Genomic DNA, 72,089 nt, shown 5'->3' with positions numbered 1-72,089 from the left:
CTCAGAAACTGTGTTCCTCGATCACTCACTCCGCAGGCCTAAGAAGCTGCAACTAAAAGCAGGTTTTCCCCTCTTCCCTCCGTGCCGTCCAGTTTACCATCACTGGAGTAGGCAGAACGGGACGCTCCAGAGCTTAACTACCCGGATATGCGTGACCACGCCTACCCACTGCGCCTGCGCGAGGAAACAGCTCAGGCGAGCGCCGAAAGGACAGGCCAAACCCCGCCCCGTGGGGCGGGACCTAGAGGTTCATAGCGCGTGCGCAAAGGGCCGGACGGCATGCTGCGTCGTTACTTTTGAAACGAGTGGCGGGGAAGTGCCGTGCACGTCTTTGCTGTCGCTGTCTGCCGGTGGAAGCGCGCTCCTTCGTCTGTAGGCCTGGCAATGGCGCTGCAGCTCTCCCGGGAGCAAGGCATCACTCTGCGCGGGAGCGCCGAAATCGTGGCTGAGTTCTTCTGTAAGTCTTCCTCGCGCAGGCCGGAGGGCGGGAGAGCTGAGGCCAGGCCGCCCGGTAGGCCTGCGGCTTGGCCGCGGAGGCGGAGTAAGCGCGGGGCCTGGGGTGCGGAGAGGCTCTGAATTCAAGCCCTTTCTGCCCCAGCCTCCTGCTCGGCTGGAGAATCTAGGAAGAGGCGGATGCAGGCGCCGCTTCCGGACGCGTTGCTAATGGAGCTGGAGGCCTAGGTGCTGTTGAGCTGAGGCCTGTCTCGCGTCGGAGCCCCATCACCTGCCGAATCGTTTTAAACTGCAGATCATACCCACTTCCCCACCTGTCCCCTCCACTCCACCCATTCTTCAGCGGCTTAAGACACAATACGACCGGGGTGGGGACCATGTATGTTTTTAAGAACTCCTTCAGGGTTTGATTCTGGTGTTTGGGTGATGGACTAGACATTAGGAAGCTCGCTGTTCTGGACCACTTGTACCTTCAAAGAGAGTCTGGCAGGATTTGTGAGGAGAAAAGGAGGAAAAAGTGAAGGTTGCCTGGAGCATTGGACCAGTTATCAGTTGCTAACTCAGAGGCAAAAGCCCATCTTGACATCCTCTAACCCGAATTTGGACTTGTATTAGAGTGAGCTGAAATTTGACAGTAGTAGATGAATACAGTTTGGCGTTTTTCTTTTATTGCCACATAAATGCAGGTATCGCGTTCTTTTACTTAGAAGCAAGATTTTAAGGATTTTTAATGCCACTTTTTACCTACTCTTTGAGCAACACACCCACAAATATGTGTTTAGATATTTACGGTTTTATACCCTTAAGGAAACCCTAGCCACAGCTAAATGTTTTATTTTCCAGAGTTACAAAGTGATAATAACTTTTCTTTAACATTCCTTCTGTCTTCAGCATTTGGTATCAACAGCATTTTATATCAGCGCGGCATCTATCCATCTGAAACCTTTACTAGAGTGCAGAAATATGGACTCACCTTGCTTGTAACAACTGATCCTGAGCTCATAAAATACCTAAATAACGTGGTGGAACAACTAAAAGGTATTTAACTGTTGGAAACAATTTTGAGTTTTGCAGGCCTTCTAGGACCCTTCCTTCCAGGCATCTTTTTGGTTGTTTTTCAGCTCTGTACATAGAAGTGTCAAACACTTCTCAAATATAGTGACTCTCAATTGGAAGAAAGCAAATATTATATAAATTGAAAGAAATTCCACTTTTCCCCTACAACATTTTGAGTGGGTTGAATGTTTTGATGTTAGGAATCTGATACAGCTTCACAAAACAATCTCCATCAACTCCCTTAGAAATGATTTTTGTAGTTCATGTGGCCGGATGGAACAAATTAGAATTTTATGTACTTATGATGGTGTTCATTATCTGAGAAAAATTCACTATATATTTTTAACATGATCTGTTTTCTGTAGCTGCCTAGAGTTTAAAGCCATTGTTATTTTAAAGTAAAATTGGATCCAACTTGGGAACTAAATTTTAAAAAGTACAACTACTAAAGAATAGAGCATCCAGAAGTTTCCTTTTTTTTTTTTTTTTTTTTTTAATCCTGGGAGGCCTGGGTGTCTCAGTTGGTTGAGCATCTGCCTTGGGCTCAGTTCATAATCTCAGGATTCCTGAGTTTGAGCCCTGCATTAGGCTTTCTGCTGTCTGCACAGAACCCACCACAGATCCTCTAACTCTTGTGTCTCTCTCTCTCAAAAATAAATAAACAGACAAAAAAAAAAATCCTGCCTGTAAGTCAGTAAGCCTTTTACACCTGAACAGTCATTGTTTTTCCTTAGCTCAAGAAGTTCCTGTATTGGATCACAATATTTATTCTCCATCTGTTCCTTTTTTTTTTTTTTTTTTTTTTTAAATTTTTTTTTTTTTCTTTTTGTTTTTTTTTTTTTTTTTTTTTTTTTTTTTAAAATATTTCTCCCTACAGCTCCCTATCCTTTTGCTCTTCCAAAAAAACTCTAGTCATCTATTTTTTTCTTTTTAATTCATGAGCCATATATATNCTTTTACACCTGAACAGTCATTGTTTTTCCTTAGCTCAAGAAGTTCCTGTATTGGATCACAATATTTATTCTCCATTTTTTTTTTTTTTTTTTTTTTTTTTTTTTTAAATTATGTTATTCTCCATTTAGGATTCTCATTTCTAATTTTTCTGCGTTGTAAAATATTTCTCCCTACAGCTCCCTATCCTTTTGCTCTTCCAAAAAAACTCTAGTCATCTATTTTTTTCTTTTTAATTCATGAGCCATATATATATTTTTAATTAGCTTTCTTTTTAAAATTGCATTAATTGTGGGGAGCCTGGGTGGCTCAGTCGGTTAAGTGTCTGACTTCTGCTCAGGTCATGATCTCATGGCTTGTGAGTTTGAGCCCCTTTTCTTTTATTTTCATTGGTTTTGTCAGTCTTCAGTTTTAAAAGAAAAAATAATTCCAACCACCAAATCCTTAAGTTAATCTTTGTGTAGTTGACTCACAAATGTACATCTAGCCCAACTTTCCTAACTCTGTGCTCACATATTAAATGGGTCCCTTGATATCTTCATGTGACTATCCCAGTGATATTTCAAACTCAGCATATGAAAAACTAAAGGGGCTCTTGGCTGGCTCAGTCAGTGGAGCGTGGGACACTTGATCTTGGGGTTATCTCAGTGAATGGATCGAAAATCCAACTAGTGATATAAACTAGAAACTTAGGAGCTATCCCTGAGTCTTTCCTCAAGTATTCCAGTAAATCTTAACACTTTTAATTCCTTACTCTCAAGTATTCCGGTAAATCTTAACAATTTTAACGATGAAATCTCTTGAATCTATCTACTAATCCATCTCTACCAGTTTATTCTTCTATAAGCCTTCATTACTTCTTACTTGAATTACTCATTAATTAGTGTCCTTAGATCCCCTTTTACCTCCAGTCTACTTTCCACCTCATAGCCAGAAGGATAGTTTTGAAATACAAATTTAATTACATCACACCTTGCTTCCGACACTGTAATGACTTCCCTCATTCTTGAGGTATAGCTGCTTTAATTTGGCCCACGTGGCCTTGAATGGTTTGACCCCTATGTGTATTGTGCCAGACTTGCCTTCATCATTCTCCCTTTCTTAACTGCAATTGTATTGGCTTCTTTTCAGTCCTCTAGTCAGGTGCTTTTCCCTTTTTAGTATTTAAGACCTATACCCTTTTCTGTATCCTTTTGCATATTTAATTGTATTTATTTTAGAACTAAACTCAAGTGAGAACTCCCTGAATGAATCAAAATTTCCTGTATCATCCACTCACTGCATCAAATGCCACACCTTCATAGCATTCATCACAATTATAATCTTACATTTATTGATGTAATGATTAGATTCATCCCCATCTCTTACATTTTACCTTGTATTAAGATGGAAGTACTGCATACTCACTACTCTGTTCTCAGCACTCAGTACTGTATCTGGTACAAATATGGAGAATTCAAAAACAGGAGCTAGGATATTGTGGGGCAAGTTTCTTGTACAGGTTGGAGGAATTCCAAAATACCAGTGGTAGGAATTTGCAGATGATAGGAAGTGAGACCTGAGAAGAGAATTGCTTTGTAATGCAGTGGACCAAAAACATACCTTGTTATGTATTCCAGATTGGTTATACAAGTGTTCAGTTCAGAAACTGGTGGTAGTCATCTCAAATATTGAGAGTGGCGAGGTCCTTGAAAGGTGGCAGTTTGATATTGAGTGTGACAAGACTGCAAAAGATGACAGGTAAGTGTGAATTAAATTACTTCCACTTTTATATATTTTTTGCAAAACTTGTTTTCCTTTCTAAAGGAGTTCTTATTATATTGAACTAGTTTCATAGAAGGTAATTTGTTTCTAAGTATGCTTGATTTGATCTTTAATCCCTTGTGGAAAAGAATAGTGCTCATAAACTGCTCACAAAAAAATTGTGCATATCATGGACTTGAACAGATAGTGTACTTTTAACATAATTGCCTTTAGTCTAAATCCATGCATTCCAAACTTTAGTGTTTATGGTGCAGGATGTGAAGCTACATCTGATATACCAGGTAGTCCATTTAATGAATTGTTTAAAGGTACTTTTAAAAGCAGGAAGTATTATCCTAGAGTTTTCTCCCAGCTTAAGATGCAACTCTACTGGGGCGCCTGAGTGACTCAGTCAGTTAAGCGTCTGACTCTTGACTTCAGCTCAGGGCATTATCTCATGGGTTGTGAGATTGAGTCCCACAACCGGTTCTTTGGTGACCGTGTGGAGCCTGCTTGCAATTCTCTCTTTCCCACTCTCTCTGCCCCTGCCCCGCTCACGTGCTCTCTCAAAATAAATAAATAAACAGTAAAAAAAATAAAAGATGCAGCTCTACTATATTTCATTTAATGCCACAAACTTCTTATGACAATTCATAAACTGAAGTTTCCAGATACCCTGAATGGGAAATACCCATCATTATATGCTAATTTCTAGCATTATCTTAATCATGTTTACCTATAAACTGAGAACTGTTTTTCATAATGAAATATAGATCGCTTCTGAAACTTTGGTCTATTTTAGGAAAGTTTTAACTTATACAAATAATTTGATACACAATTTAACATCTTTTTTGAAGCAATAGAGAATTAGACATTTAGGCAATACTAAAAGTACCAAAATAATTATACTGATTAAATATTTTAGGTACTACTTGTTATCTTTATTTTAGGAGGTACTGAAGTTTTCCTAACGAATCACTTGACAAGTTTTCTAATTATCTGTTACTGAATGACCGGATACTAAGATCAGCCATAGATATGATTAGAAGGATAAATAGAGATAATACTGTGCCTACTAGGTTAGAGATTCTAAGTACAGGTCTTTATGTACATATATTTAAACACTAAAAACAAAAACTCCTTTTAAATGCATTACTTATTTGATCTTGGGAATGTTTAATCAGGTAAATAATCTTACCAATGTTTTAGATAACTTGTTAAACCTTAAATTAATTGATTTGGTTTCTTTGATAGTGCACCCAGAGAAAAGTCTCAGAAAGCTATCCAAGATGAAATCCGTTCAGTGATCAGACAGATCACAGCTACAGTGACATTTCTGCCACTGTTGGAAGTTTCTTGTAAGTTTTATACAAACTTCACATCCTTTTATTAAATTTTTTCTTAATTATCAGTGTCACATAATACAAATGAAAAAAATGTTATAAAGCAAAAGCAATATTATATGCATTTTATTTAGAAGTGCTGAAAAGGAAAGGAATGAAAGTAGTCTATAGTACTCAGTCTAAAATATTTTGATGTAATTTAATTATTTTTATATTCACATTTCTATGTATGTAATTAAGACTTTTAGCTATAAAGGTGTCTTTTTTTTTTTCTTACTTAGTTACTCCTTTGTTCATCAGATAGATCCTGCTATCTGCCAGACACTGTTCTGGGCTCTGGGAAACAGCAGTCACAAAACCAAGATGTTCTGTTTTCTATGGCGTACCTTCATACTACCTCGTGATTAATTCTATATGCAAATATTTTTAATGGTGTTCTCTTTAGAGAAAAAAAAAACTCAATTTTTTTCATAAGAAAAGTAAAAGGAGTACAGTATTTTTGTGCTAAAGTTTCCATTAAGGAAAAGCAATTAGCTAACCATTAACTGATTAGAGATGGCTAAACTAGCTTTTCGGACACTATAAGTGGTCCAACTGTGAGAGGGACAGGGATTGTAGTTTTACTTTTGAAAGAATAATGATTCTTTAATGATCTTGTCCCCAATTTAGGTTCATTTGATCTACTGATTTACACAGACAAAGATTTGGTCGTACCCGAAAAATGGGAAGAGTCGGGACCACAGTTCATTACCAATTCTGAGGAAGTCCGTCTTCGTTCATTTACTACTACGATCCACAAAGTAAATAGCACAGTGGCCTACAAAATTCCTGTCAATGACTGAGGATGAGATAACGACTATGATGTACTTGTCATTCTCAGATGTGGTTTTCCTGGAACCCAGTGAACTATAGTTGATACATTTTGTTTCATTGGTTAATTTTTAGATGGGGAAAACTTAACATACTTCTATTGAACTGTGCATAATTGTTTCATTTTTTGGTGCCTGTATGACTTTATACATGGTTGACTTGCATTATTGCACACTATTCAAAAGGAAACTAGCAGATACATCAGCATCGTTATGTCAGTTCCTTCGACGGTGGTAACCGTAGATGGCAGACTTGTTATACAGCTAAATGCCTTCTTAAATCAGACCTTTGTTGGTCAAGTACCTTGACTCAGAATATAGGTCGGAAGATGTTTAAATATAAAATACAGCAAAAGAAGTCTGAATATTCTAAGTCTTTGTTTAGATCCTGAAGTTATCTAGTGAGAATCCATAAGTAATGAAGTATCACTCCTATTAGATCCTTTTGCCATTTATTTCATTTGTATAGTATCTATATTGAAAACATTTCCAATTATTTGATTTTAATTTATATAATCTGAGCCTACAAATGTATGAATATTTCTACTTTAAATTCCTATGATACAGAACTCTTAAATTTTTTTTTTATGTTTTATAAAATCAAGCTTTAAATGATGATGAAATAAAGTTAAATGTGTATGTTTTAAATCTGTGTTAAAATGTTTTTATTTTTATGATGGTGTGATGTTAACATAGGTACATAATAGGATGGATTCAGTACAGCAGATTATTTCTTGTGTCTCCCAGGTTGTCAGGCCTAAGGATACAAAATTGATTAAGCCTGGAGGTACTTTCAATTTAATGGACAAGCTTTGATTATACCCCTTTAATCTTATAACAGTAGACTTAAAATAATCATCATTCTTTGTGTAAAACAGTACATTTCATTTGGAATTAATTTATTTTAGCATATGTTGGATTAGAGAACTTTTCTATACCCTTAGCATTATTGCCAGCCTTGTTTTCCTCATTTTTCCAAGGTCTGTTTAAGGCAAACTTTAAAAAGTCTTTTCTAATCTCTTCTACATCTTATCTCATTTTATAATAATTGATTAAGTGTTTAGTCTAACTCTATACATATTAACTTTCACTATTAAGTAAATACACATAGCCTGTATCCATTCATTCAAAAATTATGGTGAGGACCTATTAATGTGCCAAGTAGCCAGGATGAATGAAACAAAATCCTGGACACCCGTGTTCTTAACAGCATTATTCACACTAACCAAGAAGCAGAAGCAACCCAAATGTCCATCAGATGAATGGATAAACCAAATGTGATGTTATATATACAATGAAATAAAATTCAGCTTTAAAAAGGAAGGAGGGGTCCCTGGGTGAGCCTGATGGGCCTGGCCTGGCCTCTGATTCAGTTTTGCTTACCATAAGCAGAGGAATAAAAAAACAACATGCTCCACTGAGCCTATCAGGGCCTGAAATAGAGCCCCAGAAGGGACTGAACCACACATGGTCTTCAGGATCCTCCTTCCAGTGTCCCCCGTCGGACAGGGAAATCAAGCCTCCATGATTTTTACAATAGAGGAATAACAATCTCAGGTATTAGTTGACTTTTGCTCCTTAGCAAACAACCATAGAATAATGATAAGCATTTTTTCCACTGTGACTGTGGTCATCTGAGGTGCTTGTCTTAGCCTCATGCAAATCGGCAGGTCACATGTCTCATTCTACTAGTGAAGGAGCAGTGGCTAGCAGGGATTCTTCAAGGTTAGCTTCAGAACTTCCACACTGACATTTTTTCCCACATTCCAATGATGCAGGCAAGTCTTTTGGCTAAGCCCAACTTCAATAGGGCAGGGAACTCTACTCCCAAGGAGTTGAGAAGGGTGTGTGAAAACCTGATGAAAGTGATATCATTATACAGCAAAGATCAGAATAGATATAATAATCCTACATTGTAACTCCCATTTTCCACCAGGTGTCACTAATGCTGCAATATTCAAATTAAGGTGAATTTCTTTTGACTAGAATATTCAGCTTTTCTTAGGAAATTAACATTGGGATTTCTGGCTACAAAAATATAAAGACATCAGAGGAAGAAAGCACAGCATCTGTTATTTGCTAGGCACTTTACATGAATTCTTCATTTTCATGCTTTAGTGCACAAGTAGAATTGCGGGTTCAACAGGCAAGCAAACTGCCACTATATTTTTAAAAGTTTAGATGGTCTTTTGTGTCCATGACCAAGGAGGCTCAGGTGACTCAGCAAGCACAGCACATTAAAAGGAGTTCCTTCACCCTTTTCCCAATGGCTCTTATCTTTTATTTATTTATTTTTTAAGTTTATTTTTGAGAGCACGACTGACAGAGGAGCAGAGAGAAATGAGACAGAGAGAGGAGACAGAATCCTAAGCAGGGTCCATGTTGTCAGCGCAGAGAATGATAGGGGGCTTGAGCCTATGAACTGAGGTCATGGACCTGAGCTGAAGTCAAGGATCCCTATGACGTTTAACCACCTGAGCCACCGAGGTGCCTCAGCTCTCAACCTTTTACATCCTTTTAGCCATTCAGTGTCCAGAACAAATTGGTTTTCATTTACAAAACGCCATGTCTCATTGGGTATGTTTGTATTTATGCTTTCCTCAGAAGACTGACCAATGAATGGTAGGAACCAAGAGATGGAGTACTTAGTCCTCTAACTTATCTACCTTGTCCAAAGAATAAATGAAGTGTGAATTTGCGAGCAGTTGTGAAACAGTTTTCCAACCAAGCAAAAGAATTATTAGGTGACCTCAGTTGCTTTTTAGGCAATTAATTTGGCTAAAGTTGTAAATAATAATTTCTTACTTTTTTGTTAAATATATGAAATTGTAAGTTATTTTGTCCAATGTAACTGTGATAAAAATTTGTGTTGGCATAACTGGAATAGAAAGCGACTAAAGTTCAAACTTTATTAGTTATACGTTCTAAGAACAGATCTTTAAATATCTTTCCATTCTTCATGAATATGGCTTTTAAAGCTAGCAGTATTAACTGATGCTTATTAAAAAAAAATCTAGTTGCGAAAGCTACTTAATCTTCATTAGAGTTGACAATCCTGTTCCAATCTGGCAAAAACATTGTAGCCTTAGCAACAAAACTATTAGAAAAGGCCTAGAGAGGAAAATGTCAGGAGTTGACCCTCTGATTACACAACTCAGTTTATGTTACCATTTCACCTATTTTTGCTCTTACCATTTGATCTATTTTTATACTAGAGAAACATAATATAATTTCATTTGTTTGTATAAAGTCCATTTTCATCTGCGTTTATCTACACCACTTTGCTATGCAAGCTTGTTTGCACAAAGGAACTTATATCAGATCAAAATCTTTATTCTTTTGGCATTTTATCTGTGCTAAAAAAGGCCTCGGAATATAAGCACGACCACTCGTGCTCTACTTCCATGCAAGGGAAAGATCTCAAACCCTTTAAAAACTATCTAGATATGGACATACCCAGTGGATACCTAGGTATGGATAGGAATTTCTTTATGGATGGCTGTCTCACTGACCAAGTCTAGGAGTTAGTGGTTTTAAAGATCGAGTCTGTGATGTCCAAAATATTTAATGTCAAAAATACAGTTCTTAGATCACTCTGTACTTAATCATAAATTCTTATTTTTAAGCTTATTTATTTATTTTGAGAGAGACAGAGACAGCATGAGTCAGGGAGGCACAGAGAGAAAGGGAGAAAGAGAGAAAGAGAGAATCCCAAGCAGGCTCCATGCTGCCAGCACAGAGCCCAACGTAGGGGTCAAATCCACGAAGCCATGAGATCATGACCTAAGCCAAAATCAAGAGTCAGATGCTTAACCAACTGAGCCCCCAGGTGCCCCATGTGTAGTTAATCGTAATGGGTAATACAACTGCAAAAACGGGGTCATAGCTTCCAGGCCTGGGAAAGGAAATTTGTGGGTAACGATCATCTACCGAGTGCCAAGCACTGATTAGGTGAGTTCTACCTGTTCAACCTGGTTCCTTCTAAGTGAATGGAGGTTGGGGGTTGGTGGAGATGTGGGATACTTAGGCCACAGCCTATGATCTTAGAAACTAGTGATGGGGCATGGGGAGAGTGAGAAGGCAAGGAAAATGATGAAGGCTGAGTCCACAAATGAGGAGACCTCTGGGAATAAGGATCAGTCCTCGATACCTTAGTTCAGGGCCATGAAGGGACAGGGTGGAGAGAGAAGAAGCACTGGATTCAAAATGCAAGTTTTATAACTCTGCTGATGCCCACTGAGTCTCAGAGGATAATCACTGAGGAAACACTGCCCAGGGAGAAAGAATCCTTCATAGAGTTTCTTTAGCTCAATATGTGGGCAAAGCATCAAATTAGTACATTACATGCATTATCTTAATCCCACAACAACGCTAGGAGGGTTATTGTTCCCATTTTACACATGTAAAAACTGAGATTGAGGAAGGCTAGGTAACTTGGCCCAACTACAAATATCCATAATCTATCCCCAGGTCCAACTCCAAAGCCAATATTCTTTCTTGTATCTCACTGGTTCTCAGAAACTAGGGAACAAGGGGAGTGCCCCTGCTCCAGTGTGCACAGACTCAGCTGAAAAGACTGAGAATACTGAAAAGACTGAAAAGACTAGAATACTACCTGACACTACTCCCACATTGGGGAACTTCCAGTCACAGTATTTGAGTATCAAGTTGCATTAACTTTTTAAAAAACACTTTTTTCATAATAAGAGCTCATTCTGTTTATAAACACAAAGTTTGCTGTATGATAGCAGCATTCATTTTCTTCCATCAACATTTTCTTCTCTCTTTCAACTTGTGTTTGTAACTAAATGCTGCTTTGGAATTTTAAATGCTGTTTTGGAATTTGGGCTTCTACTTTATGGGTTATAGCCAATTTGAGAAATAGAAAGAGGAAATGCAGTTGAGATGTATGTTGTCATCCAATTTATGGGGCTCCCTAGTAAAGGTTAGAATGAGGCTGACTGAGAGTAGAAATAGGGTTTGCTACTACACCTCCATAAATGAGCCTTGGAATGGCCAGACAGCTGCAGTCTTCCTCACTCCAGCCAACTCCAACATGGTAGTAAGAAGCCCCATGTGCTGAATGCCAAGGACAGAATGAGAAAACACTTTACTTATGCTTCTATAAGTCTTAGATCTTTTCTATGTTGCTTAGGATGGTGTGAGAGAGAAAGTAGAGAAAGGGGCCCAAAATATTCCTCCAACACCACCTTTGTCATCGAGATTGGAATAGAAACCTGAAGAGTGGAGTAACGTGCATCCTTTCCAATGTTTATCAGCTTCTTAAACTTGTGCTCCATCGGCATCATGTGAACCTCTTTAGGTAGCATGCTCACAGGCATTTTTTTTTAATTTGAGTAAGTATGTATGTATTTTAATCTGGATTCAGAAAAATAGAGAACACTTTTTTAAATATTTTTTTAAATTTTATTTATTTCTAGGAGAGAGAGAGAGAGAGAGAGAGACAGCGTGAGCGGGGGACGGTCAGAGAGAGAGGGAAACACAGACTCTGAAACAGGCTCCAGGCTCTGAGCTGGCAGTCAGCACAGAGCCCCACGCGGGGCTCGAACCCACGAACCGCGAGATCATGACCTGAGCGAAAGTCTGATGCTTAACTGACTAAGCCACCCAGGCACCCCTAGAGAACACTTTTTAACACATTATCATGAGCAAAGGATTGTAAAGTCCACCGAGAATATTTAAAGAAAAACATGGCAGAATCTGTATGGATGACATGCAAATGTAGAAAAATCATGAAGGCAGCACACACACGATGGAAGGTTGGGAAAGGATGTCAGAACCCATGTACTTTAGTATCAGAAGTGAGCCAGGGCAGCTGTGCCTCTCAGCAGAGCAGTGCATGCTCACAGTGCTGCTGTGCTCACTCAGCTCTGCTGCTTCCTACAGTCCTTCTGGAACTGCTGAAGGGCGTTTTGCTTTTTGCTCACAAAAGACTCTCAACCCACGAGTCAGATAGAATTCCGTGCAGCACCCTAAGCTGAAAGTTCACGTTCTATCCTATTTCTTATCAGTAATATGTCCAGACATGTTGTCCAAAATAGTTCACCAGACTTTATGAAATGAACACAAAGACCGTATCAACATGAAGATGTCCCAAATTTGAACAATATGAAACTCTTATTATTCAAATTCCCCCCTAAAAACGCATCCCCTTGTAAACACAAACCCATAGAAATTAAAGTCCAAAGGCCTTCATTCTCAATTTTATACAACTGACTCAGTCTCCACCAAAGGGTTTTGTTCAGAGCCTGGGCTCCTAGAGCTGCAGCTGTGTCCTGGGATTTCACAGAACTGGGGATAGTTTCTTCAGCCTCTTCAAAGTTAGCTCTAGTCTCCAAGGGATCAGTGGTCACAAAAGAAACTGCATCTCCACTACAGAAGTGATCACAAGCAAAATTATGGCCCCCAAAGTAAGTGAATATGTAATGTCATTTGCCACTGCTGTTATTAGCCAAAGAGCATGGCGGATAACTTAGGGGTACCTATGCTGGAGACAGCGAGGACTTGAGAACTCCTGGGATTCAGGCCCATGGCAAGCCAGCCAGCTGCACCAGTTCACAGCAGCGAATCTGTATTCATGGAGCAGAAGGTACCCATCAACAACCGCACTTCCACATGTTTAATATGTGTGTGTTTATTCTTTATTGTTGTTACTGTTTTGGTGATGTTTGTGGGGATCTTCCATATTAATTGCCCACTTTATCTCAGAAAGCGATTTTGAGACACTATTGCCTTCTTAGAAAACTTAGATATTCTGATTTATTCATTTCCTTATGTGTCCTGTCTCATGCTTTTGGTACTTCTGTGCATGATTGTGGCCATTCTAGAGAAAACCTCTAATTCCAAATTCCTCCAAGTGTGTCCTCTCCAGAACAGTGGAGTGAAGGACAGTCTCCCCCATAAAAGCATGAGGAATGGGATAATGAACATCACCCTACTCCCGCAGCATTATGTTTCACTTAATAATATACAGCAATTTATTCTGATAATAGTAATTACCATCACCCTTCCATAGACTTTTCATTCCTACCTAGGCAGGTTGAGTAGGACCCAACTAGGCACTAGTTGATCAGAATAAAAATTCTAAGAAAAAAAAAATACCATGATCACAGTAAGAGCCAATGAGTCAGGATTACTTTTTGTCAAGAAGTACGAGGAGGATAACAAAGTTTAACAAAACTTTAAGGAGATTCTAGATATCACAGATTAAGGTAGTCAAAAGTTAGTATTTCAAAGAGTTGGGCCATTGAAAAGATTGAACACAAGCACAAACAAACAAAAATATTCCAGAAAACTTAGATTTCAGGGCAGAAACTTTTCTGCTCTCTTTAACTCCTTCCTGTCTCAGGGGGACCCGACCATTGGTTTGAGGAGAGACACTGCAGCTGTGAAGGAAACGATGCCAAGAGTTGCAGCTGCAGAAAGTTGTTATGGTTGTTTTCTTCTAACATCCACAGTGTAAAATTAATGCATATGCAAATTTTAAAAAATCAAGCAATAGAGAGTGGTATCAAATGAGAAGTAACTTTTCACCTGAACTCGTTCCTCCACTCTCCATTTCCAGCCCTCCATTTTTAAATATTTTTTGTTCAGCTGGTGGTTATCACCATTCCTCTGAAACATATGTTGATACTTTCATTTCTTGTTTATCAACTTTAGATAGTATCTGCTGGAAGATGAGAAACTTATTTCTTTCCTCCATCCACTTCTAAGTTTTTCCAGTTATATTGTTTTCGTTTTCCTGGTGATTATGTATAATCTTTTTTTTTTAAACAGCTTTATGTTTTTTAATTTTTTATTTATTTCTGAGAGAGAGAGACAGAATGAGCAGAGGAAGTTCAGAGAGAGAGGGAGACACAGAATCTGAAACAGTCTCCAGACTCTGAATTGGCAGTCAGCACAGAGCCCGACACGGGGTTGGAACCCACAAACTGTGAGATCATGACCTGAGCCGAAGTCAGACACTTAACCGACTGAGCCACCCAGATGCCCCGGTTATGTATGATCTTAAAGAGTATGCTTCAACTTTATATTTTATTTCATCAATTTTAGGCAGTATATCTTTATTTTTTTTGCTATATAAAAAGAAAAATCTGTGATGTTATCTTTCACGTCTCTCTGCTGCCTTAATAGTCAGACTTCCATTTTACAATATTATCAATGCTAATATTAGCCAGATTCTCTTGTATCCTTGTCTTCCAAGTTTTGTTTATATGTTGATTCTACAAATTAAAATAGCATTTGCATTATTCCAATTATTAAATTACTTCTTACTGAAGAACTTATTGAGAGAGAAAGGGTAATCTTATGTTATTAAGACTGAAAGATGAATATTCCAAGTGTCAATGTCAAATGGATTCCTTAAACTCAATCTTCAAGACTTTCTATTAAATTTAATTTGGTCAATGATACCTTTAGTTTCCAAGAACTCTTTCTCTCTTTGTTCTTATTTCATAGCCACCAATTCTTTGGCTTCTTGACTCTGAAGACATGTGTGTGTGTGTGTGTGTGTGTGTGTGTGTGTGTGTGTGTGTTTTGGTATCAATTTTTTTTTTTTCTGTTGTCTTACCTGTTTTCTTCAGGAGCTGTTAAATCTGTTCCACTTGGACCTTCTCATTTTTGTTGTTGGTTTAATCTAAATTTTATAGGATTTCCCCCCATATATTTGAATAATAAATAACGTTGGTCGATATTAGTAGCATGATTTTCCACTGTGGTATTTGACTTTTTTCTTGAATGAAATGATGAATGATGGGGTCTGTGTACATATAAGCTAGTAGTAGTACTATTTTAGGGTACATTTAGATATTTTCTTTATCATGTATCTTTCTAATTTTGCTTTTTAAAATATCATATCTTTTTTACTAAGTGTTTTGGTGCACCCTCAAATTTTGCGTGCCTGTTTTCACTCACTTTAGTGTCCAGGGGCCTGAACAGTTACATGTAATTTCCAGGTATAGTCAGTAGAGGGCAGCAAAGGGTAGTGGAGTAAGCACTCCCTGACAAGGTCTGGGCATCCCTCTTTCCCTTTCTTTATAGAGGTAAAAAATCAATTAGTGGTAGTAGAAAGTCCAAAGTGCCAGAGTCAAGAGAGATATTACTGACCCAGGATGGGGATCAAGCTGAGGAGGCACTGGAAAGATTTAGCCACAATTCACAGCTTCGGTATCTATCATAGAGATTAGAACCACTAGACATCTGGAGGGGAACCGTTAGAGCACTTTCACAGTCCTAACTCCTACTTCCCAGCCTATCTAAAGCCTAAAGTCTTGCTACTTAAAGTAACAGGAATGTCCTATCCACCTTGAAACTGATGCACACTTCCTGTCTGAGAGTTAACACGTGCTACCAGCAGTGATTAAGAATTCCACACCAGCCATTTCAGGGAGGAGAGATTGAATAGGTTATGGGGACCATAAACATGCAAACATAGACAGTTGATGAAAACACTCACATATGTGTCAATTAACCATTTTGAGAGCCAACCTACATCAGATGTGGCTTAAAATATATTTTCTTTCCTCCTCCAGAAGGGAAACATTGTTTAGGCATGGAAAAATGATATGACTTTGAAATTAGACAAACTTGACTCTATGAACTATTAGGTATGTGATTCTCAGTTACTGAACTTTATTGATCTTCAGTTTCTCTATCTATAAAATGGAAATAATGATTCTTATCTCATAAATCTGCTGCAAGAAAATGAGATATGTCCATAAACTGCCTGGCAAAGAACTTGGCAATCTGTAGTTATTCAATCGATATTACTACCTGTTCTCTCTCCTGGGCTTTCGTAATGGCAGAATACATGTGTGAGCTAGAGGGAATAATGCTCAGTGAAATAAGTCAGAGAAAGACAAATACCATATGATTTCACTTATACATGGAATTTAAGGAACAGAACAAATGAATAAAGGAAAAAAAGAGACAAACCAAAAACAGACTCTTAACTATAGAAAACAAACTGATGGTTACCAGATGGGTAGGGGAATGGGTGAAACAGGTGAGGGGAATTAAGGGTATACTTCTCATGATAAGCACTGAGTAACATATAGAATTGTTGAAGTGCTATATTGTACAACTCAAACTAATATAATCCTGTGTATTAATTTTACTAGAACTCAAATAAAAATAAAATAAAAACTTAAAAGAAAGAAAGTGAATTAAGAAAATAGTCCTGTATTTTCAAAGTGCTTAAAAATGTTATTCTTGACATAGGATCACCTTATACTATGTTTTCTAGTTGATATTTAAGACGAAGAGTTCAGTGTTCAATGAAATAAATGAAAACAGACCCTGCCACTCTTATTCTGTTTAGAGCTCACTCATCAAATTAAAATAAATAACAATGGCATTTTGGAAGGAATTAAGCTTTAGCTATTCCATGTGCAGGTAACTATTACGTGACTAAGGAAAACTCCCTTGATCTTTCTCAGAAAAACTTTTCTCTCCTTTGCACCACTACAAGGGGTAGATGGTATCAGAACACTACATCTGTCTCAGTTAATCCCTAAAAATCAGTCACTCACAATCCTGGTTCCATAAAAGATTCACTCAAAAAAAAAAGTTTTTAAAAATACAGGCTTCCCAGATCTAATGAATCAGAACTTCTGGGAGAGGAGTGCCTGAAAAGCTCCCCCAGGAGAGTCTGATGCATATCACAACTGATAAGCATGGACTAGATTCTAGAAGGAGAGTAGTTTTCCTGGTCTTTAAATTTCTAAAATCTCTGAAGGGAAGAAGCGGGGAATAGGATATAATCTGGGAGTTGGGAAAGGTGCAGAGATAAGTCTGCCTTCATTTCGTACCTTAAATAGATTTTGACAGATGCTTGATGAAAGGCCAGAAAGTGTTGCCCAATAAGCTCCATGGGTCTAAATACAGTCAAACAGGTCCCAGCTAGCACTTGTCGCTGTGAAAGTGATGAGAAGTCTGGATGCCACTATCTACTTGCCACTTCTGTGCTAGTTTGGTTTTAAGATAAGAGACCTTACCAAAGTCTGCAAGGACCTGTGCTCTGGCCTCTAGCTAGCTCTGCAGGCATACTGCACTCTCCTGTACCTTCTGCCTGTGCCTCCAATCTAGCAAACTCTTCCATGTCTCTGACATTTGCATGCTGTCCCTTCCGCTGAAAAATGAACCTTCCCTCGCCAACCATTTCTCTTCTCTCCTCTTCCCTCCCCTCATCCTTCTCCTTTCCTGTCCTCTCACTAAATAATTCCAAATTGTTCTTTAAAGCTCAATTCCAAAGAGCGCTCGCTTGCCCTCTCCACAATTGAAATCAGGTGTGTTGGTTCCCTCTTTTAATTTCTCATTTCACTCTTTTTCTCTGCAGTACTTTCCAGAGTCTGGTGTTACATAGTTATTGTTGGGACTCTTTGTTTAATTTTTGCTCTCCTCTCCCCTCATTTAAATCCAGATTTTGTGAGGGGCGCCTGGGTGGCTCAGTCGGTTGAGCATCCAACTTCGGCTCAGGTCATGATCTCACGGTTTGTGGGTTTGAGCCCCTGTGTCAGGCTCTGTGCTGACAGCTAGCTCAGAGCCTGGAGCCTGCTCCAGATTCTGTGTCTCCCTCTCTCTCTGACCCTCCCCTCCTGCTCTCTCTCTCGCTCTCTCTCTCTCTCCCTCTCTCTCTCTCAGAAATAAATAAAAAAACATTAAAATTTTTTTTAAAAAACCCAGGTTTTGTGAGCGTTGGGCCTGGGTCCCTGTTGCCCAGACCTATCAAGTGCCTTTCTCCTAGTACAGGTCCAAACACTATCTGTTGAATGAATGAAGTAAGTGAGAGACAGACTATTTTAGGTCACGCTGTTCCCCTCTCCATCAGTGCCAGGAAACTTTCATTCGCTCATTCAATAGAATTTTTGCATTCCACTAATGCACCAAAGCTCGTGAGAGGTAAATGATAAATTAGATATAGACTTTACCTTGAGGTCCATAGAGTCTAGAGGGGAATAAAAGACATGTATTCAGATACCTGTTACAAGAGCCTGTAAGAGGAACCATAAACTTTGTCAGTAGGATCAAATTCCAGTCTTCCACAGTTGTCAAAGGAAAGTGACTGTCCCTATGAGAAGAGATTAGGGGAGAGGGGAGCTCACAGGAAGCTGCGTGACTTCCTAAGTCAGCTGGATTTGAATCCCTCAGGTTACATCATGGCTGCCTGGCTTCAAAGTTATCTAACCTGTCTGTGCAGCTGCCCACCTCATCTGTAAAGTGGTCAGTTTTCTAGTGCAAAGGGAACATCATCTTTCCATAAAATGTCTTCGACAGAGTTTTGTAGGTTCTATGGCACTCAAGAGGTCCAGATGGCAAATACACACATGAAAAGATGTTTAGCATCATTGGCCATTAAGAAAATGCAAATTAAATCCACCATGAGATATCACTATGCAGTTATCAGAAGAGCTAAAATTAAAAAAAAAAAAAAAAAAGACAGCACCAAGTGCAAGTGTGAATGTGGCAAAACTGAATTGCTCATATAGTACTGGCGAGAATGTCAAATGGTACAGCCATTCTGGAAAACAGTTTGACAGTTTCTTAAAAAACAGCACATAACATGTATCATACAACCTGGCAGTTGCACTTAGGCATTTAGCCTAGAGAAGTGAAGACTTACACTGACACAAAGACCTGTGCACAAATGTGTATAGCAGCTGTATTAGTGATAGCCAAAGCCTGGAGACAATCCAGAACTCTTTTACCAGTTGGCTAAGCAAACAGTGATATATCCATATCGTGGCATACTACTCAGAGACACAAAGAAATGAACTATACCTCCAGCCATCTGGATGAATCTCTAATTATGTTGAATGGAAGGAAGCAAATCCAAAAATGTTACATACTGTATGATCCCATTTTTATTACATTCTTGAACTGGCACAATTATAGAAATGGAGAACGGATTTGTGATTGCCAGGGATGAAAGAGGTGGTGGGCATGGGAGGAAGTCTCTGGCTGTAAAAAAGTGATATGAAAGACCCTTGTGGTAATGGAAGTGTTTTGTATCTTTATTGTATCATTGTTAATATCCTAGTTATGATACTGTACTATAGTTTAGAAAGATAGTACCCTTAGGGGAAAATGAGTAAAAACCTGATGTAATCTCTCTGTATTATTTCTTACAGCTGCATATGAATCCACAGTTATCTCAAAATAAAAAGATTAACTTTAAAACATCAAAAGATGAAGGCCAAATCAGGGAAACAAGTATGTCAGTTTGGCAGCCATCACCTAAGCTTTAGAACCGTGACATCATAGAGGCAGTGATCTTTAACTGGTGTGGAATCCTCAGGCTTCAAAAACTGTTGCCAAGCGCTGTAGACTCACTCCATTTTCAGTGCCAAGATTTGAAGAAAAAAGGATGTTCACGTCAATCAGAAAGCATATTGAACTTTTAGGTGATCATTCAAGTCTTCACCTTATAAGGTAGTCTTTTAATATACTATTTTTGATCATCAAAACAGACTGATAGTAAGTGGAAGTGTTCTCTTTTGTTTCTTCTAACACATATGGACTAATTCGTAATGTCAGCACCAGTTTCATGAAAAGCTACTCATGTTCCTAAGATTCAGTGTTGCTGAGAGGGGAGGGGGCTTTACATTCTGGGGGAAGGCACTTTCTTGGCCCCGTGAGAGAGAATTTTCTGGTTTATGAAATAATCTATACTATTTATGAAAGAATTTTTGCATTCCGTGCAATTTTGCTGTTGTACCTATGATTACCAGAAAGTCCTGTCAGAGTCATATCTCAGCCAAGTAATAGTTATACTCTTATGTTTATAAACTTTTTGATGTTCTCATTAGTTTTGCTGATATTTCAGAATTTTCCTCAAGTTTGAATATTGATTCAGATAAGACTGGGGTCGGTTTTCCAGGATCTTTAATTATCTACATTTTTATGTTAACATGAAGCCAAGCTGTCCTTAATTATTTACAAATATCATGTAATTTTTATTAGGCCACAAACTGCATTGTTTGTTGGTGGTGGTCCACCTTCTTATAATACGCTCTACCTTTGGCCTCCTCTCGGTTCTCCCCTTCCAAAGAACAGCTCGTGATTAGCTTTGCTGCTTTCTCCTCCTCACCTCTAAAAGTTGACATGCCCAAGGGCTTTGTCCTTGAAACTGTCTCCATTTGTATCAATTCCCCAAGTGATCTTTTCTCTGTCAATAGCCTTCTGTAACTTGGTGAGTTCTGAGTTTGAGCTCTGGAGTCTTGCTTTGGAGGTTGAGACTAATTTTTAGTGCTATGTGAACCCTGACGGTTAGCATAAAACTACATTGTATATTTGACTGAGTAACTAGCTGCACCATGGTGTTTGATGTGCTTGCTGGCAAAGGTCTTCTGCTGAGATGGATGCCCACAATGAAAACTCTACATCAGCTGAGGGTGCCACCTGTACCCTACTTCTCCATGGCCCTGTTGAACTCAAGCAAGGTTGGAAGAGGCAGAAACGGCACCTCTTCTTGTTCAGCGATTTGTTGCTGATGTCAAATACCAAGTATGTATACTCTGCTACACACCTTCTTGATTATCATACAGCTACATTTAGGTTAGCCCTTCCTGTATGAAAACATTGTTTTTTTTTTCTTTTGTTTTGCAAGTGCTTTGATCCTTCCTTCATTCAATTATGGAAGTCTTGTATTGTACCATGCCCCTGCAGAGAATACAATTGAGAACGTGACAGGTGGTGTCTCTCTTACCTGGTGTCTCTCTTACCTGGGATCTATAGACAAAGGCTATAAAAGGGACAAAAAATATAAAAGACAAAAAATAAAAGGGAAAATTTATAGATTGTGATTAGTGCTTCTGGTAGAAGGGTGCCATGTGGCAAAGATGGGAAGGTATTAGAGAGGGTTGTCTAGGAGGATCGCTCTGAGATGGCAGTGTTTAAACTAGATTTGGTGAGAAGCAGCCACATTCCTAGACAAGATGGCTGAACCTTCTAGGCTGAGGGACTGGCAAGCCTAAGTTGGTGCCACCTGGCCCCTTCAAGGAAGGAGCACAGGGAAGGCTGGTTTGACTGGAGCCTAAAGTATGGATCATGAGATCAGATGTGATACTATATTCAGGTGTCCAGTCACACAGAATCTACACAGACCATGAAAATGGGTAGAAATATTATCCCAAAGGATTTTTCTTTTAATGTTTCTATTTTTAAGATAGAGAGAGTACATGTGTGTGTGTGTGTGTGTGTGTGTGTGTGTGTGTGTGTGTGTGAAAAAGAGAGAGAGGGGGGGAGAGAGAGAGAGGGAAAGAGAGAGGGAGCAGGATAGGTGCAGAGAGAGAGAAGGGAACACAGGATCCTAGGCAGGCTCTGTGCTGGCAGCAGAGAGCCCAATGCAGGGCTCAAAGTCATGAAGTGCAAGATCATGACCTGAGCTGAAGTCTGACACTTAACTGACTGAGCCACCCAGGAGCCCTGAAAATATTTTTTTAAATTTAAGGTTGAAAATAACTTTTAGGGGCACCTGGATGGCTCAGTTGACTAAGCGGCCAACTTCAGCTCGGGTCATGACCTCATAGTTTGTGGGTTGGAGCCCTGTGTTGGGCTTAGTGCTGATAGCTCAGAGCCTGGGGCCTGCTTCGGATTCTGTGCCTCCCTCTCTCTCTGACCCTCCCCCACTCATGCTCTGTGTCTCTCTCTCTCAAAAATAAATAAACATTAAAAACATTTTTTTATTTTTTGTTTTTGGTTTGTCTCTTGTAGGAAAAAAACTGTATAACTATTTTTATCGGGGGTGCCTCGGTAGCTTAGTTGATTAAGCATCCAATTCCTGATTTCAGCTCAGGTCATGATCTCACAGTTGTGAGATCAAGCCCTAGCCAAGCTCTGTGGTGGGCATGGAACCTGCTTAAGATTCTCTCTCTCCCTCTCCTCCTGCCCCACCTGTATTTGTGCACACTCTTTCTCTCCCTCTCTATCAAAAAAAAAAAAAAATCATGTATTGTGTATCTTTGTTCAGGCCTCAAATACTTTTTTAAGTAAGCAAAACATAAATGAATAATTAACTGTAATAATAATCATAAAATTATATATAATAATAAGTAACAAATCTAGCAATAATAAATGAATTGATGGTTTTCTTTACATGCTTTAAAATATATAGTCTTTCCTTAATACTCAACATGCAGAAAAATGGCTGGGGGAAGTGTTTTGAGTGTCTTCCTAGGCCAGACTTTGCTCAACACACACTTTGTAAACACCCATCTAACCGTCTCCTGTGCTGTGTGCAGAGGGTAATGGAGATGACTGGAGACAGGCTTTGCCCTGGAGCAATGAGCCCGGGTATCTCACCAGCCTAGATGCTCCCATAACATATATGAAACAAACTAACAGATGTCTTGTTTGAATATCTTTCTTTCTAGTTATAAAAAAAACTTTAAGATAAAGAATAAAATACCACTGAGCACCTTGTGGACTGCCAACTGTATGGACAAAGTAGAAGATGCCAGCATTGGTGCTGAGAGGTCCTTCATCTTGGGCTGGCCCACAGTGAACTTTGTGGCCACCTTCAGGTAAGACCTACAACTTGGTCTTGTATTTACAGAGGTTAGAAAGGAAAACATTTAACCTGATTGTATGTCAAGCCAGTGACTCACTTTTAACCTCCATTGATGACACTTGTTTGCCTTGTGCTTTCTCCAGAAAGGTTTTTATGTGCAAATGTAAGGAATAGGATAATAAAGAGTGGGAACCACTGGACTAATTTCCTTTGGATTTGGTCAGTGGTTTTTCAGGTGGGCTCTAGGAGCCACTTGAGGAGTTGGGTGTTCTGGGTATGTGGAGGAGAATCAAGAGAGTGTGGTTCTGGGGCCCCTCTCTGATATCCTGCTCCCCAATTCCCAGGGAGCTATCTGTGTTTGTAAATCACAGGAATATTTCTCTTGAGCAAGTACTATTAAATAGTCCAATTAAATTTGAAAAATTGCTTTTATATTCCCAAGTCAATTCCTTTAAGTAAGATGTAATTACTACAAATAAATCAATTATGTCTTTGAACACGAGGTTGCCTGAATTGCTGTGCAGATTATCTTAGTTGGTGTCTGTAGAGACTTTGAGTCCATGGAATAGAGCTGAGTTGTGCAAGACACATTTTTAGGCCCACATCAGGATGGGGAATTTGGCCCTCTACCCTGAACATCCTGAGAGACACTCCTGGGTTTACAGGAGTCATGCAACACATGCATCTGTTGTTTGAAACAACCACACCCCAAGTCTCTCATTCTTGCTTTATACAAGGAGTGTTCATCACATGAACACATCACCCTTCTTTCTTCTCTTCACCCCACTTCACCAAAATCTCTCACATCATCATAAAGATGAAACAATGAAAATATTTACACATTGTTAATTTATTAAATAATAAACAGCTGCAATGTAGCTGTTGACATAATGAAAAATTTTTCAAAGCTTATTGGAAAGAAATATGGATTTATATCATCTCTGCATGCCTTTTTTCCACAACATATTTCCATAAAGATTATCACTTCCTATTGCTTAGTGTCCTCTCCATGTTGCAAATGGAAGGAAATAGCTTCAATTGGGAATATAGAAAGTCTTTGATAACGGAGTTTCTAAGAAACTTTTTTTTCCTAATGAGAGAGGAAATGTGGAGCCAGATTGCACAAGTTATGTTAGTTAAAAAGCTGTATGAATATATAAGGCATTTGTAACAATGTCTGGTACCTAGTGCTTTTGCTATTTGTTATTATTACTGTTCTGCAGATTGGCATAAGTATTTAGAACCTATGTCCATGCAGGTTGGGATGCTAAAAGGGCATTCCAAGTTTCTGATGAAACAGGTCTTGAAATGGTGATGGAGGGGGCGGGGAACAGTGTTGGTAGGAATATAAAATGTGGCAGCCACTGTGGACAGTTAGATGGTTCCTCAATAAGTTAAACAGAATTATCATATGACCCAGCAATGCCACTTCCAGATATATACCCAAGTGAAATGAAAAACATGCGTCTGTACAAAAATTGATACACAAACATTCATAGCAGCATTGTCAATAATAAGCAAAACATAAGGAGGGAGGAAAACAACCCAAGTGTTTATCAACAAATAAACAAAATGTGGTATAAGAGCTGGGGACAGTGGGAAATGGAGAGTGACTATTTAATGCACACAGGGTTTGCTTTTGGGTGATTAAAATGTTCCAGAACTAGGTAGTTATGATGGTTGCACAGTAGTGCAAATGTACTAAAACTCACTAATGTTCAATGTTATGGTGTAACTTATTACAATAAAATGCTAGTAAGTGATAAGTCCATGAATGAATGTGCCTTAAAATATTTGCATTTTTCACTACAAAATCCTATGGAAACTTTAGCACAGAAAATACCTTTAGTAATTTAGCAGTAGATGGATTGATTTTGCTCAGAGGATTATAGTAAAGAAGAATAAGTTTTCTAGGAACTCATTTAACATATTACGGTCTCCTAGATGTATGAAGAAATAAAATTCTTCATTTTATTGTAATGATTGTAAAAATTCTTCATTTTTTCGTAAAAAACATTACGAATGTTTTTTCCTAAAGAAAGATATTCATATTTCTGGGCCAAAATAGTTCCATCCAAATGCCAAATTTCTTAAGTACAATTTAATTTGAATGATAATGTTTCTTTATATTTGAATAGCAGGAACACTCTGAGGTAAAATTATCACTGGTTATCACTCGCATCTTCTTTTCCAGTTCTGGAAACTGAAACTCAGAGTGGTTAAGCAACGTGCCCATGATCACATAGCTTGCATCACATAGTTACAATTAAGCGTTTAGATTAGAAACCAACTTTTCTTCCACTTTAGGATCTATTTCCCATTACTGTACTACCGCTCATAAAAGAGCAGGGTCCATCAAAAGCTCAAATTGTGAGGAGAATACAACTTACACACATAACCACATCAGTAACAACTGGCTGCTGATATTTTTGTCTGAATGGAGATCTTAATAGAATTATTACATGTAGTTTGTAGCATTAGTATAAGTATTTCATGTAGTTTGATTTTCCTTCCATTTTTTAAATTGCAGTTCTTCAGAACTAAAGGAAAAATGGCACTCTTTCCTTCAAAGGTATTTTGTCAGTATACATATTTTAAATCTTTAACCCACAAAAAAAAGAATGCAAATTTCTTCAAAGCTATGCCCTCAAACTATTCTCCTTCTCCTTAGTAGAAATCGTTAGACTATCCTCAAATAATTTCTTATTTAGATTTACCCTGGCTGTTACTGAAGATACTGTGCTCTCATATATCTGCATATTTTTCGTATTTTTGATGAAGTTCTGGTTATCACTCTCATCTTCCCTTCTTTCCAATCTAATGATTGGCTCTAACATTATTCCCAAAACATTTATTTCCTTAAATGCAGATTACTCTATTCAGTAATTAGCAACTGCTAATTCCTACCCTGGAACCCAGGATGGTGCTGGGCCCTCCAGTCGAGGTAGGAAGTCTTTGATGACTAAATCTACTGCTCAGATCTCACACGATGAGAGCAAACTGTTGTTTTCTGAGTCATGTCTCATTTTCTTGAAATATTTTTGCAGGTTTTTTTCCAGCCCATAATTTTATTTGGATTTTTATTTACATGCTTTTTAAAAAATGTTTACTTATTTTGAGAGAGAGACAGACAGACAGACAGAGTGAGCAGGAAGGGGCAAAGAGGGAAGGAGAGAGAGAATCCCAAGCAGACTCCATGCTGTCAGTACAGAGCCCAATGCAGGGCTCGATCTCACGGCACATGATCTCATGACCTGAGCCAAAACCAAGAGTCAGATACTTAACCAACTGAGCCACCCAGGTGCCCCTGTTTGCTTTTAAAAATGACAAAGTATGTTGAAAATGTTAGCAACATAGATTAATTTGAATGTAAGCTAATAGGTAAATCATCCTACTCTATTTTGTGTTATTATTGAATTTGATTAGGTACATCAATCTAGCCAAAGAGAAGGATCAGCCAAAAAGCATCCCCCTCAAAATCTTCACTGAAGACATCAAGAACTGTGCCGGTGTAAGTGCTTTTAAGACCAACAATTAAATTCCAAGTTCCTGATTTAGACAGAATGAAAAAGATGGAGAGGGGAGTGGAGATAGAGAGGGAGGGAGGGAGAAAGAAATGAGGAGGTAGAAAGGAGAAAAGAGAGGAGGAGAGAGAGTATTTAAAGAAGTATCATGTGGGAAAATGTACTTCCCTGTCTACATGTATGTCTTTGTATACATAAAAAGTGAATCTTAGGTAATATGAAGCAAGAGGAAGCCATGCTACCTACAGTGTTGAAGCAGGGAAAAAGTATTGCATTTTAAATGTCCGTAATATTTCTCTAAGTCCTTCTAATAGCAATTACAGTGGCTTGTAATAAAGTGATTTTCACACGCAGTTATATCCTACTAGAATTAAAACATTTTTTTTCCAAAGGTCACTACTTATGTATGAAATGATTTGGGTGGTTTCCACAGTTCTTTTTCCCCCTATGATGTTTTATTTGGTATAATTATAAGCTTACAGAAAAGTTGCAAAAATAAAAGTAGTACAAAAAACATCCCATGTACTCTTTCCCTAGATTCACCTATCAGTAACACTTTACTCCATGTGCTTTATCGTTTGTTTTCCTTCTCTGTGTCTATTATGTGTGGGTATATACTGATTTTTGAGGGTCATAGATAAACCATGGCCCTTTATCCTTAAACCTAAGTATTTCCTAAGAGTAAGGGTATTCTATTACCACCATGCAGTTATCACCTTTAGTAAATTTAACATTAGTATAACACTTTAGTAGGCCATTCGTGTTCCCATTTTGTCAATTGACCTCAATAACATCTCCTTTCTAGTACAGGATCCACTCAAGGGTCAGGTATTACATTTAGTTGATACATCAAATGCAGAGGAGTTTTGAAGGGCCTTTTGTTCCAAGGAATATCAGGATTGATTGACTTTTAAGAGATCAACATATTTCTACCCCACTTTCTTTATGCTATTGGGGGAAAAAATCAAACCAATTGCCCCAGTTATTTGTATAACGTTTGATTTCTGAAATTGTAGTGCAGTAGCCAAGACATTTACAATGATATTTTGGGTATTTTTAAATGACTTTTTTTTTTTTCTGTACTACTTCACAGTAGCTCTAAATCACACAAAACAGTATTTGAAGGTGGAAAAAGACTTAGTTGAAGAACAGTTACTTCCTGGCCAAAGGAAAAGCCGTGCAAATATTGTGATCTGTTTCCAAGCACCAGATAGATGCACTGCATGAAGGAGATAAGAGCAGAGAGTTCTCCAAAGCAGAGCACACTCTCATCTCCGCTTGCGTGGATTTCAACTATGCCAGTGGGTTACACTCACAATGTTTCATGGAGAGTTACTTTGAAATTTTTAAAAATCAACTTTCCTTACGTATAATTTACACAAAAGAATGTTTTTAATTCACTCCTAAGATCCAAGTTTCCCCCTACCACAGTTTCATTTTATCCTAGAGAAATGATCCTTGGCATTTCTTGTTGTACAAATCTGGTGTAGGCAGATTTTCTTCTTTTATCTAAAAATGGCTTTATTTCACCTTCACTCTTGAAAGATATTTTTGTGGATACAGAATTTTGTTTGCAAATTTTTTCCTTTTGGCCCTTTCAAGGCGTTGCACTGTTTTTTTGTTTTTGTTTTTTTTTGTCTCGGTACTTTCTGATAAGTAGTCTGTAGTCATTCAACACCAATCATCTGAAGGTGATTTGTCAATTTCTGTAGCTGCTTTGAAGATTTCCTCTTTATTTTTGGTTTTTCACAGTGGAGCTATGATGTATAAAAGCATGGTTTTCTTTGAATCTGTCCTATTTGGCATATTCTAATCTTCTTGAATTTATAAACTTGTCTTTCATCAAATTTGGGGACTTTTAATCATTATTACCTCAAACGTTTTCTTCCCCATATTCTTTCTTCTCTCCTGAAATTTCAATTATATGTGTATTAGACCCTTTCATACTGTTCACTGGTTCCTCAGACTCTGTTAATTTTTTTCAATCTTTTTTACCCTTTTCTTCCTCAAACTGGATAATTTCTATTATCTTCCAAAATCACTGACTTCCATTTGTCATCCCCATTATACAACGTAGTCTAGCCGGTAAAATGTTTTAAAGATATTTCTCAGATAAAAAAAATTCTATTTTTCAATATATTTAATTTCTATGCTAAGATGCCTCCCTTTTGTTTATTGTGAACATAAGTATCTCATTCTCATTTGTATCATTGAGAAGTATTATAATTGCTGTTTTTGCCTAACAATCTGAATATCTAGATCATCTCAGCGTTGGCTTTAGCTCTTGAGAATTGATCACACTTTCCTGGTTCTTCATATGAGATGAGAAAGCAACATTTCCTTTTCTTTTAAATTATTTCAAAAATTAGTTTATTTCTTAAAAGCTTAACTGTTTACAAAGAGCTCTATCTACTGAAATTTGTCTGTTTTGAAGAACATACTACATGCAGGAAAATTACACCTTGGAATTACTGTTTTGAACAGAATATGTTCCTTATGCCATGAAAACCATTACCTTGCAGACCAAATAAATTAAGGACTGATATTAGCATTTCAAAAGAGATCTTTTTTTATATTAAAAAAGATTTCATGGGAGAGTTTTTAAGTTGTATTGAAAGGTTTTCAGATATCTTAAAAAATAGCAGAACCATTACTTCTAATTAAATACCAAGCTAAGACACACTGTTTGAATCTTCCTAGATAATTTAGGATAGGAATCCCCTTACATCCCTGAGTTTGGGTGCTCTGAGCTCTGCTGCTGGGTTCAGAACACTTTTTTATACTCCTTAAAGCTACAAGTAGTTTGAAATCAATGAATGCTTTTGTTTATAAAAGTCTGATTATCAACTTTCATAGCCATCTGATGATGAAATAATTGCATTCAATTCATAAGAAGAAAAATACAATGAAAGGACAAGTAATGAAATATGAAAAAGTTTCTTTTAGCTTTGTTCTGAATATTTTTAAAGGCTATGAGTGTCCACTGTGCTGTTTGTCTTATTTAAGCACTCTTTATCAAAGGACATAGGCCTCCTTGTCTAATAATATTATATATTATCTGATTGGTTACGTATTGTCTTTTTTTAAAATGTCTTTTGGAATTCAGATAGTTTTATAGATTACATCTCAGAATCCTGCTAATCCCTTTCAGGCAATTTTCTGTAAAATGTTCTAGTTTTGTGTAGCAGTTTCTCAATGGAAGGTATGGTAGAGAGCTATTTTAAGCTACTCACTGGCAGAGTTGGGAATCAATGTAAATTTCTAAAATTTTCAATCTCATTTCCTAGACTCCTTGGTTTTATTTGTCTCAACAGATTTCAACAATGAAAATCTTAGTAACTATGATGCCTGACACAAAGAAAGTACTAACTAAATAGTAATTTTTTAAATGCCTTTTATAGCCAGTTCCTACTCTGATTTTACAGAAACTGAGTATGTAACTGCAAAGAAATAAAGCCATACTATAATAACACAACTCAGGAAGATAGAAAAGCATCCAGCTCCTTTTTTTAAACTATCCCTCTGTTCCATTTTGGAAATAGCTTTATGGAGCTGAGGATCGGCCCACATATCTTCTTGGACTTCTCAATCTTTTTTTTTTTTTATTCCTTAAGCTGCTATATTTTGTGTGTCACAAATCTTATAAGAGAAATATATGTTTTACTTAAATGTTTCCTACTAGTTTCATGTTATAGAAAGAAACAAAAACATAATTAAGAGTTATGCTTTACATGTGCTTTATTTTGTCATTAACTGAAAACAAGCTTTGCCTTTAGAATGTGGATAATAATTTGGCAATAATTAGTCACCTGATTTCAAGTCTTTAAACTTATGGCAATTTTTCTTATTTATTTTTTGTAGTCTGTGACTGTAACAGTGACAAATTCAGACACAGCGAATGACATTATCAACACGTCACTACCAATGCTAGGAATAACTGTAAGTTGCCTGCAAACTATTTTCAGCTAAAAACCAACTTTGACCTTTGAGATTCGTGTGTGTGTGTGTGTGTGTGTCTGTGTGTGTGTGGTGCACCTCCCATTATAAGACACCTGATTATCAAATATCATAGCCATATTCTGCACCCCCCCCAATTTAGAAATTGAAGGCAATGAAGCTATACATGGGTGCTCATCTGTATTCCCATTTAAAATTTTGTGCAAATTCAAAATCATAACAAAAAATTGGGCTGTAATTTTAGAGTGCTAATAACATGTGGTTCACTGTATATATTTTATACATAGTGTAATATTTCTAAGTTTCTAAATATTTCCTTCTCTAGTGGACTCTTCTTTCTGTGTCATCTTTCCTGATTCCTCCCCTCCCTATTTACCCTGGTCGTCACCCAAGGACTCAACCTCAGTTTAATGAATCTTAAATTACATGTTTTATTGTAAATTTTGACATAAACACAACATGGCTAGAAGCTACATCCCTTGATACAGGTCCTGAGGATGAGACCGCTAACACCCCTTCTGAACTGGTAAAAAGAAGAAGACAAGTTCTGACTGAGGCCATGGATCTGGGGGCATCTGTGTACAGATCACTTTCATCCTGTTTTGGTTTTAGCTCCTTTGTGTTTTGATAGGGCTGGTATGAGTTGCTGAAATTAGTTTTTTTAATTAAAGAAATAAGTATATATATTTAAAATTTTTTAATGTTTATTGGAGAGAGAGAGAGAGAGAGAAAGAGAGAGAGAGAGAGAGAAAGAGAGAGAGAGAGAGAGAACATGAGCAAGGGGGGGGCAGAGAGAGAGAGGGGGACACAGAATCCGAAGCCGGCTCCAGGCTCCAAGCTGTCAGCACAGAGCCTGATGCTGGGCTCGAACTCATCAACCACGAGATCATGACCTGAGTCGAACTCAGATGCTTAACTGACTGAGCCACCCAGGTGCCCCAGAAATGGATATATTTGAAGAGATGTTTTGTAAGGGAAAAGAGAGAGAGGGTGACAGTAAGATGAACAGAACTGAGGGAGCACTTACAAAGCACAGCTTCTTATATAAAATCCTCTGTAAATGTGGAAATGTCTCACTACTGTGACATGACATAATTACAATATTTGTATTTAAATTCTATCTGACCCAATGGTATAATAAAGACCCTTAAAAATTCAGGGCAACCAGAATTTGGCATAAGAACTCAATGATTTCTGTAAAAACAAAATTTAATAGTACATTTGAAATAAAATTGAATTGGTATGTACTGAGTAAAGCACATCTCTGCATTGATTTCTAACAATGTGTAGAAATTGTATATTGTATATCATACACATCTCTGTATGATATATATACCCTGCATAAGAATTAAATCTTGGAAAGAGAGTGAGTGGTTTTAGAGATGAACTTGGGGAGACTGATTAATGATATTGTTCATTTTATTTCATTTTTATGATTTTCCTTTGCTTAAAGTGACCAATCTCACTAGGCAAGAATTTCTATTTTAATGAAGAACTGGGGTTGTCTTATGTATATATCCGTTTTAAGGAATTCCAACATACTGTTTCCAAACCCTACCTGAAAGAAAAAGTTTCTAATTAGCTCTTACTTCCTATTTTCAATACAATATTGAGCTGATTTAGCTGTGTGTGTGTGTGTGTGTGTGTGTGTGTGTGTGTGATACTTTCCATACCAGTGACCTTCCTTCATAAGGGCAAGGGCCATGATTTTTAATCAGAAGTCAAGGACAAACATAGTACCTATCATCAACAACTCCATTTCAAATATATTTTACTTTATTCTCCTAGAAGACTCTTTAAAATAGTTCACAATCTTTATAATTTAGATTTGTTAGTTTCAAGTGGGATTTCCAGTATTCCTGAGCAATAATTCTGCTGTGACTAATTGTTTCCTGCATCTGACTTATTCTCTATGTAAGGGTTCTTGTCTCTTCTCTTCCTGTAGTGGGGCATGTCTGTATCAAAGCCAGTGGTCGACTTGACTTCACTAACTCCTCAAAGCTTCTTGGGCATTTGTTTGCTCAGGGCTGTTGAGTTATCATTGCCTTTCAAGTCCTTTTCTGAGGAATAGTCATGGCAGGGTATGTGGCTCACTGGACAATATGCTTGTCTGGACAGGGACATTTGGAGACAAAAGCCAACTTTATCAAAGGGGTCTAGAAACAGCAGAAGGCAAGACTTCCTAGATTAGACTTTTCCTCCTTGGTGAAGGGGCACAACAGTGACTTCTTAAGCCAAGGGCCACCCACAAAGTGAGTGTGCTGATTGTACTGTGGTTCCCTGGACTTTTGTCAAAAAATGACAAGAATCTGTAATGGTCTACTGGAGGCTGTGAGGGGAACAAGTTAACAAATGCCGTTAACTCCAAAATTGCAGCTACCTCCATAGACCAAAGAGCGTTCATACTGGCCCTAATTCTTTTTCAAAATATAGAAATGCTAAGAAAATGTGTTCTTCAAGTAGTGGGAAAGATTTGTTGTGATGCGTAATCTCTTTTGTTTCCAAGGGCTCTGAGAAAGACTACCAGCTGTGGATCAGTTCTGGCAAAGGAAAAGCCCCACACCCACTCATTGGTAAGTGTCAGGGACAATCTAAGATGGGGTTGTGTAGGTTCAGAATTGTAACTCCAAGTCTCAAGGTAATGATTGTTCTGTCTTTAGCTTAAATACCCTTAAAAGTAAAAATTACATGCAACACTCACTCACACATTTATCAAGTCATTCCTAGGTACCTGCTCTTTACCAGGCACTGATAACATCTCTTCATTCAGTAGCTTATGGTCTAGTTGGGGAGAGAAATGTAAATTTTCTTACATGCATTTTTTATCCTTTTGATAATCCTGTGAAGCTATTACTCTTTTTCAAGTGATCTAAAGAGTATTTTCAAGTGATCTGGAAATCTAAACAAACAAATGTTTTTTATGAAATATTTGTCTATTGTTTTTTTTTTTACCTGAAAGACAGACCTGTATTGAAAATTTTTGTCTATTTATTTACTTATTTACCCACTTACTTAGGTATGAATGCAAAATGGATTAGAATTTCTTTTTCCCCATACATTTATTTTTCATTTTCCAGTCTTGAATTCCATTTCCTAAGTACCTAAGTACTAAGTAGCTTCTATTTTGAGAATCCTCTAAATCCAATCATCTCTCTGAATCCAGGTATAAATATACACTGAACACCTGTCCTGTGCTCAGAGGTTTTTCAGCATCATAAAAAAAATGAGAAAATCACATTTTAACTCCTCAAGTCTTCGCTGACTAAACTGTCTGTATTTTGCTGTTTCTCAAGCTTTTGCTAGCATTGTTGTTAAGGTTATTGATAAACAGTTTGCACCTCTCCTAAAACAGTTATCAAACGAGTGATCTAAGAAAAAATCTTTGGGTTAGCCAATTTGTTTAGTGTTTACCAGAAGTAGAAAAACTAAAACAAGAGAACAGGATCTGTAGTAGACCTTGAAGTATAGTAATATATCATAATAGTGACAATGATTTCTGCTCGAATTCTTACATACATTCTTACAAGCATTCCCTCTTACATGCATTTTTTATCCTTTTGATAATCCTGTGAAGCTATTGCTCTTTTTCAAGTGATCTAAAGAGTATTTTCAAGTGATCTGGAAATCTAAACAGACAAATGTTTTTTATGAAACATATATTCCCAGAGAGTCACCGAGGACATAGCTGAGGACAAAATCACCCCACCATTTCATGTTTTTGTATTAACGTTGACATCTTTGTAAAAGTTGGTCAGCAGTACAAAGGAAAAAAATTAAATACTTAAATATATTTATTTTAATAAAGCACATTGATTTAGATAAAACAATATAGACGAGAACTTTTGAGACTTAGAACAGCCTCAAGCATGAAGGCAGCTCTGAGGAATCCAAAGAGCCCATCATTCATGATCCTTTAGCAGCATTCGAAATGCCTTTCTTAACATGCTTTCAATTCTCAACTGCAGATTAACCCCTGGTTATCTTGGTGATTTGGTTGTACTGCTGTCATAGAAGCTTCTTTTGCCTTAAAGGAGGGAAGTCACTGTGGTTCTTGTGAACCGAGCATTGACGTTGTGTCTGTGCCAGATGAAAAGGAGCAGCAAAAGCTCCCCAAGTTACATCCAATAAATAAATCAGAAATGACAGAAAGACAACTTTCATTCTATTCTTAAAAAATGAAATCCATATCACAGCACAGGGTCTTTTGAGGATGCTGTGGAGAGGAAACAATTTAAAACATAAAAGAGCAAAGCAAATCACTTGGCAGGCCACTGTCCATGATTCTGGGTGCGGTTTCCCAGTCTGTAAACAGCTTTCCTTCTGATCCTTGCCAGGCAGAACAGCCCTCAGAGGGAGGGCGGTAGTGGGAGGGAAGCACAAAGCATAAAGGCAACCCATCCCATCCCATCACCCTGGAGTAGCTCTGACTCAAGAGTTGACAAAAGGAAATGAAAAATCTGTTCAACTGATATCATGTGTGAGAGAATAGTGAACATAGCAAGTCTTAATAGTATATCCAATTGGGGCGCCAGGATGGCTCAGTAGGTTAAGCGTCTGTCTTCGGCTCAGGTCATAATCTCGTGGTTCATGGGTTCAAGCCCCACGTCAGGCTCTATTATGACAGCTCAGGGCCTGGAGCCTACTTCCGATTCTGTGTCTCCCTCTCTCTTTGCCCCTCCCCTGCTCATACTCTGTGTGTGTGTGTCTCCCTCAGGAAATGAAGAAACATTTTAAAAAATGCTATGTTCATGGGGTGCCTGGGTGGCTCGGGTGGCTCAGTCAGTTAAGTGTCCGACTTCAGCTCAGGTCATGATCTCGCGGTTCCTGGGTTCGAGCCCCACGTTGGGCTCTGTGCTGACAGCCAGCTCAGAGTCTGAGCCTGCTTCAGATTCTGTATCTCACTCTCTCTCTGACCTTACCCTGCTCATGCTGTCTGTGTGTGTGTCTCTCTTTCTCTCAGAAATAAATAAAACATTAAAAAATACTATGTTCAATTGTGTAAAAAATGTTAATCACCAATGTTTATTAACATATTTACTCTTATCCTTATAAGTTTGTGGGTAAGCATTTCAAAGGATGCTTGTAAGACACAAAGGGGTCAAATAGTTTGCCTAAGATGTACAGATCTAGTTAGCGTTCAGAAACTAGAAGGCCTTAAATATTCTCAGATGGAAACAGCAAGAGCCAACATCGTGCAGACCAATGCACTGATGAATCTGTGTATCCCAAACAGAGTAAAATGCTTTAACTTTTCTCTTTTTAAAATCTTTCCCTTGAGCGCCTGATTTTTGCAGTGTGTCCCCCATAAGCAGGGATATGGTGCTCACTCAGGAGAGGAATCCCCAGGAGAAGAGCAGCATATACCAGTGTGATGCACACACTCACAGTAAGGTAACTTTGATGACAGCCATCACCATCAGCTTGAATTTACATTTAGATTTTTCTCCATACAGGGCATGAACATCCTTATGGAATTAAAATGAGCCATCTTCCATCTACTCTGCTGCTGCCACAGGGACCAGAGCCCTCCATCGATCCTTCTACCTACTGGGAACCCCTCCTTCCAAATGAGGGGTTCCCAGAGATGCAAGGCCAGTTCATTCTGAAGCCCAGGCACCCAGTGCAGAACCAGCAAGGGAGAGGTGAGCCCCTTCCCTTCCTTCAAGTGCTTTCTCCTAGCTCATATCTCTACTCTTAGACACAAATTCATGACACAAAGCTTGTTCTCCATGTGGGGGTGGGGAGGAACAGTATAGTCAAGATCCAATACCGATCCAGAATCAGGCTTCGAGAAACTCCCAAAGGTCTGAAATCAAAACCTGATGCACTTCTAGGAAGGTCTTTTGCTTTAAATTCTTCGAGATAGTCCGTTACTCTTTTCTCTGTAAACCCAGAGCCCTTTCCACATAGTTTTGTGTGTGTACAGCAGTGTGTCTTATTAGAGCACAAGCTTTTTATGGCCTAGAAACATGTCTTCTCCATTCCAGGAGAAGTTTTGTCTAGTATCTCAGGCCATCACAGGAGGTGTGACATCTAGATTGTGTGACCTAAATGCACAGAACAACAGAAGAACTTCAGTGGAGTAAAGAGTTACAGAATTGAACTGCATTTCTTCTGGGCTTAGGATGAAGTGGCCTTAGGTTCTAGTTAGAACTGAACTCTCAGGGCATCTGGGTGGCTGGGTTGGGCATCTGACTTCGGCTCAGGGTGTAATCTCACGGTTCGTAGATTAAAGCCCTGTGTCCTGCTCTGTGCTGACAGCTCAGAGCCTGGAGCCTGCTTCAGATTCTCTGTCTCCCTCTCCCTCTGCCTCTCTCTCATTTGTGTGTGTGCTTGCCTGTGTGTGTTCTCTCTCTCAAAAATAAATAAATATTTTTAAAACTTTAAAAAAAAAGAACTGAACTCTCAATTCTACTACCACTTTCCACATGTGTTTCAGACCCATGTCTAGACTGGAGCTAGACGATGTTTATGGTTGGGGCTTTTTAATCTTCCTTCTAGCTATTTTTTCTCTACCATTCCAATATTCCCCTATTGATATTTCTTTCTCTGATGAAAATGTGATATTAACCTGAGAAGTATTGGGGCCAAAATTGAAAGTATTTTTATTGTTATTATTGTTATTCTATAAGCTCAAAATTTCAAAAATGTTATTTTTTAATGTTTATACCCTAATTCGATCTTTAGGAAATGTAACCTAAATCTTGCCAGTACTGTTTAAGAAAATAGAGATTTCTATAAAGTTAGCTTAATTATTCCCATGTTTTTCTTGTCGATAGCATATATTTTTATTAGTCACAGAGGCAACATGAACTCTAACACCAAATAATGTACATTACAAAAGGTAGGTAATGTAAGCCTGAAAATGTTTTTGAGAAAGTACAGGACTTCAGATCTACTTGCTTTTTTTGTTTTTAAATATTTATTTATTTTGAGAGAGAGAGAAAGAGAGAGACAAAGAGTGCACACGAATGGGGGAGGGGCAGAGAGAAAGGAAGTGAGAGAATCATAGGCAGGGTCCGTGCTGTCAGTGTAGAGCCCTACATGACCTTGATCCCGTGAACCATGAAATCATGACCTGAGCCAAAATCAAGAGTCAGACACTTAGCCAATCAGGTACCCCATCTACTTACTTTCTGTATATACTCATGGAGTAGCTAGATATATAGCTTTGTATCCAGGGATACAGCACTCTTCTTAACAGCGTTCTTAGTTAAAGCTCAATAATGTAATATATGTGAATAGTTTTAGAAATAATAATACTAGGGTAAAGAGTAGGGAAACCAGGCTGCATACCACAACTTAACTTCTATATTAACTTGTATCTTAAGCAAACACTTGTAAGTTCTGATGTACAGTAATCTCCTTCTAGACTTAAGAATGGATTTGCTTTCTTCCTTTTGCTCCTTTAAAAATATAAGGGTATGTTTTTCAGGGCAGGAAGAAAGAGCCTTAGTTAGGCAAAGTGGTGGATTCCTTCATGACTGCATGCATTCTAGAGGTTGGAAAATGAAATAGAGAATGGGACTGAGGTCTGCTTTGCAGGGAAGAGACTGATATCTAGACTGCCGTACGCCCTTTCAGCAAGGAAATTACTTTGATCAAGGCTGCCATGAGCCAGGCCTTGCATGAGGAGTACATTATATTTAGTTCAATGAGTTGTAGGTAGTGTCATTTATGTTAAATTTGAGCAAACCGAAACTTAAAATTTTTTGAGCAATTTATCTATCTAAGTGGCAGAGCCAGGACACTTCCGGTTCTTAGATCTTGGTCTCTCTGATGAAGGGCCCGTGAGTGTTGCCACCCACATGAGGTGACATGGCGATGCACTCACTATGTCCCAGAACAGCCACTGGGTGGGTGTTTAAATGTTGCTCATCTGTTTATCCAAGTTTTAACTTGACTCCTGTCTTGACTTTTAAAGAATTCTGTTATTTAACAGATGTTTTAAGCAAATGTTAAGGTACCTTACAAGGAAATCATTGAGAGCTGAGCAGTAGAAACTTTGAACTCAGCTTTCCCATTGCTGATCACCTTTTCTTTGTGAAGCTCTTCTGCATTCCTTTGACAAGGGGTGTTGGATAATTAAAAATCATCTCTGGTTAGCTTAGTAGTGTCATAAGAAACACAGCCACCTGGGGGCACTTGGGTGGCTCAGATGGTTAAGAGTCTGACTCTTGATTTTGGCTTAGATCAGGATCTTAGAGTTTGTGAGATGGAACCTGGAGTCAGGATCTGGGCTGGCAGCTTGGAGCCTGCTTGGGATTCTTCCTCTACTCTCTCTCTGTGACTCCCCCTGCTCACACGAGTGTGTGCGCACATGCGCGCACACACACAGATTCTCTCTCTCTCTTTTTCACAAAATAAATAAATTTTGTGAAAAATTTAAAGTTTTAAAAATAAAACTTAAAAAAAAAAAAAAAAAAAAGGAAGAGGGATGCCTGAGTGGTTCAGTAGGTTGTTCGGCTGATTTTGGCTCAGGTCATGAACTCCCTGTTTGTGAGTTCGAGCCCCACATCAGGCTCTGTGCTGATAGTTCTGAGCCTGGAGCCTGCTTTGGATTCTGTGTCTCACTCTCTTTCTGTCTCTCTCCAAAATAAATAAACATTAAAAATATTTTTTTTAAAAAAGGAAGAAACACAGCCACCTGGATATTCTTCTCACATAGCCAGCATGTAAAGACTACTTTCCAGGGACACTACCTGCAGAAAGTCATCCATGGGGATGGCTAAGGATAGAGAAGCCTCAGGCTGACTGAGAAGTAGGGTCAAGCAGATATGTGTCATGAAAGGCAGATCCTTTTGATCAGAGACAGAAAACCAAAGAGGAAATCTGTGAAAACAGATGATTACCAAACTCTGCTTGATCTGAATGCCCAATTGTTTTAGCTTTTAAAGTGAGATCTGACACATGAATCCACTGATCATACTTAACGATAGGAAACTAACAACTACAGGTTAAGTGCCTCATGATGTAGTATAACAGGTAGTAAATGGCACCGGAAGTATTGACCCTGAGTCTGATCAAGTCTCCAGGTTTAACTATCAGTTTGTAGGCTATGGGCAAGAACACAGTAACACCACAAGGACGCTATGAGCCAATTTCAGAATGTGGAGAACACTACACAAATGACTCAGTTTGCCTCTTCTACCCATCGCAACGAATATGCTGCTAAACAGAAATGGAGAAATTAAGGTTAAGAGAATTAAACTTTACTACTACTATGACTACTCTCACTTCTTCATTAGATTCAGGCCAGAAGACAGTTAAAAGGAGTGCTTTCTTAAATTGGGCCTTTCGGCGGGGCTCCAGAAAGTTCCAGGACAGCCAGTGCACAGCATCATCTTCTGCAAAGCCAGGCCAGCTCTTCAGAGTTTCCCTCAAGGACATGTGTGATAATGACAACCTGCCCTCCCCCATTCTGGTAGGTCTCATTCTGGTCTCCCGTTAGCCCTCCTGAGGATGGGGAGCTCTGAGAGGCCAAGTATTCTCATTCAAATCTACATCCAAATAGAGAAATAATTAGCCAGCTCCTGGCTTTGGCTGGGAGGCTTTGTAACTGTTACTTCAAAGAATAAAATCTAATTCAGGTTCTGCAAAGTCATGAGGCAAATACAACAGGAAAAGATAACTCTTGTCCATTCTACTTGTTTCCACAAAGACCACATAGGCCTGTTCAGACCGGTCAAGATATGGACTCTGTGAATCTCTGAGAGCCCACCTCACCTTTACATTCTCTTTCCATTGCCTTCCTGAACTCACTTTCGTCTGTTTTCAGCTGAGTCTACTCAATCGTACGACTCAAAATGTCTCACGAAGCATAGCGACTCATCCTCTGGCAAATACGAATCTGTTAATCCTAACAGAATACGTCAAATGAAAGCCACAGGGTTTGGCCTGTGTTATCTCAAATTGGTGTACTGAACTGTCAGTGTTAACATTTATTGAGTGTCCAGGGTGTCTCTAAGTACTATCCTAGATGTAGGGAATGTTATGCTAGATATGAAGTAACTTATGATGTTACTCATATGCTAGCTACTACCCTAGTCAGCAAATTTATGGGGTAGCTATGAATATCATCATCCTTACTTCACAAATGAATTAGAAAAGCCTCAGTAAAGAATGTATGTGTCCTAGGTCACACACCACACAATACATTTCAGATCCTTGGGATTAGCTGACTCCAACCCCTATTATCTTTCTATACTGCAGATAGAGGACATGAAGGTACAGCAAAAGGCAATGAAACACCCATGGGAAGGGAATGTAATCAGAGAAGGAAGAGAGTTTTTGAGCCTGATTTTAAAAGAGGGAAAGAAGGAAAGGAAGTAGGAATGGAGTATTCAGTCACTTATAGAGGAATAAACAAATGGGAAATGAATGTGACAAAGAGATTCCCACACTTGGGGAACAGCATGTATTCAAGGGAACAATGAAAGAAGAATGGTGGGGTAGGAGAGAGAGGGTGATTCTAAAAAGGCCTTGACACAAAGACTAACTTTTTAAAAGTGCAAACTCACTGAAAAGAAAAATCTGATTAAAACAAGTGTTTAAAATGTTTTACTGTATCACTGTAAAGTATATTTCTGTGTAGAAAATATATTTAAAGGGGCGCCTGGTTGGCTTAGTCGGTTAAGCATCCGACTTTCGCTTAGGTCATGATCTCGCGGTTCTTGGGTTCGTGCCCCGCGTCTGGCTCTGTGCTGACTGCCAGCTCAGAGCCTGGAGCCTGTTTCAGTCTGTGACTCCCTCTCTCTCTGACCCTCCCCTGCTCACACTGTCTCTCTCTCTCCTAGAAATAAAAAAAAACATTAAAAAAAAATATATTTAAAGATGCTGAAAAATAAAATCCAAATTTACTTTAGTCCTTTGAGCTCTAAAACACTGTACCATCATATTCCCTAGCTTTTTCAAAAAGGAGGCAAGCTTGTGTTCTGGGTTTATGGATATGAAATATCATGTACTTTTCTTTTCTTTCTATAGGATATGCTTTGCTTTATCAATAAAAAAGGGCCACTCACAGAAGGAATCTTCAGAAAATCAGCCAATATGAAATCATGCAGAATACTGAAGGAGAAGCTAAATTCCGGGGACAAAGTGAACTTGGCCAGTGAATCTGTTCTTGTGGTAGCATCTGTCTTAAAGGTAGGGAAAGTTCTAGCATTACTGACACTTGAGTAACTGAAGCTATGATGGGTATCCTTCATCGTGATTGCCCAAGAACCATAATAGGCATAATAGATTAAGTATCTGACAAACTGAAAAACACATCACAAAGTCAAAATTTAAAGAAGCTACTTTAGGAGTTAAAAGCCCCATATTTCATCACACGCCACCCTCCCCACCTTCACTCCTGAAGACTCCATGCAAAATACTAATACTAGTAATAATAATAAATTTCAAAATATACAGTTTCACATACAGAATATTTACTGAAGCAAACATCCTGCTTTTGATGACTTCCTCACCACCCTCATAAAAATGAAGGCAAAGTTTCCAAAAGAAAATTCATGTTAAACATTTGAAAATAAGTTTAGAAGTTTACCATAGTGAGCAAGTACTTTTTTATGATGAATCAAAAAAGGCTCAATGAGGCCACCAAACTCTCTGTCCACTTAATCATTCTTTCCCATGTTTCTTAATGCCTTATACTTTAAATGCAGCATAGGAATGACTTCACCAGTTGTGTCTTTCACCTTATCGGCATCCTTTGTTAATATTTGTTATGTTTAATCTACCATCCCAAGGTTATAACTACATAGTAACCATTTCCTGCCACATGCCTCTTCCTACAAATCTAACTTTTAAAGTGGATGCAACAAAGTTAGTTTGGAATTCTGAAAATTCAATAGATTTTCGATTAATTTTGAAATGATACAGCTAAATCACAAGTATCCAGTTACATTTCTATATGGGGAATAACAGAACAGAGAAAGAATTTAATTAATTAATCTCAACACCTGTTAACAGCTCTGAACAAAAATTTGTCACTGTAATAATGACTACAAACAGGTTATTAAAATTATATTACAACCTCAGTCACATTTGGCCTTTCCTTAGCCCCCATTAATATTTGACCATATAATAAATAGCAATAGTCCAGAATGATTTAGTTGACCACAAGTACACTGGGGCCATAGTAATATACACCAGTAAAAATATACATACAGGCATCAAGAAACGGGAAAAATGATGATACACCAGGTATGCAAATAGCAAGATAAGTGTTGCCCTCTGTAAGGTACACACTTGGAATTGGTTTTCTAGCAAGAGTCTGTACATTCTTTCCTATTTCCATCTTGTAAGCACAGTATAGGAAGAGGGTGGCCACTTGTGGATATGGTTCATAGACATTTCTAACATTGTTTCTTCCTAAAGTTGACTGATCTTGGTGGAGATTCAGACTTTGCAACCTTGACCTTTATAATATCATGTCAAACTGACTGGAGAATTGGCCTAAACCAGAAAGGAATATATCATCAGGTTGACAATGAGTTTGCCATTAGCCTGTCTACTTTTATACAGTTAAGAAAAGGAAGAATGGGGCACCTGGGTGGCTCTGTCAGTTAAGCGTCCAACTTCGGCTCAGGGCATGATCTCATGGTTCATGGGTTCGAGCCTCGCATCAGGCTCTGTGCTGACAGCCAGCTCAGAGCCTGGAGCCTGCTTCAGATTCTATATCTCCCTCTCTCTCAACCCTCCCCTTCTCACACTGTCTCTTTCTCAGAAATAAATAAAACATTAAAAATTTTTTTAAAAAAGGAAGAATGAAGCAAGTATGAGAGTAGCGTTCTCCCAAGAAGCACATATACAAGTCAGAAGACTCAGTTCTTTCCTGATATGTGTGCAAGAGCACACGTGTGTGTTTTGTTTGACTACTTTTCTTGCTAGAATGAAGAGCTAACACTGTGTCTAAAGTAAACAAGCAAAAATGGGTCTGTGTATTTCTGTCCAAGAAGCTAATAGAATTTAAGATGATCTATCTCCAGACCTTGTCAGTTTGTCGTAGTTTGCTAAAATGTACACAAAAGAGTAAATTGCAGATGATAAAGGGAGCTTTATTTTCATTTCCACCAAAACCTAGGCTCTGCTTTTATGCCCTTAAGTTTTAGTTGGAAAAAAATACAAGCACTGTTTGTGTATGTGCAAGTCAATGGAGAGTGAGAACCCAGCTCTGTGTGGGTCACAGTTTGGGTATCTGTGAAGGAAGTGGGGACTGAACTGAATTTTTCAACTAAATGTTTTCTCTGTAAGTTTTCCAGTACATATTTTCTGTATGAATTATACTTATATATATATATATATTTTTTTATCTACATAAGGATTTTCTTAGAAATATCCAAGGAAGTATATTTTCATCTGATCTCTATGACAAATGGCTTGGTGTTACTGATCAAGGGAGTGAGGAGGAGAAAGTAACTGCAGCCCAGAGGTAATGATGTAGTTATTACTCCAGGCATGTCTCAAAAATATAACCAACTATTAGGAAAATATTGGCTTATAGTTTATAGCTTTATCCACTAAAATCATGTCAATGAGTTTCAATTCTTCATACCCATGGTGGCCAGATTAAAAACAGAGGCATGCCTTACTACTATTATTGAATTTTTATTTTTCTTCTGATCTTATTAATGTGGAATCCTTGACCATGTTACACCTTCTGAATATATGAAACTGGTAGACAAAATCCACTGGTCTAAAAGAGATGCTCCAGCATCAACTGCTGGTGGTACGACCTTCAGTTTGTCAAACATTTAACTAACCAGAGAAATTTGTATCTGGTTCAGGAACTGAACTCAGTGAAACACTTTTGTATACGTTCATGCCTGGCACTCCATTACAGTGGGTTGTGTTCTAGATACACAAAGAAGTATTCTGTTCCCTATCTATCGATTTCCAACTAAGTGAAATGACTTGCCTTATTTAAAAGTGCACTTTTCTAATTTTAGGCTTTTAGACCAACTGCCAAGAGTGAATGTTGTCCTCTTGCGATACCTTTTTGGAGTGTTATACAACATTGATCAGCATTCCTCATCCAATCAGATGACAGCTTACAATTTATCAGTGTGTATAGCCCCAAGCATTCTTTGTTTATCTAATTCCTGCAGCTCGGAATTAGAAAGCAACTTCATAAAAAAGGTAATGAGACCTCTCATTTTTATCCTCTACTGGGATACTGAACCTGAAAATTGCAGTAACAACTCGGATGGATCTGTTTCACAAAGTGCACGTTTATATTATGCTGCCCTGAAGTGGCAGAGTGCTTTATCCTGCTCTGCGGGTGTTACGGCAAGGGTTGTTGTTAAGCGGTAAACTCAGAGCAGTTGAGTAGCTTCTTCCCCATCCAGGAGACTACACACTAGGTTGCCTGGACAAACTGGAGGGGAGTAGCATGAATAGAAAAGAGCCGGGGCTCCTGGGTGGCTCCATCTGACTTCGGCTCAGGTCATGATCTCACAGTTCGTGGGTTCGAGCCCCATGTCGGCTCTGTGCTGACAGCTAGCTCAGAGCCTGGAACCTGCTTCAGATTCTGTATCTCCCTCTCTCTCTGACCCTCCCATGCTCAAGCTCTCTCTCTCTCTCTCTCTCCCTCTCTCTCTCTCCCTCAGAAATAAATAAAAAAAGAATTGTTGATTAAAAAAGAAAAAAGAAAAGAGCCTGGGCTTTGGAGTTTGACAAGTCAAGGTTCAACTCTCAGCCTAATCCTTGAGGGACATGTAACCTTGGGCAAAGCCACAGTTTCCCCAGTACACAATGGTGACCACACCCAGCTCCTCTGGTCATTACTGGCACATCCTCGGTGGCTTGGGCAAGCTCCCATGGCTCCAAATACATTGGCCTTCCTCTCCCGGTTGTGGCTCATTTAGAAAAATATGTGGCTACTATTTTGCCTGTGCTATGTCATAAGGAAACTAGTAAAAGATTCCAGACTATCCTAATGGAGCCATAACATGCTTAATAAGATCACAGCTCTTCCCCAAGCTCACCTAGAAAGCTAGTGTGAGGCAAGGTATTGCAGTTAGACAGACATGTTTTCTCTCTAGCTGCATGGGTTTTCCTTCACAAAGACACTACAGCAGTCATTGTTTCTCAAGTTTAAGATACTTCTTCATTTAAGAAGTGAATTTCATAAGTTTTGGTCTATGCTTTATTTTAAAAAAATTTTTTAGATTTATTTATTTATTTTGAGAGAGAGAGAGAGCAGAGGAGGGGCAAAGAGAGAGAGGGAGAGAGAGAATCCCAAGCAGGCTCTTGCTATCAGCACAGAGCCTGCCTGGGGCTCAAACCCACAAACTGAACCATGAGATCATGACCTGAGCCAAAATCAAGAGTAGGACATTTAACCTACTGAGCCACCCAGGCGCCCCTGTCTATGTTTTATAAATTTTAGTAAGATCTTATATGTCAGTTACAGCTCAATAAAACTGGAAACATTTTTTTAAAACGTAAAATTTAATAATGTGGGTTACTTCAAAAATTATCCTAGTTTTCAAGATGTAACCATTGATATCAAAATGTTAGCTATTAAACTAGGTCACAAATTATAACTTTAGCTAACTTTTCAACAGTATTTTAAAATCTAGACCCAAATTATATTGGAAAGTATCACAGTTATTTCTTAGAGAACTCTCATTTCTATATATTTTTGTCAACTCAGAATTTTTCCCAAGAATTCTTTCACATTTTTTGTTAGATCCAAGATTCATATACAAAATGTGATTTATAACTATGCCATATAAAAAAAAAGTGCCTCATTTTTGTTGTCTTGTGTTACAGGTTTCTCTTGTACAATTTCTCATTGAAAACTGCCTCAAGATATTTGGGGAAGACATCACTTCTCTCTTGGGAGAGAGTTCAACGAGCTGTGATAACAGAGAGAACGCTGCAGGTACTGTGAATAATTTAATTGGCTTCGGTGAGAAGCAGACACCAAGGTTGTCAGGGGTCATGGGAGATGCTTAGACTGTGCTGTTCTGGAGCCCAGGGCACATCCCCAGGGCAGTGATTTCCATCTGCTCCTTCTTCCGAAGTCTGGCTCACAGGTCAAGGGAGGTCTCACCCTATTGTGAGACCAAAGACAGGATAAGATGAGATCTCTGACTTCAAGAAAACTTGAGTGTAGATCATAGCAAAATTAAGAGACATGATGGTATGATACAGTGGGAATTGTTTCAAACAAAATTTAAAATGGGTACCATATATATTTATTATATTATAAATGTAATATTTATACATTATATTACATTTCACCAAATGTGCTCTGGTGAAAACCAGAGCAAAGGGCCCAGACCACTGCTTGTTTTATTCCCTCCTCTCTCCTTTTTCTGCTCAGTTGTCTCTGAGGCGTTGCAGGATTCCAGTGCTCTTTGAAATGGGTTGAAAAGAACTGGCATCATTGAGAAAAAAGGACTTGATTTGATGCCAAATAACCTTTCCAGAGTATAAATTCCTGTGCCCTCATTTACCAGCTATGTTACCTTTGGGCAATTATACTAGCTCAGTATCACTTTATTCATCTCTAAAATGTGGATGGGGGCACCAGGGTGGCTCAGTCAGTTGAACATACAACTTTGGCTCAGGTCATGATCTAGTGGTTCGTGAGTTCGAGCCCAACATCAGGCTAGCTACTGTCAGCCTGTCAGTGCAGTTTGGATCCTCTGCCTCCCTCTCTTTGCCCCTCCCCCACTTGGCTCTCCCAAAAATAAAATAAATATTTAAAAAGCACATAAAGTATGGATGAAAATAATGTCTGAACCCTAGAATTGTTGTAAAGGTTAAGTAAGATAATGGATGTAAAATAAATTTGTAAAAAAGCAGTTAATAGGGCTAGGGGAAGCTCCCTTGAGACTAGAACTAGTATTATTTGAGCCTAGCAAGTCACAGTTACTTGGCAGGAGTCCATTTTATAAGATTTATATATATATTTACATATATATATTTATATATATAAATAAATATATTATATATGTAATATATATATATTTTCTGTATTTCTTTAGGAAAATACATGTCATCAGGAATTAAGATGAGTCTAGTGTCTGGGGCGCCTGAGTGGCTTAGTCGGTTAAGCGTCCGACTTTCGCCTAGGTCATGATATGGTGGTTCGTGGGTTCGAGCCCCGCGTCGGGCTCTGTGCTGACTGCCAGCTCAGAGCCTGGAGCCTGTTTCAGTCTGTGACTCCCTCTCTCTCTTCCCCTGCCTGCTCACGCTGTCTCTCTCTCTCTCTCTCTCTCTCTCTCCCCTAGAAATAAATAAAACATTAAAAAAATTCAATTAAAAAAAAAGATGAGTCTAGTGTCAGACATGGGAATATACTTATATAAGACAACTCTGTGTTTTTTATTTCATCAGTGACAGCACAACAACCTCTTGAATCCACACCGGTGAGCGTGAGAGTGATTTACAAAAAGTCACAACTGCAGGATGATACCAAGACCCTGTCTGGCATGGATCCACCTAGCTACCTATCTACAGTTTTCTAAGTCACTGAAGACTAGAATCTCCATAATGATGCTTGATCCTTCCTTTGTCTTAATTTCCTATAAAATAGGAAGTATAAAGAACTTTTTTTTTCCAACAAATGAGAAATGAGCCCCTTCCAAGGCCCCAGTTTATCCCATTTGAGTTTTTCTTTTCCTTGATCCCATTTATCCCTACTGAGGTAAGATTCCCACAAAATATCTCTTGTATCTTCAATGCCTACCACATTATATATTTTTTGTATTGTTTTGTGTTGTATATTTTTATACTGATGCAATGAAAAATCATTTCATAACTCAGCGGGTCAGATGACCATTTTATTTGCTTATGATTCATATTAACTTCAGTGGAGACTCATCTGAGCAGTTCTGTCTCCACTAAGTTCACTGTACACTTGCAGTAAGCTTGTAGTTCATCTGGAGCTATCTTATGTGTCTGTATGTTGGTGTTGGCTCTCATGCGGTCCTCATGTCTTCAACAAGCTAGCCTGGACTTCACGTGATAGAAGACAAGCTTCCAAGAGCAAGAAGCTGATGTGGGAGAGGACTGTGCAAAGGACCATGCGACAGACAATGATTTACAAGACGAGGAGGCATTCATCATTTATTGAGATCATGCGTGATCATCAAAACTCAAGGCAGTACCACTACCACACACATCCTTTTCATCATTTCTGTACACCAGCATTTCTTAAAGGGTATTCCAAGCTTAGTAGGAAGTATCTTTGATATAATAACTGATTTGTACCTCAAGTACTCCTTGCCTCTATCCTTCCCCCTGTCCCAAGCTGTCTTAAGAGACAACTAAATCATTTCCTCAGGGAATAGAACCCTAGCAGAAAAAGAGGAAAAGGGAGCTCTTTGGTTCTTATGAAATTTTAAAAATTTAATTTCCTAGGAAACAAAAAATGATTCGTGGCATAGAGTAAAAGATTTGGGTAGAAATAATCATAGAATAGCTAAATGACATGATAAGAAAGATAGGCCCTGTATATTCACAGTTTCTTTTATCTCAGCATGGAAAAGATCAGTAAGTAGAAGTATTCCCCTCAATCTCACAAAACTATGGAAGAAATAGAGAGAATCACTGGGTTTGAAAGACATGTCTCAGCAACAATAGTACAGACCAATTCCTCAGGACCAGAGAGCAACTAGGACATCTCAGCAGATACTAGTATACATCAATGACACTGACCACCAGATATGTGCCACCTCACCATTTCACAACCTCCTAACACCTTGGCTCTGGAAGACCCCAGAACATAGACACTCATGGAGGAAATTAAGAGACCCTGAATTTCTACCAATCTGGGAACAAAGGATCAAGCTAGACATCAAGTGAGTTATTTAAAAATGAAGAACTCTGCATTTCTTTAACATATGTCAGTGTATAGACCAAGATTGGTACCAACACATACAAAATATTGATCCATGCATTGTTTTCCTAGAAAGGGTTTTTTGGTCAAATAGGTTTGGGAAATGATGAATTTTCCTTTTGGAAGTCAAATGCCCAATAACATATTAAAGTCTTAGAGCAAACCCACAGTAAAAAAAACAAAACAGTATTTTCCGCATTTATTTGATAGTACTTGACCCTTTTGGAGTAACTCCATTAATTAATGATCCTGTTTATTAACATATATTAATAAACTTTGCTCTGGGGTCACGTGGGTGGTTCAGTTGGTTGAGTGTCAACTTCTGATTTCAGTTTAAGTCATGATCTCATGGTCATGGGATTGAGCCCTGCATTAGGCTCTTCACTAAGCACGAAGCTTGCTTAGAATTCTCTCTCTCTCTCTCTGCTCCTCCCCACCTCACATTCTCTTTTTCTCTCAAAACAAATATTAAAAATAAATAAATAAAAATTTCTCTAAATTTATTTCTCAAACCACAGATCTTATCATTTCACTCATCTGCTAAGAAACCATCGATGGACTTCAAATGATCTTTGGATCATTTTTTTTCTCTTTATTTCAGAAAAATATCTTTTTAAAGAGCCTCCACAATGCAACCTGCTCTAGTAATCAATTTTGTCTTCACTTTTTCCCAGTGTAGATCCTTTGCTTTAGCTAGGTCAGACACTTGACTGGTCCCTGTCAAGTCACACTCATTTTTCTAATTATAATTCTCACCTCTCCCTTGTCTCTACATTTCTACACACTAGCTCAGTAGCCATTTGAGTTCTCAACTCCCAGAAATTTCACAAAACCTTCCTGATCTCAAATTAATTGTTCATTTTTAACACATGAGCACTACTGCATTGGTCATATGCTGCTTTGCACCATCAGGAATTATGCTGGTATGTTCTTTTTTTTTTTTTTTTAATGTTTTATTTATTTCTGAGAGAGAGACAGCGTGAGCAGGAGAGGGTCAGAGAGAGAGGGAGACACAGAATCTGAAGCAGGCTCCAGGCTCTGAGCCCCTATGTGGGGCTCGAACCCACGAACCGTGAGATCATGACCTGAGCCTAAGTCGGACGGCTTAACCAACGGAGTCACCCAGGTGCCCCTATGCTGGTATGTTCATACATTATCCAGCCAATCCAAATTCCTGTGGTAAACAACTATATCTTGTGTTAGTTTTATTACTTTTAGGGGTACCTGGGTGGCTCAGTTGGTTAAGTGCCTGATTTCGGCTCAGGTTATGATCTTATGGTTCATGAGATTGAGTCCCACATGAGACTCCGTGCTGAGTTTGCAGCCTGCTTGGGGTTCACTCTCTCCCTCTCTCTGCTCCTCTCCCACTCATGCTCTCTCTCTCTCCAAAAAAAAAATAATTACTTGTTTTAAGTTTATTTTGAGAGAGTGGGAGTGCATGCATGTGCACAGGGAGAAAGAGAGAGAATCCCAAGCAGGCTCTGCAGTGTCAGTGCAGAGTCCAGTTCAGGGCTTAAACTCACAAACCGTGAGATCATGATGTGAGCTGAAATCACAAGTCAGATGCTTAACTGACTGAACTACCCAGGTGCCCCAACATTGTATTACTTTTAATGCCTATGTATATGTCTACTCAAAAAATGAATGAATGAATATGTTCAATTTTCTACGAGTGTAGAGATTTTACATTGGTGACAACTGCAAATTTTTAAACTGAAGAGGTAGAACACAGCACATAAGAAATTTCAGGCAATTAGACATCAGTTTGACTAATTTTTTTTTAGCTATGACTTTACAGCTTTATTCGCAAGTTCTGGGATATACTATTTTTATTCATTATGTAAAATATGTGATATTGGTGTGATATATTTGAGAATAATTGCATGTTTGTATGAAATCTCTTTTAAACATCAACTATCCAGAATATAAGGGGCAAAAAACATGGCTAGGTAATGCATCTGTGAGTTTCTAAGCCCAGGAAGATATAAAAAAATTTGAAGAGATACAAACAACAGGAGATAAAGAAAAGCTGAAATTTAACTGACTTGACAAGTGCAACTCATAGAGGAGATTCTTAACATGGGAAAATAGTTCATAAATGTTAGTTTTTCCCTCAGGGTACTCAAGCCTAGTATCTCTTAGAGAACAGCAATTTATTTCTTCATTTTGAAGAAAGATCTTAGGAACTTTGATAAACTGTAAAAGGACTTAACTGCCTAATCTAGAATGAGTACAAGGCAATTAGACTGTGGATATTGGCCTTTACCATAGCTGGAAGTAAGATCTGTGTCATCATCGGTCAGTCTGCACTTAGTGATATAATGAAGGTTAAACATCTCCAAAAATAAAATAAAGGTAGTTAGGATGACTATCTGATTCCAGAAAGAAAGCTACTCACAGGCTACCAATATCAGAAAACGAATTCTTACAGATGGTCAGAGTTAAATATCTACTAATGGAATATACATAAAATCACTCAATTTTTATTCCACAAAAGCAACAGGTAAGGGTTCAGTGAATAGAGTATATATTAGTACAGGAAGCCATCTTTTTTTTCAGCGAACACTGAGCAATTTCTTTTATATTTTTCTGTAATTCTTTCCAGGCTAGCTGAATCATCCAGTAAATACTCAAGAGATTTATAGTGGATGGTGACTCTATTTTCCAGTTTTGTTTTGTTTTGCTTATCCATAGCATAATTGGTGTTAAGAAAAAAATTGGCTTCTTTATGGCCTTGGGCCTAAATATCAGTATTAATTTGGTTTGCTTAGTTTTGTGAAGAAAGAAATCATTCTTTTGTCAAGTAAAAGAAATGACTAGAAGACAAAACTGTAAAAGGAAAGTTATAATTTCCTAAAATGGAAAAAGATAAACTACTTTCTAAGAATGGGAGTTATTCCAAAATGTAAAGGTATAAAACTAGTTGGGAAAGAAAAAAACAAAACAAAAACAACACTATCTTCGGGATGGTTACCTCTGTGGAAGGAAGAGAAAGAGTGGGATTGAGGAAAGGTCAAAAAGAAACTTCAAGCACACATAATATTAATTTTTTTTTAATGTAATTTATTGTCAAATTGGCTAACATACAATTTCTTGAGACATTTGCAAATGCTAACATCTTGCCATGTTCTTCACATTTCTTAAGAAAATGTTATAGGTAACTTTATTATGTAAATATCCACAACATACCTATGCATACACACACACACACACACAATTTGTATATATAAACATACAAAACATTGTGAAATGATAACTAAACTACAGAAATTCTCATCATTCAGCAATTTTCTTTTTAACATGTTTCTGTGATTCCTCTATACATGTCAAGCTGGTTCACCCAGTCTAGCTGCTCAATAGTAGCAGTATTCCATCATGTGATAATGCACTTATGTAGGTACACATCTATCTTTATCAAACTTACTAGAGGCTTGCCTAGTTTATTAGGTTTCAAAGAAAGAGATTTTAAAAATTATCTCCCCATAGATGTTTTTCCTAAGTCATACATTTGCGTTTTGTTTTATAATTCTGTTGCTTCAACTTTGTTTTGATTTCTTCATCTAGCTTCTTGGATTAAATGCTAGCTCGTTTACTTGTAGTGAATATATTTAAGACTGTTCATAACTTCTAAGTACTGACTGCTTTAGTTATATCTCATAAATTTATTTTTAGCATTTCAGTTTTTTGATAAAACTATTAGTTTACTGTTTTCCTTGTGAAATATTTTTTAACCCATTCATTGTTTAAGCTTTTGTTTTTTTTCAGATTTTCTAACCTATGGGATATTAATTACTATTTGTAATAATTAATTTCTTTTTTTTTTTTTAATTTTTTTTAATGTTTTATTTCTAGGAGAGAGAGACAGCATGAGCAGGGGAGGGTCAGAGAGAGTGGGAGTCACAGACCGAAACAGGCTCCAGGCTCTGAGCTGGCAGTCAGCACAGAGCCTGACGCGGGGCTCTAACCCACTAACCGCTAGATCATGACCTAAGCGAAAGTCGGACGCTTAACCGACTAAGCCACCCAGGCGCCCCTGTAATAATTTCTAATTAAATTGTATAGTAATCAAATAATATAGTTTGAATAATTTTGACTGTAGTGACTGAATTATACAGTTAATTTTATAAATATTGAAAATGTTGCATGGACACTCTAGGAGAATGTGTATTTTGAGTGCAGGGATATGTAAATTCACAATTATGTTATATGTGTTACTCAAATTTATATATTCTCCAAATATGTAGTTTCTGAGAGAGGTGTTAAATTTGGCCATTATGCTTACATGAACTTTTCAATTTTATTTTGCAATTCTGAGATTTTGTAGTTGTTGGATTTTGGTCTATGTTGTTAGATACATACAAATTCATAATTCTATAGCCTTTTCATAAATTGTAGCTTATTTGACTTATTTATATTAATGCTTTGACTTCATATTCTATTTTGACAGATATTGTTGTACCAGCTCTTTTTAGGTTCATATTCTTAGTATATGTATTTCTTTTCCTTTTTATATTTCTGATTTAGGGTGTGTGTGTGTGTACATGTGCATATGTGTGTGTGTAGCAGTGTTTCATATGAACAGCATATGACTTTTTTTTTATATCCATGCTAATAATTTCTGATTTTTAATAGTCATTTAACCTATTTACATTTATTGTTATTATAATCCAGGTGGAGTTACACTGGCCATCTTATTTTTTTTTAAGTTTATTTGAGAGAGAGACAGCACAAGTGGGGAAGGATCAGAGAGAGGGAGAGAGAGAATCCCAAGCAGTCCCCACACTGTTAGTGCAGAGCCCCACCCAGGGCTCAGGCTCACAAACCATGAGATCATGACCTGAGACAAAATCAAGAGTTGGACACTTAACTGACTGAGCCACTCAGGCACTCCAGTAACCACCTTATTTTATACTTTTGTTTCATGAGAGATTTCTCCTGGTTTCTTTTTTCTTCCTTTCCTAATTTTTGTTGAATTGGTAAATTATAGTTCAGTTTAGTTTTCTCTATCAATTTTGATTTATATATATTAAAATTTCTCAGTCAGTATCTCTTTGACTATGTTGCTCCAATATTCCTCTATTATCTTTGGCAGAATCCTATTAAAATTTTATGAAACAATGATTCTCAAAGAATACTCCAGGGGCGCCTGGGTGGCTTAGTCGGTTAAGCGTCCGACTTTCGCTTGGGTCATGATCTCACAGTTCGTGGGTTCGAGCCCCGCGTCGGGCTCTGTGCTGACTGCCAGCTCAGAGCCTGGAGCCTGTTTCAGTCTGTGACTCCCTCTCTCTCTGACCCTCCCCTGCTCACGCTGTCTCTCTCTCTCTCTCCTAGAAATAAATAAAAACATTTAAAAAAAATTAAAAAAAAAAAAGAATACTCCATATAAGCAACTCTTTCTATTTTTCTCTGTATGCTGCATCCTGGATAAAATTCTCAGTTCTGCCTTCCATTTTATTAATTCTTTAACTTTGGTCATTCTAGAGTTTATTCTTTCAGTTTTATGTCTTTTTCTTCTTTTTTTTTAATGCCTATATGTTTTCTGGGATTACTAATTATGTCTTTTTCCTATTCATATAGTTTTATATTTTTTTCAATACAGATCATTCATTCATTTTCCTCTCTGAGTTTGGTACCAAGAAGTGGGGTGCCACTGTGATAAATACTTTAAAATGTCAAAGCAGCTTTAGAAGTGGGCAATGGGTAGAGGCTGGAGGAGTTTGGATGGGCATGCTGAAAAAAGCCCACATTGCTGTGAAGAGACTACTGGTAGAAATACAGATGTTGAAGGTGATTCTGGCAAGTGTTCAGAAATAAAAGTGGAGAGCTCCATGATAGACTCTATTTTCTTGGAGAACACATAACTAATCAGAAACAGAATGTTAGGAATATTGATGTTGAAGGTCTTTCAGTGAGATCTCCAATGCTAATGAGGTACGTGTTATTGGAAACCAGAAGAAAGAAGTCCTTGTTATAAAGTGGCAAAGGACTTGGCTGAACCAGTGTTCCAGTGTTTTGTGGAAGGTAAAATTTCCCTGAGGAGATTTCTCAGGAAAGTTTTAAAGGAGATCGGTTACTCTTGACTGCTTATAATAAAATGTAAGAAAAAAGAAATGAGTTGAAGAAGGTATTAAGCAAAAAGAAATCAGAACTTGAAGATGTGAAAAATTCTCATTTTCCCCAAATCAGTCTGTCATTTCCATTCCAGCACTATGCTCATGCTTTTGCCACTCTGAGATGGCTCCCATCTTGTCCTCTTCCCTGTCCAAATCCAGCCTATCGAGTGTCTGCTTCCCCACAAAGTCTGTCTTAATTTGGTCAGTCATGATGCCATTTTATCTTGTGAATATCAATAGCCTTGTAATCATTTTTACCTAACTTTAATGAAATGTAGACTTTAAGGCATGTCTTTTGTTTTTTAAGTTTACATTTTCTGAAATGGAAGTGCCCCTCTCTCTATGTATATATGTATATGTTTTTCAGCAATTTTTTGTCCACTCCTAAATGCTTTTAAATGGATAACACATTTATAATCCATGGATTCTAGAAAATGAGGAAGCAGGAAATCTTGACTTCTCAAAGGTTCTCAGGTGGTCCTCCGTGTCACTTCTGGAGATACCAAAAGATGGCTGATGTGGTGGGAGATTTAAGTAAACCAGAGGAGACCTGCTCTAGTCACACCTACAACCTTGAACAAGCATATCAACTCTTTTTCTTTTTTTAATAAATTTTGCCTTATTATTTTATTTATGGATCTGAACAAAAGGTTTTGTGAACCCGAAAATATTAGCATAAATGCATAATACAGTTTAGCTTTGCCTCTCTTATTAGACCACAGGATTCTGCACCCAAAGGGACTGGCAGAGTTATGGCTAGATAATTGGGTCAGCTTGTTCTTGATTGGTTTGTGTGCAAACATGCAGACTACATCCACAGTGATCATCCTCTTCATCTTTTCAAACAATCCTATGCCAGTCTCCTAAATGTTAATTCCTGTCTGTGTCCTCGTTTTCTTAAAAAAAAAAAGTTGCCTTAAGCCTCCCAGAATAAACATGAATTATAGCTCTAGCATGTCTTTATAGATGGCAAGTTTTAAATTTCTTTCCAAAGCACATGCATAGATTTTAAATGGCTATAATTTAAGATCAGAAGGTATTATCCTTAAGATAAGATTAGAATTTGGAAGGAAAGAAAACACAACTTTTATTTAGAAACTTGTTATCCTGAACATCAAATTCTGTTCCTGCAAAATTTCAAGTTATGCGCTTAGTTTAGTTGCAAGAAGTAAATTTTGGAAAACTGGAAGTAGGTGAGGTTTGAAAAGACTACACTGTGAGTGAATTTACACTGCTAATCTACTTCCCCCCTTTATCGGGGAGGGCAGGGAGAGAGAGAAGAAGCATATATTTATTGTAAGAAATTGGCTCATGCACTCATAGAGACTGGCAGGGCAAACTGGCAGACTAGAAATCAGGTAAGAGTTGATGGTATGGTCTTAAGCCTAAATTCCACAAGCTGGTCAGGAAGATGAGAAATCCAGGCAAGATTTCCATGTTGCAGTCTTGAGGCTGAACCCCTTCTCTGGGAAACCAGCCTTTGCTCTTAAGACCTCGAGCTGATTAGATAAGTCTTACCCACACTAAGGAGAGTAATCTAATTTACTCAAAGCCCTCTAATTTAAATGTTAATCACATCTAAAAATTACCTTTACAACAACATCTAGACTCGTGTTTGGCGAAACTACTAGACACCATGGCCTAGGCAAGTTGACACATAAAATTAACCATCACAGTTTCTCATTACCTATTAGGCTCTGCTTTTTCACATCTTTTCTTTGGTCAGCTCTACTGTTTCACCTTACTCCACCAAATAAAATGCAAATGATTTCAGCTTTTTAAAGGTCTTCAGTTTGCTGCAGACTTGAAATTGCTGAACTAATCAAGATTTCGGAGACTGCTCTAGATAACACAACCAGAGAGACCAAAATGCCAGCAGCTCTGTGTGTCCAGAGGCTTTCCTGCATGGTAGGTTTGGTAGAGAGACACAATGAGCAGAGAGAAGTGGATTCTGTGAGGCAGGCTGATCTCAAAAAGTTAAATTTACAAATACAGATTTGTCGATGAGTTGACATTATGGATGGTGTATCATTTGCGTTCTCATGGCCAGAAGTAAATTTTTGTTAAGTCTTTCAAGCAGTCATTTGGCCAGATACATTATGTCAAGACTGATGGGGTGGGGGAAAGTAGGGTGGATCTGAACTGCTCTTTCATCCTACATTTGGAATCACAGGGGTCATCTCTCGGATTTATTTAGAGCAGAACTGAGGTATACGGCACATATCGAGCTTTTGAAGTGACATTTGAATGCATTCAAATGGGTGCAAATAGCTGTATAAAGTAAGCACTAAAACTGAGATTAACCAGTGCTATGCCTTATGAGCTCTTGCATGTTTTTCTTTCAGCACCATGGTAATAATAAAACTTATTTGTAGAGTTGTTGCCAGTTTAAAAGCAGCATGTATGCACTTCCACATTTGACTCTCCCTCCCAATAGCAGGATGGCCAAAATACTGTTTTACAAACGTGAAACTGGGGATTCAGGATTTAGATGTATGTCACTTGCTAAAGGACAAATAATAAACACTGGTATCAGAATGAGATCACAGCTTTTTCCGCTACATCATCTAGTCTGTTAAGCATTCTTAATTGCCGTTCTGGGAAATAAAAATCATTATGTTTCTAGAGTAAATTATGAACCAGCATACTACTTGTTTTAGAGGTCGGGGTTCTTACAGGGGGTGGGGGGGGAAGCAACTATTTGAAATATTCCTATGAAAGCCTCTTACTGTGAAATGGCCAGAGAAAAAAGTTAAATTTACATGAATCTCATTGATTTAAAATGTAGCATTAAAAAAAAAAACTGAAGAAAAAATAAGTGGTGTTTTTCAGTTATGATAATAAAGAAAGTAATTTTCTTTTGTGCCTGGTAATTACAATGGAAAACAACAACAACAAAAAAACCTGCAACTCAAATTTAACTGGATCTTTGAAGAAATGAAGCGGGGAGGATACTCATTTGCAGATTCTGAGGGCCAGTTTGATCTTTCCTTCTTTCACAGAGATCAAAAGATTTACTGTTACTTGAGAAGGAAAAGCAGAATTCAATTACGATGAGAAGAAGGACACTGGGAACAGAGGAGCTGCCTTTTCAATACTTCCTAATTGGGTATCCTGTCTCCAACTAGATATTATTTTAATTGATTCTTCAAAATCTTAATTCCAGTAATTAAGCTATTCAGACATCGGAAGGATGTTAACAGAGTTCAATGAGAGCAACAGGATTCAAAGTCATTGCAAATAACCAACGTGGCAAAGAGAAATCGGAATTGAGGAAGGAACTGGAAAAGAGGCAACTTTTTTCCTGACGCTCCAAGGCTAATCTGCAATGCCTCACATGAATTCATTTATCATTCACAGGCCAGACAGTAGGTCTCAGAAATCTCAGAACTCCTTCTCTCCATATAAATCCATCCTTCGTTGTAGGCACAAAACCTAATTATTATTATTTTGTCATCATCAGCACTGTGACTTCTGGGTCCTACCCTACTCAGGGAATTTGCTGATTGAAAATACACTTAAGAGCCTGAATTATGTGGAAAATATTCTTAACTTTCCTAAAATCAAACTAATCATGCATAATACAGTAAGTTCTAAAGTTGTTGGGTGTTTTTCTTTTTTTAAAAAAGCACAACTGGGGTGCCTGGGTGGCTCAGTAGGTTGAATATCTGACTTTTGATTTTGGCTCAGGTTACAATCTGAGATAGAGCCCCAAGTCAGGCTCTGGGCACTGAGCATGGAGCCTGCTTGGGATTCTCTCCCTGCCTCTCTCTCTGCCCCTCCTTCATGTGCAAGCTCTCTCTCTCTCAAAATTAATAATTTTTTTTTTCTAAAAAGGACAACTGTGGGGCACCTGGGTGGCTCAACTGGTTCAGCATCTGACCTGGAGTCCGGTCATGATCTCACAGTTTGTGGGTTTGAGCCCCACATCGGGTTCTGTGCTGACAGCTCAGAGCCTGGAGCCTGCTTCGGATTCTGTGTCTCCCTCTCTCTCTGCCCCTATCCTGCTCATGCTCTGTCTCTCTCTCAAAAACAAATAAATATTTTAAAAAATTCTTTTAAAATCACAAGCATGACAAAAGTAAGTGACAAAGCCCCAATTGCACTTAATTTCCATGATATGAGCAATGAAATGGTCTCTGTTTCTGAGAGGATTATAAGTTCCATAGAAATGCAACTTAAGATGGCAAATCTTAGAGCAGTACAGACAGTTAAAATCTGGGCCAAGTATTTAGCTTGTGTGGTTTTTTTTTTTTTTAACATATTTATTTATTTTTGAGAGAGAGAGAGAGAGAACAAGTGGACGAAGGGTAGAGAGTGAGAGGGAGACATAAATCTGAAGCAGGCTCCGGGCTTTGAGCTGTCATTGCATAGTCCAACGTGGGTCTCGAACTCACAAATAGTGAGGTCATGACCTGAGCTGAAGTCGGACGCTCAACCAGCTGAGCCACCCAGGCTCCCCTTAGTTGTGTTTTAAACTGCAATTGCTACTCATTCTCAGTATTTTACCCTTTGCTTATCTCAACTGACAAGCATATTCTCAATGGTCTTCATCTTTTTCTCCATATATGAAATACCAACCATATAGAGGTGAAAATCAGAAAAGAAATTAGTATTCTCTGAACACCAGTCACTTTCTTTTATAGTGCCACATTTTCTTTATTTCAGAGTTTCTACCAATATTGCCTGGAATGACTTTGCTCTTTTGTTGAGTTGTTCATGGTTGATTTTCCCTCAACAGAATGTAAGTCCCATGAAAGCAGAGCCCTTGGGACATAGAAGGTATGCTTGGTACATAGTAGGTGCTCATGTTTTTTAATAAACTCCAGGCCTAGAACTAGACACATTGTGGACATTACCTCCTGTAATTCTCAAAGTCATCTTGAAAGGTAAGTATTGTTATCTCTCTTTCACAATGAGGAATCAAGTCTCAAAGGAATTAACACGTCAAAGTCAAACAGTTATGAATTTAGGTCTGATACGTGTTCTGTGTGGGGACCATGTTATAAGCAATGTATCCCAAAGTGGGCCTTGGCTGTAAGCAAGATGATTATGGGAAGTAAGTAAAGTGGCATTAAGTAACAATAGCATTAGACCATAGAAATTAGTCCTTTTAAAACTTTTTTGCAATTAATTTTACTACATCAAGGACAAAGTCTCAGATTGGTGCCAGTTATGTGTTTAATTGGTCCCCAGTAATTGCTACTCTCACTCCTTATTTCACTTAAGGGCAGATAAGAATATAAAGCCAGAATGTTGTTTGCAGTGTATCAGTTTTTTTGAGACCTATTTAAGGCAAGTGGTTCTGGTTTCCCATTTGCAATAGTTAAATAGTTCATTCATAAATCAAATTTTAGATAAAAACCCTGAATTTATTTGAGGAATATGAAGTAATATTTTAACATCATAGGCGATCTATTTGGCAAAAATTGTGGATGTGGCACACAGTGCCAGAGTTTAGAAAAACCTGCTTTAAAGCAAATTTACAAGGCCCTGAAATAGAAACTAGCAATAGAAAGCACTGCTGTGATAGGGAAACTCAAGACACATAACATAATCATCTCCAAAATGTTTTAAAAGTGATGTGCTTACAGGCGCCTGGGTGGCTTAGTCCATTAAGTGCCTGACTTTGGCTCAGGTCATGACCTCATGGTTCAAGGGTTTGAGTCCCGCATCGGGCTCTGTGCTGACAGCTTGGAGCCTGCAGCCTACTTCAGATTCTGTGTCTCCCTCTCTCTCTGCCCCTTCCCTGCTTGTGCTCTGTCTCTCTCCCTCCCTTAAAAATAAAAAAAAAATAAGCATTAAAAAAAGTGATGTGCTTAAAGTACAAAAAACTAACTTGACATAACTTGACATAACTAAGGAAATACCACATATAAACGCTAGGTGTACAATTAAGTGATAGTCTAATGATGCCAAATTTCAGTGATAGACATATAAAAGTAATCAGAATACAAGTTAGGAAATAATGCCCAAAAGAAGAAAAAACACATATGATGTGAGAAATCGTAGTTCTACAGTGTTAATTATCTCCTATTAAATTTGTTCATTATATTTAGTAATTATATTAATTATACATTTTGTTTAAAGTTATAGTATATAAATTACATAAATATTATAAATTAATTTACTTAATTTTACTTAATAATGTTGCATGCTTAGAATAATAATGAATATCCTTGCCAATTCTAATATATAAAAAGAAAAATAAGGGGCACCTGGGTGGCTCAGTTGGTTAAGCGTCTGACTTCAGCTCAGGTCATGATCTCACGGTTTGTGAGTTCGAGCCCCACGTTGGACTATGCGATGACAGCGCAAAGCCCGGAGCCTGCTTCAGATCTGTGTCTCCCTCTCTCTCTGCCCCTCTCCCACTTGCACTCTGTCTCTCAATATCTCTCTCTGTCTTTCTTTCTCTCAAAAATAAATAAACATTAAAAAAAGAAAATAAAAAGAGAAATAAAAACAAATAGCTGTAATCTCATTTTAGATGGTTATACAAATGAGAAATATTTCAACTTGCAAAATTGCTGGGCACTCTGTCTTATAATTTCAAAAAAAGCCTCAATGGGTTTGGCAAACATGACCTGCTAAATTGCCAGCCATTTAAAAGTAATCAAACTCATAACTCCGGTAAAGCTTCCACATCTTTAATATGCACCAAGTTTGTGCTTCCCTAATAATAGGGTGCTGCCTGAGAAACTATCATCACTTAATATGCTTTCGGGTAAACCTTTAACAATGAAGGGACTGGTTTTCCTCTTATATTCTTTATGCTGACATCTGTTTATAGAGAGTATTAGAGTAAATTCACGTGTTCCAAAAGCTTGGGCTTTCCATGAGGCCACCAGTCAGTCGCTTGCTCCTTTCTGCAAACAGTTTTCAAAAGTATAAGCTTCACAAGACATCTGCTGCTCTTTTATTGAAGAGAGGTTATCTGGTAACACGGAGCATGGGGACCTGATGGCACAGACGCAACATTCCAATTCTGATTTTTCCCGTTTATTTAAACAAGTGGCTTAATTTCTCTAGGCCTCAATTTCTCCAACTGCAAATTGGGTGAGAGAATCTCATTAGGTGATTTTGAAAATCAAGTGAAATAAAGCAAGAGGATATTCAGTGAGGTATCTGGCACATATGACCTCAATTACAATTAGCTACTAATAGCCTGTGTTGTGGAGTACAATGTTTCCTCTGGGCTTTCCAGAGCCCTCTGGGAAACATAAGCCTTTTAATCTTACTGTCTTGTGCTTGTACCTCCTTCAGTGCTTCAGGCCAGCTTCACACATATGACTTTCGGCTGTTTCCTCGGCTCCTACAACTTCTCCTTCTCCCTCCCTTGCCAAAAGAGTGAATCTTGAAGCACGACCTCCCTCAGTGACTCAAATCCCTTTGTTTCTGCTATACAAACAAAGGAAAGCCTGTGTTAAAACGCAGACTTTTTTTTATTTCTCCACAAAGGTGACCTTCACCATATCTTCTGCAGAGTCAGTCTGGAACATCCTTCTCATTTGCCATTCTTTTCTCTAGCTGTCTAAGAGTAACATTTAATACAAGGCTTGTCCTAATCTTTTTATAGCCACTAATTGCAGCTCCCTGGAAACTTTTACATTTTGTTTCTGACAAACATTGTGTCAGACATTTGCCCAAACAAAACATAAGGAAAATGTTTAACTCAGCCTGTGCTATTTTTGCATACCTTTTCTTCATAGTCAAGTGCTATGATAAAGCTGATGTATGAATTCAGTGAGATAGACTATAGAAGGCCCTTAGACTCATTCACCTGTGTATAGAACAAAATGTTTTAATTCTTTAGATGATCTATTTGGAGGAATAATCACTCCCAAATGTTATGTTTTCACAGTTGTGTATGCTGAGTATGAATGTTCTTTTCTGTGGCCCTGCCTGGCTGGCTGAAGCTGACTGATTAAACAGCCAATTGGCTTCCAAGAGCCAACTAGAACTGAGACCCCAGAACTCTTACTCGTTACCTTGGTTTTTACTCATCCTGAGGCTCGATTGTTCAGATCTCCTTGGATTCTCTACCCACTGCCTTAACGTTAGTGTAAATTACCTCTTTTGGCTTAAGCAAGCACAAGTGGAGATCTCCTACATATAACCCAAAGAATACAAATTTTAAACTGAAATTAAAAAATTTTTTAAGGATACCAATTTAGCTTGTCAGCAATATATTAGACTTTTGTATGACTTAGTACGTATTTTTCACTATAAAACTCACTACTTGTTTCAACAGCCAGTAGGTAAGGTTAACTACCTCTAAAAATATCAGTAAAGAAAAATACTCTTATTCAGTAAATTTCTCAAAGTAATGAGACAGATAATATACACACATACATGGCATTTTAGATTTTTTCATTATAGCCTCACCAAAATTATCTTATTAGAATGACTTAAGTCTTTTGAATTAAAATAATAGGAGTTTCTTATGATGCTCAATAGTCAATATTCTTGTGATATTAATAATATATGTTAGCTCTAGAATTTTAAGTGGTGATACGATGTTCTTTTGCTACGTACTGTTTATTTTGGAGGCAGATTTTAAGCAAAGTTTTGCTAGGAAGTCACAGAGTAGCTGTTTTACTTCTTTTTGTAATATATATGTTAGGAAATTCAGCCCCACTATACTTCCTCAGATTCTTTTTCAACTTTCACATGTACCCTTCTAATATGCTATATGCTTTCTTATCTCTGCACCTTTTTTTTTTTTTATGATATTGATACTATTTAAAATTCTATCTCCAGGTCTCCCCCTGAAGCTGATTTGCAAGGAAAACTTGTATTCATCCTGCAGGGCCCTATTTAAATATCACCACCTCTGGCAAGAATTCTCTGTGAGCTTTCTGTCCTCTTTGAGAGAACCAATTTTTTACTTCCCATTTGTTTTTCATCATACCACTTTGTAAAAACATATCGTATTTTGATGATCTGCTGCTTTATTGGTAATTTAGGTCTGTCACCCCAAGTTACCTATGAATCCCTTTATAATAAAAACTTGGTCTTGTTCATAATTGTATTTTTCTAGCACACTGGACCATTTCTCATTGATAACTGACATTTAATACATTTTTGCTGTTTGAAACAAGAAATTTCAATTCAGAAAAATGTGAGGAGAATTTCAGGTGGTACTAGAGTGATGATTTTGAGAGTTATTAAAATGTTCTTAAATATAATATTAGGGCCTTTTATGGTTTTGATGTAATTTTTTTCAATTTATAATTTTATTAAGGCTTGCTAAGAGTTTATCAAAGTGCTTTTATCAATTTCTATTTTAAGCAAGTGTATGAGAGTTCCAGTTGTTCCATACCTTAACAACATTTAGTGTCTTCATATTATATTTACATACTGTACACACACACACACACACACACACATACACACTCACACATATTGCTTGATTTGATTTGACATCTTACTTGGCATTTTGTTTCTAATGTTTATAAGTGAAGTTGGATATTAATTCATTTCTGTTCTTAATTTGATCATGTCCTTCATTCTACTTTCTTGTGTACACTCTTGTTTTTTTTCTAAATTCTTATACTGAATGCTTAGGTTCATGCAGATATAATACTCTCTGTATTTGTTTATATATGTATGTATGTATACATATATTTATATATTAGATACCATTAGATGCATATCTTATTATATTTATAGTATTTTTATTATATAGTATTAATCTTTTATATAGTCTTATTAACATCTACTTTTTTCTATAGTATGTATATTAATATATTATATTATTAGTATATTAATATTGGCTACATTAATATTAGGCAAAATATATCTTAAGGTAGAATTATTTTCCTAAAAAGTTTAAGACCTAATGATATATATTTAATATATGATTATACAGTATATATCTAATATATGGTATAATACATATGTATATCATGCAATGTTATATATTATATATTCTATTATAATATATATCCTATTATATGACATATAACATTATTTTAATATGTTATAAATATGTTATGTAATTAATATTATAATTATCTTAAGATATGTTATATATAATAATATTATATGGCATATTATTTTATATATATATATATATATATATATATTCTGAAAGAAAGAAACCTGTGACCAAAAATATTCTATCCAGCAAGGCTATTATTCAGAATAAAAAGAGAGATAAAGAGTTTCCCAGACAAACAAAAGTAAAAGGAATTTATCACAACTAAACCAGACTTATAAGAAATGTTAAAGGGGATTCTTTGAGTGAAAAGGAAAAATCATAAGCAAGAGTAAGAAAAGTAGGAAGCACAAAAGCAGTAAAATCAAGTATAGCTACAAAAATCAGTCAAGGGATTCACAAAATAAAAAGATGTAAAGTATGTCACCATATACCTTATATGGGGGAGAGGAGTAAAAATTTAGCACTTTTAGAATGGGTTCAAAGTTAAGGGGACCATCAATTCAATATAGACTGTTATATACATAAGACACTGTACGTAAACCTAGTGATAACCACAAATCAGAAAACTGGCAATAAAGAGAAAGGAATTCAATTGTATCACCAAAGAAAGCCAGCAAACTATGAGAGAAAGGAGGTATGTTCCCTATAGACCTACTTTGTTGAGGGTTTTTGATCATGAATGGATGTAGTTTGTCAAACACTTTTTCTACATCTACTAAAATTATCATATGGATTTTATCCTTTCTCTTGTTCTTGTCATGTATGACATTGAATAATTTGCAAATATTAAACCACTCTTGCATCCCAGGAATAAATCCTACTTGATCATGGTGAATGATTTTTTAAAATGTATTGTTGGATTCTGTTTGCTAATATTTTGTTGAGGATTTTTGCATCTTTGCTCATCAGAGATATTGGGTTATAGTTCTCTCTCTCTCTCTCTTTTGTAGTATCTTTATCCGGTTTTGTTATTAGGGTAATGCTGGCCTCGTAGAATGAATTTGGAAGCTTTTCTTCCTCTTTTAATTTTTGGAATACTTTGAGAATAATAGGTATTAATTCTTTAAATGTTCAGTAGAATTCACCTGTAACATGAAAGCCATCTGGCCTTGGATTTTTGTTTGTTGGGAGTTTTTTTTTTTATTACTGATTCAATATCATGATAATTGGCCTATTCAAAATTTCCATTTCTTCCTAATTCAGTTTCTTTTTGAGTCATTCATCCCGAGTTTTTGATGGCTAAAAGTTTATCAATTTTGTTGATCTTTAAAAACATAACAGAACAGAACAAAACAAAAAAAAACCCCAGCTCCTGGTCTCATTAAGCAAAACCTTTTGAGGCAGCAACTTTTGAATATACATTTAAAGAATGAGAGATGGGATACTCTATGTGAAGACCTGGACAAAGTATATTCTAAGCAGAAGAAATAGCAAATATCTCTGAAGCAGCAACAATTTGAGGGAAGAGCAAGAAATCTGTTATGACTGAGGCAGAGTAACAAAAGGAGTAAGTAGCAGAAAAGTTCATTAAGAAAGTAAGGATGAGATCATATAGGGCCCTATTTACCATGGTAAGAAATTAGAATTGTATTGTAATTTTACTAAGCAAGATTTAAACAAAGGAGTAACATGATGCAAAATAATTTTTAATCAGATCACCCTAGCTGTTATGTGGAGACAATATTGCACAAAAACCAAGAGTAGAAACAGGGAGACAAGTAGGTAGCAAAAAAAAAAAAAAAAAAAAAAATGATTATGAACTGAGCCAGAGTGTCAGCTGAGTAGATAATGAGAAGTAATTATATTTTGAATATAGACCTAGAATGGTCCATTCCAGTCATAAAGAGGCCAAGACATGAAAAGTCCAATCCCAATGAAGAAGAATCTTGAACTCAGTTCTCTCATCCTGGCTCACAGGACAGCTTTAAGTTTTCATAGTAGATTAAGGACCTTGCCATAGCTTAACAGGAGCTGAATTTCCAAAATATCTGAGTCGGCCAGTGTGTTCTCAAAGCTGAGATAAGAGTTTCCATAGCTGCATATTTGACCGAGTGATTGACAACACTTGTTCTCTAGGAGTACCAAAAAAGCAGTTATTTTTCCTATCATTGGTCCATGAGGATCCATTATTAATACTTTATCTATTTCAAACCCTTGTTGATTGGCAGAGTGAATTATTTTATAAAAAATAATTTTCCTTTTCTTGGTAAGTGGAAATTCTTTTCATATTACCCAAGCATAATAATTATCATTTACTAGGTATTTATATATCTCAGACTATACTAAATTCCTTACATATATTATCTCATTTATTCATCTCAATATGTCTATAACGTAGGTATGGTTATGACCTTTTTTTTTTTTTTTTTTTTTTAACACATGAGGTAACTGAAGCCCAGAAAATATAACTGATCCGCTTGGCCCATTATGGTAAGGGCCGATATTCAAATCCAGAACTTTTTCCTAAGTCCTTGCTCTTAACCTGTATCATATGCATAGACAAGAGTATGTTATGGATAGAAAGAGGAGACCAATATAAATTATGAGTGACAAAAGAATATTCTACCTTCAAGTCTGTTTCACTTAAACAAAAAATCTTCCATTTCAGATCTGTGGAGGTCATCTGAGGTTTCTTTTACCTATCAGAAATCTTTCCTTATAATGGTGGAGTTTTTTTTTTTTTTTTAAATAAAAGGGAGGAGAATAGTTGGACATGATAGAGAATAGTTTCCCCATTCTATACCTAGGCAAATGCATTTCTTTTTACAGCTCTCTTGAATCTTGGTGAAAGAGAGACCCTGAGCAAGTAAAACTAGTGTTCTTTCCAACACCTGCTGCCACTGTGTAAGTACTAAGGATGAGCAGTTAGGAGATCCTACTCAATCTCTATCACATGCTTCACTAGACTGGCATTGTTCCAGAGCAAATTAATTACTTGACTATAGAGGGACCAGGTATAATAGGATTTCAACCAAATAGTAACAACAATAATAATAGCAAAAGCTAGCAATATTAACACTATGGATATATTTGCCTACGAAATTGTTCAGAAATGTGAGGTCCACAACTCTGGTATGTCTGTTGTTCAATGCTTGATCTATGGTATATACAGAGCAAAAACTTTTCCCTGAAAATCCATGTGAAATTTATATACAGTGAGATTCACAGAACCCAGTTTTTAATTGTCCATTTGGTCAGGGACTAATTGCCATTAAAACCACCCTCTGTCAGTTACTTTTTAGAAAATGTATGATGGTTTCTTATTTAATCACACTTATACATTGTATTTTCTTTGAATATGGAATTCTAACTCATTATTTAACCTTAACTCAAACCTTACATATATATATATATATACATATATATATATATATATATATATAAGATTGAGATATATCAGATGACAGAGTAATTTTAAAAGTTAAACAGTTTATATATGTATATAAAATGAGATATATATTGTCCATATATATATGGACATATTAGGACACACAAATCTTTTAAAAATATTATTTCTGAATTATCTGCTAGTACATTCCTCTCTCTTCTTTTATCTGACAAGTGAAACATACAATAACAATCTTTAGGTAAAGATATGTGAGAATACACATTTTACAGAAATGCTACATGTGTCATTTCTATTGCATAATTCACCTTAGTGTTTGCATACATCAAAATACAGCATTCACGTAGTTTCTCTAATAATTTTTTTTTGCTCCTTATGAACAGACATATATAAAATGAAGTAACTGCCTTACAACATGTAATCGGGCTGACTTATTTATTTGTATGTGGGGATTTATATAGTTATCTCCAAAGAGCAATTGAAGTAATTTTTTTAATTGGAAAACATAAACATTTTAATGTGAAGACTAGAGGGAAGGTTTTAATTAAGGAGAGGGCAGATATATTTTCCTGGTGATGACAGCATAGACATCGTTAAATTTCTTTGTAAGGACAATGAGAGAAAAGAATGGAGGGTGCTTTTATAAAGTCATTGATCTTATTACTCAAGTCAATGAGCTGTTAAGGACAAGCTTAATTATGACCTCTGTTCACCATCTTGATACTTAATAATGCACCAGATGCACTTTTTCTGTGTTGTCAATTGCCTGATCTGTCAGTTGACTGAGCATTGCCTGCCAAATGTGTGACTGTCTTCCATCTCTAGAGGAGATGGATAGTTTACCCACATCTAACCTCCAGGTCAGAGCCAACTCATTTTCTTCTCAAAATATCTTGTTCCCTGGGACAGGTTCCATCAGAAATTAGGCTGGAAATTTGTTTGCTTACTCACCACATATGAGGTCAGAAAAAACATAGGAAAAGAAACATCATTTATCTTGATAAATGATTGAGATATATCAGATAACAGAATAATTTTAAAAGTTAAACAGTTATTTTTGACATGGAGTCTTTCCAGAAGATTCACTAGCTCCAGGAGCTAAGGAAATGATTGTGTCCTGCACAGATACACCAAAGGAGCACAATGAATCCAAGTGCTGCTGCAGCCAACAATTCCTTCAAAATCTTCCACTTATTTCTCAAAAAAGATGAGCCCAAGTTGAATGAAAAATTGTATTTTTTAAAGATAGAGATTGGGAGATTATAAAAAAGAGTATTTTAGATTCTTATAAATAAATGGAAAGATGTAAATTATTACTTTTTAATTCTAAACTATCCTTTTACAAATGAAATATACAATTCTCCAATTTTCAAAGAGTAAACATTAATATTGAATTCCAAATTTACTTATAGTTGAATTACCCTTCAGCTATTTTAGGTGCTCACAATTTTTTATGTCTGACTTTCATAGGAAAATTTAGACCACAATTTAGGCAAGCAATAGCTTATAATTTTATATTTTGTTTTTCTCTGGTTAGGCAAAGTATTCTTTACTCAAAACTCAAAAGTTAGTCTTCAGTACTGTACTGACAAATACGGCTTAGGTAACATATACAATTATAGAGTAAAAGACCTTTGTTCTTCAACAGAAACACACACACACACACACACACACACACACACATCTACAACTTGAAAACTGAGCTTCCGTTAGACCCCTTTGCCATCTGTCTGTAGAAGAAATCAGTAATTCGATAGGCTTTGTCACATAGACTAACCATCTGCAACCCTGGTAACAGTATTTAAGCTATGAGATCCCGGTAGGAAATCTGTTCAAGTGTGCTTCCTCAGGTCATCCAATGCTTCATGTTTTCAAATATTTTAAAAGTAAATAAAAGAGAAATCTTGGTTATATTGTGAGAAATTTCCTTTTCAAGCAGAATGATCCAAGTAAGCCCTTCCAAAGATTAAATCTGAATGTATACAATGTGACATTGTAATTTCTGGAAAAGTATGTGGTTAGTTGAAGATATCAATCCATAAATAGGGATTATGGAAAGTTATGTTCAACAAATACAGAAGTTGGCTTTAGTATATTCATATAATTAATACAATTTTGGATATAATATTAGATAATTATAATTCCTTAGAATTAACATAAGTTAACATAGTTACTTTCAGTAAATTAAAAAACTTTTTAATGTTTATTTATTTTTGAGAGAGAGAGAGACAGAGCACAAATGGGGGAGGGGCAGAGAGAGAGGGAGACACAGAATCAGAAATAGGTTCCAGGCTGAGCTGAACAGAAAGTAAACACCTGCTCTTCAGGATTCGCACTCACTAACCCCGGAGGCTTTCCAGGCAACTCTCTGCTCCCTTCCACTTCACCTCTGGCCTTCTTTACTCCTCCCTACCCTTAGCCAAGTCTCCTGAAGGTTACTCTTTGTCTCCTTAAATCTTTTACATACAACTCTCTCTTCCCAGCCAGATTGCCTATTAAACCCTCCTGGCCATCTTGTCCAAATGTCTCTTAACATCTCAGAATGATAGTCTGTGTCTTGTCTCTCCTAGATTGAAAGTTTTTCGAGGATATACTTTGTGTTTTATGCCTCGTTGTGATCCCACGTAACCCTACCAAGTATTTTGATAATTAAATAGCAAGTTTATGTTAAGTTGATCCTATGGTCATCCAATTTCAACAAATTCATTGGACTGGATGAGAAAAAGTCAGGAGATTTTACTTTACAAGATGTATTGGAGCTGGCTACCTGAAGAGCTGTGTGGATAAAGACTGCACAGCATATTTGCCATGTCTGTAGGACGTGGGAATGCTGACACACAAGCAAATATTTATGCCCCAAGACTAAATGAGCTTACCATGAATTCGATGTTAAAAGTTGCAGCTTCTCATCTAAATGTTTTCAAAAGATTTTGCAAGAGTTGGCTTTGCATGAACTTCTACAGGATAGTATATGCTCCTGGTCTTGTTCTGCTCATATACTGGTCAAATAAATATGTATTTACTTTACACCAGTGACACCATTTTCTCCTCAAGAGTCTGGGAAATGGGTTGGGTAGAGCCCGAAATAAGTGCTTGCTTTTGGGGTGCAGGAGCTTAGGATTGCATAATACTATTCTTTATCCTTGATCCCAATCTGTAATGATAGGCCATATTCACCCATGGTAGGATGTTCAGTTTCCACAGAAGACTGACTCTCCATTGTTTCATATTTTAGTAGTAATAGCCTGATTCAGAATTTCCTGATTCAGAAAAGGAGAAAAAAACTTCTCCAATTTTCAATGAGTAAAAATTAATATTAAATTCCATATTTTCTTACCAAGTGAATTACCCTTCAGCCAATTTAGGTGCTCACCATTGTTTTTATTATTTCCTTGCTTCAAGCTTAA

The 72,089-nt window shown here is 37.3% G+C and overlaps 2 protein-coding genes and 1 long non-coding RNA gene across 6 annotated transcripts in view; 2 read left to right on the top strand and 1 right to left on the bottom strand.

The window, feature by feature from the left end:
• Positions 1–84, bottom strand: part of LOC120246338 — a 2,620-nt gene extending 2,536 nt beyond the window's left edge. Inside the window, exon 1 of the long non-coding RNA XR_005532017.1 lies at positions 30–84. This is a non-coding gene — a long non-coding RNA (uncharacterized LOC120246338). The remainder of the gene's footprint in view (positions 1–29) is intronic.
• Positions 85–266: 182 nt separating this feature from the next.
• Positions 267–7,020, top strand: MAD2L1 (mitotic arrest deficient 2 like 1). Its single transcript, XM_039253813.1, has 5 exons — positions 267–457; positions 1,345–1,491; positions 4,080–4,200; positions 5,458–5,561; positions 6,216–7,020. The coding sequence occupies exons 1-5, from the start codon at positions 385–387 to the stop codon at positions 6,386–6,388; spliced, it is 618 nt and encodes a 205-aa protein (XP_039109744.1). The 5' UTR covers positions 267–384; the 3' UTR covers positions 6,389–7,020.
• A 12,734-nt stretch (positions 7,021–19,754) lies between these two features.
• Positions 19,755–58,502, top strand: LOC120246347 (rho GTPase-activating protein 20-like). Of its 4 annotated transcripts, none has more exons than XM_039253817.1 (14): positions 19,755–19,864; positions 20,777–20,938; positions 22,807–22,956; positions 25,474–25,515; positions 26,370–26,454; positions 30,329–30,406; positions 32,931–32,997; positions 35,878–36,066; positions 39,673–39,848; positions 41,408–41,569; positions 43,747–43,856; positions 44,374–44,563; positions 46,202–46,313; positions 58,396–58,502. In XM_039253817.1, exons 1-14 carry the CDS (start codon positions 19,800–19,802, stop codon positions 58,419–58,421), a joined length of 1,614 nt encoding a protein of 537 aa, XP_039109748.1. In that variant the 5' UTR covers positions 19,755–19,799; the 3' UTR covers positions 58,422–58,502. The 4 variants fall into 4 exon arrangements, with proteins under 4 accessions (XP_039109748.1, XP_039109745.1, XP_039109746.1 ...); XM_039253814.1 differs by lacking the exon at positions 58,396–58,502 and adding an exon at positions 47,777–48,153; XM_039253815.1 differs by lacking the exon at positions 58,396–58,502 and adding an exon at positions 47,777–48,153 and having other exon boundaries at positions 19,819–19,864; positions 20,735–20,938.
• Positions 58,503–72,089: the final 13,587 nt, after the last annotated feature.

The sequence above is a fragment of the Hyaena hyaena genome, unplaced genomic scaffold (assembly GCF_003009895.1).
Source record: "Hyaena hyaena isolate Hyena2069 unplaced genomic scaffold, ASM300989v1 scaffold_466, whole genome shotgun sequence".
Classification (NCBI taxonomy): Eukaryota; Metazoa; Chordata; class Mammalia; order Carnivora; family Hyaenidae; genus Hyaena; species Hyaena hyaena.
The sequence above is the reverse complement of the archived record's forward strand: the minus strand, read 5'-3'. Positions and strand labels throughout refer to the sequence as shown.

Excerpts from the sequence above, each read along its gene's own strand:
- MAD2L1 (XM_039253813.1), top strand. The coding sequence starts at position 385 with ATGGCGCTGCAGCTCTCCCGGGAGCAAGGCATCACTCTGCGCGGGAGC. Across the intron at positions 458-1,344 it reads AATCGTGGCTGAGTTCTTCT|CATTTGGTATCAACAGCATT; the intron begins GTAAGTCTTCCT and ends TTCTGTCTTCAG. Across the intron at positions 5,562-6,215 it reads GCCACTGTTGGAAGTTTCTT|GTTCATTTGATCTACTGATT; the intron begins GTAAGTTTTATA and ends TCCCCAATTTAG.
- LOC120246347 (XM_039253814.1), top strand. The coding sequence starts at position 19,800 with ATGTTCACGTCAATCAGAAAGCATATTGAACTTTTAGGTGATCATTCA. Across the intron at positions 44,564-46,201 it reads AAAGCAACTTCATAAAAAAG|GTTTCTCTTGTACAATTTCT; the intron begins GTAATGAGACCT and ends CTTGTGTTACAG. Across the intron at positions 46,314-47,776 it reads TAACAGAGAGAACGCTGCAG|TGACAGCACAACAACCTCTT; the intron begins GTACTGTGAATA and ends TTATTTCATCAG.